This window comes from Somniosus microcephalus, chromosome 4, assembly GCF_052327205.1.
Source record: "Somniosus microcephalus isolate GS21.2 chromosome 4, FLI_Smic_1.0, whole genome shotgun sequence".
Taxonomy (NCBI): Eukaryota; Metazoa; Chordata; class Chondrichthyes; order Squaliformes; family Somniosidae; genus Somniosus; species Somniosus microcephalus.
Window position 1 is genome coordinate 58476515 of NC_140990.1, and position 72089 is coordinate 58548603.

Consider the following 72089-nt stretch of genomic DNA (forward strand, 5'->3'; position numbering starts at 1 on the left):
GTGCATTCCAGATCATAATAACTCGCTGGGTAAAGAAATGTTTCCTCATGGTGACCTGTGTACTTCAGTACTTTCCAATTTCTTGCCATTAAGATAATAACTTGCTCTACGATTTTTCCTGCCAAAGTGCATAACCTCACACTTTCCAGTATTGTATTGCATCTGCCAAATCTCTGCCCACTTACTTAGCCTGTCTATGTCCCCTTGCAGGTTTTTTATGTCCTCCTCACTCACTACTTTCCCTCCCATCTTAGTATCATCTGCAAACTTTGATATGTTACACTCGGTCCCCTCCTCCAAATCGTTAATATAGATTGTAAAGAGTTGGGGACCCAGCACTGACCCCTGCGGAACACCACTAGTTACTGATTGCCAGTCTGAGAATGAACCATTTATCCCAACTCTCTGCCTTCTGTTAGATAGCCAATCCTCTATCCATGCCAGAATATTACCCCCAATCCTGTGATTTTTTATCTTAAGCAATAATCTTTTGTGTGGCACCTTGTCAAATGCCTTTTGGAAGTCTAAATACACTACGTCCACTGGTTCCCCTTTATCCACCCTATATGTTACTTCCTCAAAGAACTCCAGCAAATTTGCCATTCAGCCCAGCTGGTCATCTCCTTGTCCCTTTAAAGGTGGAGAGCCGGGACACCCCGTCTCCAAACACATCCCACCTGTTCATACTGAGAATCCCCGGGGAAGGCCCAAGGCCCAGAGTGTGGAACACAACCAAGGGGGAAAGAGGAGGAGAGAAGGGGAGGTAAATCAAGGAGTTGGGACTGAGGGACACCAAGCTTCAGTTTTAGAGCTGTAGACTTCAGGAGGGGAAGACTGAGTTCAGTAGTTTTAGGATCCAGGGAGAGAACAAGGAGCAGATGGGGAGACTGGTGTGGATTCCAGCACAGTGAGGATGTAGGGGGAGGGAGATTGTGTCGGGCTGTGTATTAGGGGTGTAGCAGGGACAAGAGAGGAAAGGTCAGAGGAGCAATTACTGCAGCAGTGCCCATAAATAGTGAGAGAGAAGGTGGGGGTCCAAGTGGGCCAGGGACAGTCTGTTAAACTCTCTGTTTGCTGTGACCAGTTTTCCTTGTTAAAAATGGCCTCCTGTAGCCCAGTGACACAAACAGCCCATTAAACTCCACCAATGGCCTTTGGTCTGGTGAGGTCTCCCTTTGTGAAACATCGGCTGTTGTTAAAGCTTTTCATTCTGACACGCTCACAGTGAGAAATGAGCTGCAGAACTGCCGACACCATCAGCTTTAAGGAGACGTTTCCCTTTGGAGATCGGTTTGTCCATTGAGTTTGATTAAATTTATGTTAAAGTAACAATGCTGCTTTGCCCTGTGACAATAACAGATTATCAGAATATTTCCCATAGGTTAAAATCCAATATTACAGAGGCTCACTGCCCTGAATGGTTGAAGTGGACCCTGTGATATAATAGAATTTTCTGTCCTGTCAGACTTGGACATCTTGTAGATCCATCTTTTAACAAGTTGTGGGAACTCAGTTCTCAGATGGATTCCACTCAGTTTGTAACAAGTCCTCAATCAGCTCATCTTATTGTTGAGATATCAAGGACCAGACACACTGCGTGTGTGTGAAACAAAGCTCATTTATTTGACATTGATATAGATTAAACTCCAGCGCAGTTATAGGGGTTACTAACATCAGCTGAAACAAACCCGAACTGTCAGAATGAACACGGTTCAGTCCTGGATGTGATTAACAGCAGCAAAAACAGCAGAATCCAAACCCTGCAGTCACTTGTGAACTTGCTGGTGTGTCCGCAGGTTGGACGACTGAGTGAATCGCTTTCCACACATGGAGCAGGTGAACGGCCTCTCCCCAGTGTGAACTCGCTGGTGTGTCCACAGGTTGTATAAATTAGTGAATCCCTTTGCACAGTCGGGGCAGGTAAACGGCCTCTCCCCAGTGTGAATTCGCTGGTGTGTCAGCAGATCTCGTGCTTTTAAAGCTCTTCTCACACTCAGTACATTTAAAAGGTCTTTTATTAGTGTGAACAAGTTGGTGTGTCTGCAGGTGGGAAGAATGAGCAAATCCTTTCCCACACTCAGAGCAGGTGAACGTCCTCTCCTCAGTGTGAACTCGCTTGTGTGTCAGCCTGTTGGATGAACGAGTGAATTCTTTCTCACATACAGAGCAGGAGAATAACCTCTCCCTGGTGTGAGCTCGCTTGTGTGCCAGCAGGTTGGATGAACGAGTGAACCCCTTCCCACATATGGAGCAAGTGAACGACCTCTCCCCAGTGTGAACTCGCTGCTGTCTCAGCAGGTGGTTAGACTGAGAAAATCCCTTCCCACACAATGAGCAAGTGAACGGCCTCTCCCCAGTGTGAATTTGCTGGTGTTTCAGCAGGTTTGATGATTCTTTTAAAGTTTTCAGGCAGTGAGAGCAACTGAACAGTCTCTCCCCAGTGTGACTGCGTCTATGAGTTTCCAGCTGGGATGGGTAATTGAATCCCTTCCCACAGTCCCCACATTTCCATGGTTTCTCCGTGGTGCAGGTGTCCTTGTGTCTCTCCAGGTTGGATGATCAGTTGAAGCCTCGTCCACACACAGAACACGTGTACGGTTTCTCCCCACTGTGAATGGTGCGATGTTTTTTCAGGCTGTGCAACTGGTTAAAGTTTTTTCCACAGTCAGTGCACTGGAACACTCTCACTCGGGTGTGTGTGTCTCGGTGCTTTTCCAGTCACACTGATGTTTGAAAAAATTTTCCCACAGACAGAACAGACAAACATTCCTCCTTCCACATTCAAAGGCCGATGATATTCGGCTCCTGATGAATGAAGTGACTCTGTCAGATCTTGACCTGATGTTTGGTTTGAGTTTGCAGTCTTACAGCCTGTAAACAGAGTTTACAAAAGTCATCACTGCAAAGCAAGGATAGAAAATCAGAACAGACAATTCTAGGTGCTGACTCTGGCTGGGTTCAGTTCCACACTCACTGGTTCCCCTCCCTCTCCTCCCCTGAAGGTGCTGACTCTGGCTGGGTTCAGTTCTACACTCACTGGTTCCCCTCCCTCTCCTCCCCTGAAGGTGCTGACTCTGGCTGGGTTCAGTTCTACACTCACTGGTTCCCCTCCCTCTCCACCCCTGAAGGTGCTGACTCTGGCTGGGTTCAGTTCTACACTCACTGGTTCTCCTCCCTCTCCTCCCCTGAAGGTGCTGACTCTGGCTGGGTTCAGTTCTACATTCACGGGTTCCCCTCCCTCTCCTCCCCTGAAGGTGCTGACTCTGGCTGGGTTCAGTTCTACGCTCACTGGTTCCCCTCCCTCTCCTCCCCTGAAGGTGCTGACTCTGGCTGGGTTCAGTTCTACACTCACTGGTTCCCCACCCTCTCCTCCCCTGAAGGTGCTGACTCTGGCTGGGTTCAGTTCTACACTCACTGGTTCCCCACCCTCAACTCCCCTGAAGGTGCTGACTCTGGCTGGGTTCAGTTCTACGCTCACTGGTTCCCCTCCCTCTCCTCCCCTGAAGGTGCTGACTCTGGCTGGGTTCAGTTCTACACTCACTGGTTCCCCACCCTCTCCTCCCCTGAAGGTGCTGACTCTGGCTGGGTTCAGTTCTACACTCACTGGTTCCCCACCCTCAACTCCCCTGAAGGTGCTGACTCTGGCTGGGTTCAGTTCTACACTCACCGATTCCCCTCCCTCTCCTCCCCTGAAGGTGCTGACTCTGGCTGGGTTCAGTTCTACACTCACCGATTCCCCTCCCTCTACTCCCCTGAAGGTGCTGACTCTGGCTGGGTTCAGTTCTACACTCACTGGTTCCCCTCTCTCTCCTCCCCTGAAGGTGCTGACTCTGGCTGGGTTCAGTTCTACACTCACTGGTTCCCCTCCCTCTCCTCCCCTGAAGGTGCTGACTCTGGCTGGGTTCAGTTCTACACTCACTGGTTCATAAGAACATAAGAAATAGGAGTAGGAGTAGGCCATTCAGCCCTTCGAGATTGCTCTGCCAGTCAATAAGACCCTGGCTGATCTTCTACCTCATCTCCACTTTCCTGCACTATCCTCATATCCCTTGATTCTCTTAATATTCTAAAATCTATCGACCTTTGTTGTGAATATAGCCAATGACTGAGCCCCCACAGCCCTCTGGGGTAGAGAATTCCAAAGATTCACCACCCTCTGTGTGAAGAAATTTCTCCTCATCTCAGTCCTAAATGACTGAGCCCTTATTCTGAGACTGTGACCCCTGGTTCTTGATTCCCCAGCCAGAGGAAACATCCTTCCTGCGTCTACCCTGTCAAGCCCTGTGAGAGTTTTGTATGTTTCAATGAGATCACCTCTCATTCTTCTAAACACTACAGAATATAGGCCTAGTCTACTCAATCTGTCCTCATAGGACAATCCCCCCATCCCGGGAATCAGTCTGGTGAACCTTCGTTGCACTCCCTCTATGGTAAGGAGACCAAAACTGTACACAATACTCCAGATATGGTCTCACCAAGGCCCTATATAATTGCAGTAAGATGTCTTTACTCTTATACTCAAATCCTCTTGTAATAAAGGCCCACCTTTCGTGAAGTGCTCCGGCCACTTTATTAAACACACAGCAGAAGCACATTAATCTGATAGGAGATCACTTACACACAAGCCGTCAGCGGTGTGGAGCCTCCCGAGAGTCCAGCCCCTTTAAGAACATAAGAAATAGGAGCAGGAGTGGGCCATTCAGCCCCTCGAGCCTGCTCCGCCATTCAATGAGATCATGGCTGATCTTCTGCCTCAACTCCATTCACCGGTCTTATCGCCGTATCCCTTGATGCCCTTACTAGTCAGAAATCTATCGAGTCTGTTTTGAATATACCCAATGACTGAGCTTTCACAATCCTCTGGGGTAGAGAATTCCAAACATTCACCACCCTCTGTGTGAAGAAATTTCTTCTCATCTCAGTCCTGAATGGCCGACCCTTTATCCTGAGGCTGTGGCCCCTGGTTCTCGACTCCCCAGCCAAGGGAAACATTCTCCCAGCATCCATCCTATCAAGCCCTGTAATAATTTTGTATGCTTCAATGAGATCCCCTCTCATTCTTCTGAATTCAAGAGAATGCAGGCCTAGTTTACTCAATCGCTTCTCATACGACAGTCCCGCCATCCCAGGAATCAATCTCGTGAACCTTCATTGCACCCCCTCTATGGCTAGTATATCCTTCCTTAGGTAAGGAGACCAGAACTGTACACAGTACTCCAGGTGTGGTCTCACCAAGGCCCTATATAATTGGAGTAAGACTTCTTTACTCCTGTACTCAAATCCTCTTGAAATGAAGGCAAGCATACCATTTGCCTTCCTAATGGCTTGCTGCACCTGCACATTCACTTTCAGTGACTCATGTACATGGACACCCAGGTCCCTTTGAGCATCTGCATTCCCCAATCTTTCACCATTTAGGAAATACTCTGCCTTTCTGTTTTTTCTACCAAAGTGGATAACTTCACATTTATCCACATTTTATTCCATCTGCCATGTTCTCACCCACTCACTGAGCCTGTCGAGATCCCCTTGAAGCCTCTTCAGATCCTCTTCACAACTGACACTGCCACCTAGCTTTGTATCATCAGCAAATTTGAAAATGTTACATTTAGTCCCCTCATCCAAATCATTGATATAGATTGTGAATAGCTGGGTCCCAAGCACCGATCCTTGCGGTACCCCACTAGTCACAGCCTGCCATCCTGAAAAAGACCTGTTTATCCTTACTCTTTGTTTTGTCTGTTAACCAATTCTCAATCTGTGCTAGTATATTACCCCCAATTCCATGTGCCCTAATTTTGTTCACCAACCTCTTGTGTGGGACCTTATCGAAGGCCTTCTGAAAATCCAGATACACCACATCTACCGGTTCCCCTTTGTCTACTCCACTAGTTACATCCTGAAAGAACTCCAATAGATTTGTCAAACAGGATTTCCCTTTCATAAATCCATGTTGACTCTGCCCAATCTTACTATTAGTTTCTAAGTGCCCAGTTATTGCATCCTTTATAACAGATTCCAGCATTTTCCCAACTACATGATGTGAGGCTAACATGTCTGTAGTTCCCCATTTTCTCACTCCCTCCTTTCTTAAATAGCGGGGTTACATTTGCTATCCTCCAATCTGCAGGAACTATTCCAGAATCTATAGAATTTTGGAAGATGACAACCAATGCGTCCACTATCCCAATGGCCACCTCTTTCAAAACCCTAGGATGTAGGTCATCCGGTTCTTGGGATTTATCGACTTTTAGTCCCAGTAATTTTGCGAGTACTGTTCTTTTACTAATAATAATCTCTTTAAGTTCCTCATTCTCGAAACACCCTTGGTTTTCTCGTATTTCTGGGACGTTTTTTGTGTCTTCCTCCGTGAAGACAGAAACAAAGTATTTACTTAAATTCCTCTTCCATTTCCTCTTCCCCATTATAAATTCCCCCGTCTCTGACTGTAAAGGACCTACATTTACCTTCGCCAGTCTTTTCCTTTTTACATACCTATAGAAGCTTTTACAATCCGTTTTTAAATTTTTCACTAGTTTGTGCTCATATTCCATTTTCCCTTTCTTTAACAATTTCTCGGTCCCCCTTTGCTGATTTCTAAAATGATCCCAGTCCTCAGGCTGACTGCTTTTTCTGGCAACTTTATAAGCTTCCTCCTTTGACTTAATACTAGCTTTAATTTCTTTTGTTAGCCATGGTTGGATCACTTTTCCTTTTGGGTTTTTATGCCCTAGAGGAATATATGTTTGTTGCAAATTATGCATTATTATCTTGAATGTTAGCCATTGTATGTCCACCTTCATACCTTTTAGTGTAGTTTCCCATCTACCATGGCCAACTTGTCCCTCATACCCTTGTAGTTTCCTCCGTTTGGATTGAAGACCTTAGTTTCAGATTGGGCTACATCACTCTCAAACTTAATGTAAACTTCAATCATATTATGGTCACTTGTCCCTAAAGGCCCCTTTACCACAAGATTATTGATTAGCCCTTTCCCATTACACAGTACCAGATCCACAATAGCCTGTTCCCTGGTTGCTTCCTCCACATTCTGATCCAGGAAACCATCTCGCATGCATTCCAAGAATTCGTCCTCCACACCATTAGTGGTAATTTGATTTGCCCAGTCAATATGTAGATTAAAGTCCCCCATGATTACCATATTGCCCTTGTTACATGCACTTCTAATGTCTTGATTGATACTGTGCCCTACATTACCATTACTGTTTGGTGGCCTATACACAACTCCCACCAATGTTTTCCACCCTTTGCTGTTTCTCAGCTCCACCCAAACTGATTCCGCTTCTACATCACGATCTGCCAAGCCAAGATCTTTTATCTCTACCGTACCAATCTCATCCCTTATTAACAGTGCTATGCCACCTCCTTTTCCTTTTTGTCTGTCCTTCCTAAATGTTGAGTACCCTGAAACATTCAGTTCCCAGCTTACCATGCAACCACGTCTCTGTAATGGCAATTACATCATACCCATTTACTGTACTTCTATTAGTGCCATTAATTCATCCACCTTGTTGCAAATGCTACGGCAATTTAGATAAAGTGCCTTCACCTTTGCCTGTTTAATACTTTTCTGCACTTTGACCCTCTTTACTGTTGGCCTTTGTTTCTGCTCCCTACTAGTTTTACAGCCTGTATTTACAGAGGCTGGGACACAGTAAAGCGTCTCATTAAAATCACGGATATATTTGTTCTAACAAACCAACAGCCACAAAATACTGAGTCATTTCTCCTTAATTTACAGATGCTCCCTGACCAGTCACCATTTCTGCTCCATTTACAGACGCTCCCTGACCAGTCACCATTTCTCCTCAATTTACAGACGCTCCCTGACCAGTCCCCATTTCTCCTTCATTTACAGACGCTCCCTAACCAGTCCCCATTTCTCCTTCATTTACAGACACTCCCTGACCAGTCCCCATTTCTCCTCCATTTACAGACACTCCCTGACCACTCACCATTTCACCTCCATTTACAGACGCTCCCTGACCAGTCACCATTTCTGCTCCATTTACAGACACTCCCTGACCAGTCTCCTTTTCTCCTCCATTTACAGACGCTCCCTAACTCACTTCCTGTCTGTCCCGGAGTTTGGCGCTTTGTTGAGATTCGGGCCGGAGTGAAACGGGAACCCGCGGGTGGAGGCGGATAATGTTCACTGCTCTTATAATCGGGCCTGGGGCCGCACTCGGGGTGTGTGAAGCCCGCCTCCCTCTGACCTGCTGCAGCCTCGCCACCCGCGCATGCTCAGCTCACACTGCCCAACAAGCAGCCTCTCCCGCGCATGCTCAGCTCACACAGCCCAACAATCAGCCTCTCCCGCGCATGCTCAGCTCACACTAAAATGTTTTTTGTCTGTTTTTTTGTTTTTCATACAGACCCCAGCATCTGCAATATTTGACCCCTTGTGACCCCACCTCATTGTTCTTTGATGTAATGTTTCCCTGACTGACCTGTTTGGACACCATTTACACCTTTGACTGCTGTGATTATCTCTCTGCCGAGGTGTGATAAATGGCAGTTGGAAAGGTTACCTGTAAACATCTGACATGATTCTCTGACTATATAAGCTGTGTCTTTATGCATTTCTCCAATTCACCTGAAGAAGGAGCAGCGCTCCGAAAGCTTGTGATTTCAAATAAAGCTGTTGGACTATAACCTGGTGTTGTGTGACTTCTTACATTTGTCCACACTGCCCAACAATCAGCCTTTCCCGCGCATGCTCAGCTCACCTTCTGTTGTTCAGGTTTAAAGGTCAAGCCCCGCCCCTCACACACTCCGATTGGTTGGAGGACCCGCCACCCGCTCGCACCTCCAGCCCCGCCCCGCTCTTCCTATTGGTCCGGCGCTCCTGTCAATCACTCGGACAGTGTGAGCTGAGCATGCGCGGACCTTGGCAGCAGCCACTGACACATCAGGTGAGAGAGCTCAGGGAGCGGGTCCATGAACCCCGGGGGGACGCGGACCGCTCACACCCCGAGCTCAGGGAGCGGGTTCATGAACCCCGGGGGATGCGGGCTGCTCACACCCCGAGCTCAGGGAGCGGGTCCATGAACCCCGGGGGGACGCGGACCGCTCACACCCCGAGCTCAGGGAGCGGGTTCATGAACCCCGGGGGGACGCGGGCCGCTCACACCCCAAGCTCAGGGAGCGGGTTCATGAACCCCGGAGGGACGCGGGCCGCTCACACCCCGAGCTCAGGGAGCGGGTTCATGAACCCCGGGGGGACGCGGGCTTTTCATACCCCGAGTGCGGCCCCAGGCCCCATTATTAAAACACTCAACATTATCCGCTTCACAAACACCCGGGGTGGGCCTCAGGCCCCGAACAAGAGCCTCCGGGCCGGGCGTTTGCCCCGAGCAGGGCGGCAGCTGCGGGGCTTTCTCCCGGTGACAGGCCCGGGGTAACAGCCGCCATCTTGAGAGGCTCAGGGGGCAGTAGGGCGCATGCGCGGCCCCCTTGGCCAGGAACCAGGAGGAGAGAATCTTGTCAATTTCTATCCTGGACTCACAGTGATGGCTTTTGTAAACTCCTTTTACAGACTGTGAGAAGGGCAGCATTTACACACCGCAAACTCAAACCAAACATCACATCGAGATCTGACAGAGTCACTCCATTCATCAGGACCTGAATATCATCGGCCTTTGAATGTGGAAGGAGAAATGTTTGTCTGTTCTGTCGGTGGGACACACACACCCGAGTGAGCGTATTCCAGTGCACTGACTGTGGAAAGAGCTTTAACCAGTTACACAGCCTGAAAAAACATCGCACCGTTCACAGTAGGGAGAACCCATACACGTGTTCTGTGTGTGGACGAGGCTTCAACTGATCGTCCAACCTGAAGAGACATAAGGACACCCGCACCATGGAGAAACCCTGGAAATGTGGGGACTGTCGGAAGGGATTCAATTACCCGTCCTGGCTGGAAACTCATCGACGCAGTCACACCGGGGAGAGGACATTCACCTGCTCCGTGTGGGATGGGATTCACTATCTCCTCCTGCCTCACTGCGCACCAACTTATTCACTCTAATAAGAGACCATTTAAATATTCTGAATGTGAGAAGAGCTTTAAAAGCAGAAAGCATCTGAGGAAGCACCAACGCACTCACACCAGGGAGAGGCCGTTCACCTGCTCCGTGTGTGGGAACTGATTCACAAATTCATCCAACCTGCGGAAACACCAGTCTGTTCACACTGGGGAGTGACCGTTCACCTGCTCCGTGTGTGGGAAGGGATTCAATCAGTCATCCGACCTACTGGCACACCAGCGAGTTCACTAGTGACTGCAGGGCTTGGAGTCTGCTGTTATTGCTGCTGTTTATAAATCCAGGACTGAACCATGATCATTCTGACAGGTGGGGTTTGTTTCTGCTGATGTTATTAACTGGGCTGGAGTTTAATATTCTGGATATATGTCAAATAAATCAGCTTTGTTTTAAACACATTGTTGCAGATTTTCTTCCTTCCCACCTGAGTGTTTAGCATCACCTGGCTGGAGCTCAAAAAGGACAAATGTGGGGGAGGATCGTACGGCAGGAACAGAACTTCAGCCTGGACACAGTCCTTCAGGGCCACACTGAGAGGGGCAAACGGCACTTTGGCCTTTCTCGTCTCTCTTCACTGATAGCAAAGTCCCCGTGAGGGTTAATCTCGAGGCGTGTGAGAAATGTGTCCCAGCCGCTCTCTGCCATGGTTCAGAGCTCCTAGGCACGGAACAGGAGGCTCCTTTAGGAATGTATCCCAGTGCTTTTTTTTTAATGGTCTTATTAACCTGTGTCGCTACTTTTAGTGATTTGTGTATCTGTATCCCTGGATCCGTCTGCTCCTCCAGCCCATTTAGACTCGGGGGGGGGGAGGGGGGAATTCGGTGGTGCCCCCTTTGGGCCGCTAATGTCGCCGGGGCTAATTTTAGCACCCCGAAAAAGTTAGCGTCTCTGCGCACTAAATTCAGTGGTAGCGCCCCAGGCAGGAGGCAGGGTGCTACTGGAAGCGCTCCCCTCCCTCTTGAGGTGCTACCAGTGAATTTCACGGCGCTTCGTGCAATAGCACCACGCCGGTCAGCACATAGCACCGTGTCATAGCAGACCTCCCTCCCTGATTAAAGAGGAGGGGCCGAGCACTGCGCACACCGGGGCCCTGCTGGACCACCGGGGAGCGGGGTGTCGGATCAAGAGGAGCGCCGGGCTGAGCGATCGCGGCCGACACCCCGAAGGAGAAAGGGGAAGGGGGCAGGTGCTGGCAGTCGGCCAAAATAAAAAGTTGCCGCCTGACACCTGCCCTTTAAGTGGCACCGCCGCGGCTGCAGAAATGACCCCTGACCCTGTCTGACATATCGTCTGCCGATAGGTCATGGGTCACAACCCAAGGTTGCAGCTGGGATGCTGCGCATGGCGATGACATCATTGCCGGCAGTGCAGTGCCGCGGGGTGCTACCGGCTACCGCCGCCGCTAACCTCCCGCTAAATATCGCGGGAGGCACAAAGCAACCCAATTTCTCCCCCTTGTTGTCCAAGTAGTGCGTGGCCTCCTTATTCTTCCCACCAAAACACACCACCTCACACTGATCTATAGTGAAATTCATTTGCCAATTACATGCCCATTCTGAAATGTATTAATGTCTTCTTGCATTTTGTCTTCCTCAGTATTAACTCGACCTCCCAATTTGGTGTTATCGACAAATTTTGAAATTGTTCTTCTGATTCCCGAGCCCAAATCATTTATGAACAACAGTGATCCCAGCACTGATCCCTGTGGAACACCACTTCCCACCTTTTGTCAGTCTGAGTAGCTACTCCTAACCCCTACTCTCTGTTTCCTGTTTTGTGACCAGCTTGCTATCCATAAACAGTTTGTAAGATTGACAAGATGAACCAGCTCAGGCTGTGTGGAGTGAAGGGCCAGACAGCAGAATGGATGGAAAGATGGCTACAAAACAGAAATCAGAGGGTTGGAGTTAAGGGAAGTTTGTTGTGACCTTTCCATTTACACTCACTGGTTCCCCTCCCTCTCCTCCTCTGAAGGTGCTGACTCTGGCTGGGTTCAGTTCTACACTCACTGGTTCCCCTCCCTCTCCTCCCCTGAAGGTGCTGACTCTGGCTGGGTTCAGTTCTACACTCACTGGTTCCCCTCCCTCTCCTCCCCTGAAGGTGCTGACTCTGGCTGGGTTCAGTTATACATTCACTGGTTCCCCTCTCTCTCCTCCCCTGAAGGTGCTGACTCTGGCTGGGTGCAGTTCTACGCTCACTGGTTCCCCACCCTCTCCTACCCTGAAGGTGCTGACTCTGGCTGGGTTCAGTTCTACACTCATTGGTTCCCCTCCCTCTCCTCTCCTGAAGGTGCGGACTCTGGCTGGGTTCAGTTCTACACTCACTGGTTCCCCTCCCTCCCTTTCCTGAAGGTGCTAACTGGCTGGGTTCAGTTCTACTCTCACTGGTTCCCCTCCCTCTCCTCCCCTGAAGGTGCTGACTCTGGCTGTGTTCAGTTCTACACTCACCAGTTTCTCTCCAATATGTGACCCATGTGCCCAATCTACATGTGTGAACCTCGACAGTGAGTGTCGACAGGCTGTTCCACTGTCCTCACCTGAGGCCTCACACGTGCGTTTTCCAGCAGGGTCACTGGACCCTCCTCCCAATGGCTCAGTGGGTAAAGGCACCACCCAGTGCGACTGAGTCATAGTAACAGGAGGGTCCGGGTTTAATCCTGTCTGTGTATCCTCCCCATCTAATTCCCGGTAAAAGCTGTTTACAAAAGTCATCACTGTAAATAGGAACATAGGAACAGGAGTAGGTCATTCAGCCCCTCGAGCCTGTTCCGTAATTCAATGTGATCATGGCTGATCTGTACCTTAACTCCATCTTCTCACCTTCATTCTGTAACCCTTACTATCCTCGCCTAACAAAAATCTAGCACACAGTTTTGAAATTTTCAATTGGTTCCCAACCTCAGCAGCTTTTGGGGGAGAGAATTGCAGATTTCCGCTACCCTTTATGAATATAAGAAATAGGAGCAGGAGTCGGCTATAGGGCCCCTCGAGCCTGCTCTTTCCCGCCCTATCCCCATATCCCTCGATTACTTTAGTGTCCAAAATTCGACCTCAGTCTTGAATATTCTCAATGACTGAGCACCCACAGCCCTCTGGGTAGAGAATTCCAAATATTCACATGCCTCATCTCAGTCCTAAATGGCCGACCCCTTATCCTAAGACTGTGACCCCTGGTTCTAGACTCTCCAGCCAGGGGAAACAGCCTCTCAGCATTTGTGTGAAGTTGTGCTTCCTGACATCACTCCTGAATGGCCTGGGTCTAAATCAAGGTTGTGCCCCCTTGTTGTGGACTCCCTGATCAGAGGAAATAGTTTCTCTCTATCTACCCTGTCAACTCCTTTAATCATCTTAAACACCTCAATTAGATCACCCCGTAATCTTCTATATTCAAGGGAATACAAGCCCAGTCTGTGCAGCCTGTCCTCATAATTTACAAATCTCAGCTCTGGAAGTACAGGATAGAAATTCTCAACAGACAGTTCTAGTTTCTCGGGAACATTCTTTCCTCTCTTGCCCCTCCTAAGCTGCAAATCCCCTGTCCCACACACTCTCATCACCTCATCCTCGCCGTTTGAAATCCAGATTAATCACAGGCTCTGAATTTTCTCCCTTTCTCTCCTGAAGGTGCTGCGTGATGGTGGGGTTCGGCCCCAGTCACTGTCTGCCCTCCAGTACCTCGCCAAGTGGTAATTCTGAGCTGTGAGCCTATACTGAAGGTGCTGTGTGATGGTGGTGTTCGGCCCCAGTCATTGCCCTCCAGTACCTCACCAAGTGGTAATTCTGAGCTGTGAGCCTATACTGAAGGTGCTGTGTGATGGTGGGGTTCAGCCCCAGTCACTGTCTGCCCTCCAGTACCTCACCAAGTGGTAATTCTGAGCTGTGAGCCAATACTGAAGGTGCTGTGTGATGGTGGGGTTCGGCCCCAGTCACTGTCTGCCCTCCAGTACCTCACCAAGTGGTAATTCTGAGCTGTGAGCCTATACTGAAGGTGCTGTGTGATGGTGGGGTTCGGCCCCAGTCACTGTCTGCCCTCCAGTACCTCACCAAGTGGTAATTCTGAGCTGTGAGCCTATACTGAAGGTGCTGTGTGATGGTGGGGTTCGGCCCCAGTCACTGTCTGCCCTCTAGTACCTCACCAAGTGGTAATTCTGAGCTGTGAGCCTATACTGAAGGTGCTGTGTGATGGTGGGGTTCGGCCCCAGTCACTGTCTGCCCCCCAGTACCTCACCGAGTGGTAATTCTGAGCTGTGAGCCTATACTGAAGGTGCTGTATGAAGGTGGGGTTCGGCCCCAGTCACTGTCTGCCCTCCAGTACTTCACCAAGTGGTAATTCTGAGCTGTGAGCCTATACTGAAGGTGCTGTGTGATGGTGGGGTTCGGCCCCAGTCACTGTCGGCCCTCCAGTACCTCACCAAGTGGTAATTCTGAGCTGTGAGCCTATACTGAAGGTGCTGTGTGATGGTGGGGTTCAGCCCCAGTCACTGTCTGCCCTCCAGTACCTCACCAAGTGGTAATTCTGAGCTGTGAGCCTATGCTGAAGGTGCTGTGTGATGGTGGGGTTTGGCCCCAGTCACTGTCTGCCCCCCAGTACCTCACCAAGTGGTAATTCTGAGCTGTGAGCCTATGCTGAAGGTGCTGTGTGATGGTGGGGTTCGGCCCCAGTCACTGTCTGCCCCCCAGTACCTCACCAAGTGGTAATTCTGAGCTGTGAGCCTTTACTGAAGGTGCTGTGTGATGGTGGGGTTCGGCCCCAGTCACTGTCTGCCCTCCAGTACCTCACCAAGTGGTAATTCTGAGCTGTGAGCCTATACTGAAGGTGCTGTGTGATGGTGGGGTTCGGCCCCAGTCACTGTCTGCCCTCCAGTACCTCACCGAGTGGTAATTCTGAGCTGTGAGCCTATACTGAAGGTGTTGTGTGATGGTGGGGTTCGGCCCCAGTCACTGTTTGCCCTCCAGTTCCTTGCCAATTGGTAATTCTGAGCTTGTGGGTCTATAGAGTGAGCTGCCAGCATTTCGACCATGGGGAGCATCACAGCCACCATCCCTGGCTGATTCTGTCTGGCAAAGTTGAGGCCTATAGTAGCACAGCATCAACAACTTGCATTTACATAGTGCCTTTAATGCAGTAAAACGTTCCAAGGTGCTTCACAAGAGCGGAATCAGACAAAGGTTGACACCGAGCCAGAGAAGGAGACATTCGAACTGGTGCCTAAAAGCTCAGTCAAAGATCTCAGGGCCTCGGCAACTGTAGGAATGGTCACCAATGGTGGAGCAAAGGAAGTGGGGGTTGCACAAGAGGCCAGAGTTGGAGGAGCGCAGGCGTCTCTTGGGTTGTACGGTTGGAAGATGAGAATTTTAAAGGCTGAAGCCACCAAAATAGAAAGCAGTCTCCCCCAGTACAGAATGTGGCTCACTACTAACAGGAAGGATGTTACTTTAACTACTGTAGGTGCAGAGAGGTGAGCCATTGTCTTTGTGTCAGGCCATGGGCTCAGTTGGTAGCACCCTCGCCTCTGAATCAGTAAGGGCATGTGTGGTCAAGTTCCCACTCCAGAGACTTGAGCACAAAAATCTAGGCTGACACTCCAGTGCAGTACTGAGGGAGTGCTGCTCTGTCGGAGGTGCTGCCTTTCGGATGAGATGTTAAACGTGGACGTAAAAGATCCTATAGCAATATTTCGAAGAAGAGCAGGGGAGTTATCCTCAGTGTCCTGGCCAATATTTAATCCCCCAATCAACATCACAGAAACAGATTATCTGGACATTATCACATTGCTGTTTGTGGAAGCTTGCTGTGCACAAATTGGCTGCTACGTTTCCTACATTACAACAGTGACTATACTTCAAAAAGTACTTTAGCAAAATACTGCAGAGGCTGGAAATCCAAAATAACAACAGAAAATGCTGGAAAAACTCAGCAGGCCAGGCAACATCCGTGGAGAGAAAATAGAGTCAACGTTTCGGGTCAAACCCTTTGTCAAGACTGGAAAAGCACAGGAAATGAAATAGATTAAAAGGCCAGGATGGGAGAGAACAAAAGAGAAGTGAAGAGACATTAAGAGGTATTCAAAACGAGACGAGATGGTGATAGGACTAGTGGAGACAAAAGACGGCTCTAGGTAGGTTGTTGACCAACATTCACTACAAGCCCACTGACTCCCACAGGTACCTGGACTACACTTCCTCCCACCCCACCTCCTGTAAGGACTCTATTCCATGCTCCCAGTTTCTCTGTCTCTGCCGCATCTGCTCCGATGATGCCACCTTCCACACCAGTGCTTCCGACATGTCTTCCTTTCTCCTCAACCGAGGATTCCCCTCTACCGTGGTTGACACGGCCCTCGACCATGTCTGTTCTATCTCCTGCACTTCTGCCCTCACCCCTGCCCCTCCCTCCTAGAACCACGATAGGGCTCCCCTTGTCCTCACCTTTCAACCCACCAGCCTCCACATTCAACGGATCATCCTCCGCCATTTCCGCCACCTCCAAAGTGATCCCACCACCAAACGCATCTTCTCCTCCACTCCCATTTCAGCGTACCGTAGGGACCGCTCCCTCCAAGACACCCTAGTCCACTCCTCTATCACCCCCAGCACCCCTTCCCCTTCACCTGGCACCTTCCCGTGCAAGCACAGGAGATACAACACCTGCCCTTATACCTCCCCCTTTCCCACTGTCCAGGGCCCCAAACACCATTTACAGGTGAAACAGCGATTTACTTGTACTTCTTGCAATCTAGTATACTGTATTCGCTGCTCATGATGTGGTCTCCTCTACATTGGGGAGACCAAACGCAGATTGGGTGACCGCTTTGCAGAACAACTCCGTTGAGTCCGTAAGGGTGACCCTGAGCTTCCGGTCGCCTGTCATTTTAATTCACCGCCCCATTCCCATTCAGACCTCACCGTACTCGGGCTCTTGCATTGTTCCACGGAAGCTCAGCGTAAGCTCGAGGAACAGCACCTCATCTTCCGATTAGGCACTTACAGCCTTCCGGACTCAATATCAAGTTCAACAATTTCAGATCATAACCTCGGCCCCCATTACATTTTTACTTAATTTTTATCCACACCTTTGTTTTGGCCCTTCTCCCCCTTTTTTTCTCTCTCTCCCACATGCCAGTGCATTTCACACCTAATCTAGAGCCGTCTTTTGTCTCCACTAGTCCTATCATCATTTCATCTCGTTTTGAATACCTCTTAATGTCTCTTCACTTCTCTTTTGTTCTCTCTCAGCCTGGCCCTTTAATCTATTTCATTTCCTGTGCTTTTCCAGTCTTGACAAAGGGTTTGACCAGAAACGTTGACTCTATTTTCTCTCCATGGATGTTGCCTGGCCTGCTGAGATTTTCCAGCATTTTCTGTTGTTATTTCAAAAAGTACTTCATTGGCTGTAAAGCGCTTTGGGTGGGCCGCTGGTCATGAAAGGCGCTATATAAATGCAAGTCTTTCTTTCTCTAAATATCACAAACAGATGCACAATAAGGGAAATCAATCTCTGTACCTTTAACAAACAGCGACATGGAACGCGGGGAATGAATGAGCTTTAAACACCTGGTCCACTTGGCACTGAAGTGTCTGAAACTCAGAACCGGAACTCCAGGGAAAGACGATGCCGAACATGGCGGGTGCCCTTACCCAGCGTGCCCCGCGCTGTTGAATACGGCCTATCTCCATCAGCAGGGGCGCAGCGCGCAGGGAAGGGCTGGTCCCCGGAGACCGCCTTCCTGCGCGGTGCGGCTCCAGGACACTGAGCGGGGGCGAGCGCGGCCTCAGCAACACCGAGTGCGCGTCTCAGGCCCCGAATCAGAGCGGCCAGGGCCCCGGCACCAGGAAACCCAGGGTGCAGCGCCTCCCCCAGACAGGAGAAAGCACAACTGAAAGCAGAGCCGCCAATCCAGAGCCGGCTTGTATCAGGGCGGGCGCTGGATGCGGAAGTCGCTCCCTGGCCGCCTGTGGAGGTCTTTTTGTTGCTTCAGTTTGAGCTGGAGTGGAGATGGAGGAGAAGATGCTGGGTTTAAACCCCCAGTACTTCTGAGCCCAGGAGGACCCAACAATTTCCAATGTGAGACTGTCAAGGGAGGTGGATTCTGGGGGAGATTAGGTTGTTAAACAGACACTGGGCCAGAAATTCCAGAACGGGGCTTGCAGCGCGTGCAAGCCCCGTATTTGCACTTACCCCGCGCTCCTGCCGATCAGCTTCTGGGACGCCTGAACTTGGAGAAATAGAAAGCACATTCCCGGGCAGCGTATGACGTCACGCCGCCCAGGAGTGCAGCCAGCGCGGACCCAGGAGCGTGCAGTGTAAGTGAGACACGCCCCTTGAGGTCTCGGTTTCACTGGACACGCCCCCAATGTTTCTGTCAAGCTGCTTTGCCTTTTTACATGCAAAGCAGCAGTTTAAATAGGTTTTTGGAAGTTTTTTGAAGATTTTGGTAACTTTTATAAACTTTTTTAAATGTTTACATTATTTTGAGTAATCTGAAGTAGTTTTAAAGAGAATTAAAGCAATTTAAAGACTTTTAAAAGCCCTAAAAGAATTTTTTTAATTCCATTTATTTATTTAGCAATGTCGTCGTCATACGTGTCTTCACACTGTTCCCTTTGGGGAACTGTATGAAGTGGTGGAAGGATTTATGGCCGTGATTAACGCTCATTCCGTGACCGTAACCATCTTTGAACCAGCCATTAGGGCGGTTAGTCCTATGGCGGGAGGGTTTTACGGGCTCCCACAAGCTATACAAGGAGGGGGGGCCACCCACACCCACGGACGCAAATATCCCACTGGATGTCAACCCAGAATTTAGAGCCGGAGCTCCGACTCCACTTGCCGGGACTGTCTGGAGCGGGGTTCGAAACCCTACCCTGATCTGGCCCAGCGGCGGGGATCCTACCGCTATGACAAACGCCCAATCCGATTAGCAACGTGAAATGGCAGCATAGGGCTCCAGTCACGGGGAGGGAAAAGGCGCAGGAAACGTATGGGTGTCACCTTTTGTGTGGAGTGGGCCTTTTGCGTAGCAGTAAGCATCCCCGCCGCTGGGCCAGAAGGAGTAGGGTTTTGAACCCCACTCCAGACAGTCCCGGCAAGTGGAGTCGGAGCTCCAACTTTAAATTCTGGGTGGACATCCAGCGGGATACTTGCGTCCGTGGGTGTTGGTGCCCCCCCCACCCCTCAGATGGGTTGTGGGAGCCCGTAAAACCCTCCCGCCATAGGACTAACCACCCTAATGGCTGGTTCAAAGATGGTTACGGTCACGGAATGAGCGTTAATCACGGCCATAAATCCTTCCACCACTTCATACAGTTCCCCAAAGGGAACAGTGTGAGGATACGTCCGATGATGACCTCTTGCGCAATGCACCTCCTTGGACCCTCAGTCGCAGATGCGAGGGGGCAAGTCGTGCAATTGTTAAATTTTTCATTTTATTGACATGTAAAATGTTGGCCCATTAATTCCCTTCCAAATGCGCGAGTACGGTCGGGGTACTTACGCATCTGGCCGGATGAAATGCCGGTTTTCAGCATGCACAGTGCATGTGGGGAAAACCGGCATTTCCTGTCCTCTGAACGAAGGGGTTCAGAGGCAGAACGCGTGCGACTGCACAGGCAGCGCGTGCGCAGTATAATTCGCCGCTTTCATTAATGCTTTCAGTGAGGTCAAGTCATTACAACTTACACATGAAAAAAGCATGGGTACAGTTGCTCCAGAGGCTGCGGAGGAAGAGATTTCTTATCGTGGAGCTTCTGAAAGTATGTATGTCTGTATATATTCCTTTGCGTGTTATGTATATATTCCTTTACTTATGTGTATGAATGTATTATTTAATTATGACTTTCAGAGTAAGTAACTTATTGGAAAATCATAATTAAAAACATACATTCATACACATTAGTAAAGGAATATAAAACATACATACATATACGTAAAGGAATATATGTGGACATACATACATAACTCATTCTCACATTCCATTCACACAGCCACAATTGCTCCTTCTACCTACCGTTCTGAAAACCCTTTTCTAAAAAAAAAAAAAAAAAATTTTAACTTTAAAACTTACTTAAAATTTCTTAAAATAACTTCCCTCCCTTTCCCAAACAAAAATATTGCATTTCAAAAGCTCCACGATAAAATATATCTTCCTCCGCAGCCAATGAACCACTTTACACTTGCTTTTTTTCAGTGTAACTTCTAAGGACTTAACCTCACGGATTTCATGAATGAAATCCACGAAGTTCACTGCGCAAGCGCTGCCTGTGCAGTCGCACGCGCTCGAGGTCTGGAAATGCCGGTGTTCCCCGCATGCGCTGTTCATGCTGAATGCCGGCATTTCCAACGGCCAGAAGCGTGAGTAAGCCGACCGTACTCACGCTTCTGGCCTGGAATTTCTGGCCCACTGTCCCTGCAGTGTAAAAGAGTATTGTTTTAGGAACAAGTATTTCTGTAGAGGCTTTTAATCTATTTTACATACAGATTTGTTTTTATTCATTCGTGGGGTGTCACTGGCAAGACCATCATATATTGCCAATCCCCAGTTTCCTGTTGAGAAGGTGGTGGTGAGCCACCTTCATGAACCGCTGCAGTCCGTGTGGTGAAGGTACTCCCACAATGCTGTTAGGGAGGGAGTTCCAGGATTTTCACCCAGCGACAATGAAGGAACGACGATATATGTCCCAGTCAGGATGGTGTGTGACTTGGTGGGGAACTTGGAGGTGATGGTGTTCCCATGCACCTGCTGCCCTGGTCCTTCTAGGTGGTGGAGGTCGCTGGTTTGGGAGGTTCTGTCAAAGTTCTTGTCCAGTTACAGATGTATAAAATCCTTCACCTTCACCCCCGCCCACTTCTCTCTCCTCCCATAAAGGCCTGAGTCTTGTGTAGACCGAGACCGGTTGGTGGGTTCCCGTCCCTGAAGGACATTAGTGAACAGTTTGCTTTTTACAACAATCCGACAGTTTTCAGTCACTTTTTTCTAGTGCAGTTTACACAAATGGCCAGATTCATTAAGCTCAATTTCACAACCTGTTTTTTTCTGGGTTCTCTCTTACGCTCCCTTTTTCTTGTTTGAAATTCATTTTACAGGGTATTAGAAGGGGAGGATTTGCAGACGGGTAGCTCAAACCAAACAGCACATCAAGATCTAACCGAGCCACTCAATTAACCGGGACCTAAATATCATCCGCCTTTGAACATGGAAGCAAAAAGCACCGTTCACAGTGGGGAGAAACCGTACACGTGTTCTGTGTGTGGACGTGGCTTCAGCCGATCCTCTGGCCTGTCGAGACACAAGCGAGTTCACACTGGGGAGAGGCCGTTCATCTGCTCTGAGTGTGGGAAGGGTTTCACTCAGTCATCCCACCGACTGATACACCAGCGAGTTCACACCGGGGAGAGGCAGTTCACCTGCTCTGAGTGTGGGAAGGGATTCACTCAGTCATCCGACCTTGTGAAACACCAGCGAGTTCACATTGGTGAGAGGCCGTTCACATGCTCTGAGTGTGGAAAGGGATTCACTCGTTCATCCCACCCGCTGAAACACCAGCGAGTTCACAGTGACGAGAGACCTTTTAAATGCCCGGACTGTAGGAAGTGCTTTAAAAGTTCCGGGGAACTGACATGCCATCAACATCTTCACACTGACAAGAGGCCGTTCAGGTGCTCTCACTGTGGGACTGGGTTCAGGCGATCATCTGAACTCACTGTCCACCAGCGAGTTCACACTGGGGAGAGGTTGTTCACCTGTTCCGTGTGTGGGAAGGGATTCACTCAGTCATCCAACCTGCTGACACACCAACACATTCACACTGATAAGAGACCTTTTAAATGTTCTTACTGTGAGAAGAGATTAATAAGCAAAAATGATCTGCTGAGACACCAACGAATCCACACTGGAGAGAGGCTTTTCACCTGCTCCGAGTGTGGGAAGGGATTCACTCGGTCATCCGACCTTCTGAAACACCAGCAAGTTCACACTGGGGAGAGGCTGTTCACCTGCAAGGGATTCAGTCAGTCATTCAACCTGCTGAGACACTAGCGAATTCACACTGGGCTGGAGTTTAATAGACTGGAAAGATGTCAAAAAAATCAGCTTTGCTTTCAACACATTGTTGTAGATTTTTGTCTTTCCCACCTGAGTGTTTAGCATCACCTGGCTGGAGCTCAGAAAGGACAATCTGGGGGAGGATCGTACGGCGGGAACAGAACTTCAGCCTGGACACAGTCCTTCAGGGCCACACTGAGAGGGGCAAACGGCACTTTGGTCTTTCTCGTCTCTCTTCACTGACAGCAAAGTCTCCGTGTGGATTAATCTTGAGGCCTGTAAGGTCCAGATGATATCCACCCAAGGGCATTTAAAGAGATGGGACGGTGCTCTGTGAGCCCCTTGCCCGTATCATCAACAGCTCCATAGAGTCAGGGATTGTTCCCTGAGATTGGAAGGCAGCTCACCTCATTCCCATTTTCCAAATTGGGGACAGATCAGAGCCGGGGAACTACAGGCCCATCGGTGTGACCTCGATCACAGGGAAGATGCTTGAAGGGATCCTGAATGATGCTGTTTATGATCACCGGGTAAATGGAAGGGGCCGTTAGAGAGACTCAACATGGCTTCCGGTAAACAAGGTCACGTCTTACAAACCAGCTGGAGTTTTGTGAAGTTTTGTTAGGTTGGTGGATGAGGGGAATCCAGTTGACATTGTTGACCTCGGGTGTCAAACTCATTTTCTATGGTGGGTCTGATCCGATATCCTGGCACTTGTTGTGGGCCACATTCAGCAAAAATTATTAAATTAGGAATAAATGAAGATAAACTATATCAGTGATTATTTACAGTTAGATTTTATTTACAGCTGCTGCTGCTCCCGATCCCTGGCACCTCTCGGCTTGAACCGTTGCACCAACATTTGGAGCAAGTGACTGGGCTGAGGCCTGTCCTGGATAAAAACATGAGGATCCCTTGTCACCACAGAAACTGAGCACTCAAACCCCGAGGGGAAAGAGTCAGACTGTGATTGGAGGATCAGCGAGCACAAGCGGGGTGTGAGGGGCTTAGTGCTCACCCCAACTCCTCTTTCACCCCTACTCTCCAACCCCCTCACCCCAACTCCCCTTACACCCGACACTCCAACCCCCTCACCCCAACTCCTCTTTCACCCCTACTCTCCAACCCCCTCACCCCAACTCCTCTTTCACCCCTACTCTCCAACCCCCTCACCCCAACTCCTCTTTCACCCCTACTCTCCAACCCCCCTCACCCCAACTCCTCTTTCACCCCTACTCTCCAACCCCCCTCACCCCAACTCCTCTTTCACCCCTACTCTCCAACCCCCCTCACCCCAACTCCTCTTTCACCCCTACTCTCCAACCCCCCTCACCCCAACTCCTCTTTCACCCCTACTCTCCAACCCCCCTCACCCCAAATCCTCTTTCACCCCTACTCTCCAACCCCCTCACCCCAACTCCTCTTTCACCCCTACTCTCCAACCCCCCTCACCACAACTCCTCTTTCACCCCTACTCTCCAACCCCCCCTCACCCCAACTCCTCTTTCACCCCTACTCTCCAACCCCCCTCACCCCAACTCCTCTTTCACCCCTACTCTCCAACCCCCCTCACCCCAACTCCTATTTCACCCCTACTCTCCAACCCCCCTCACCCCAACTCCTTTCACCCCTACTCTCCAACCCCCCTCACCCCAACTCCTCTTTCACCCCTACTCTCCAACCCCCCTCACCCCAACTCCTCTTTCACCCCTACTCTCCAACCCCCCTCACCCCAACTCCTCTTTCATCCCTACTCTCCAACCCCCCTCACCCCAACTCCTCTTTCACCCCTACTCTCCAACCCCCCTCACCCCAAATCCTCTTTCACCCCTACTCTCCAAACCCCCTCACCCCAACTCCTCTTTCACCCCTACTCTCCAACCCCCTCACCCCAACTCCTCTTTCACCCCTACTCTCCAACCCACCTCACCCCAACTCCTCTTTCACCCCTACTCTCCAAACCCCCTCACCCCAACTCCTCTTTCACCCCTACTCTCCAACCCCCTCACCCCAACTCCTCTTTCACCCCTACTCTCCAAACCCCCCTCACCCCAATTCCACTTTCACCCCTACTCTCCAACCCCCCTCACCCCAACTCCTCTTTCACCCCTACTCTCCAACCCCCCTCACCCCAACTCCTCTTTCACCCCAACTCTCCAACCCCCCCTCACCCCAACTCCTCTTTCACCCCTACTCTCCAACCCCCCTCACCCCAACTCCTCTTTCACCCCTACTCTCCAAACCCCCTCACCCCAACTCCTCTTTCACCCCTACTCTCCAACCCTCCTCACCCCAACTCCTTTCACCCCTACTCTCCAGCCCCCTCACCCCAACTCCTCGTTTACCCCTACTCTCCAACCCCCCTCACCCCAACTCCTCTTTCACCCCTACTCTCCAACCCCCCTCACCCCAACTCCTCTTTCACCCCTACTCTCCAACCCCCCTCACCGCAACTCCTCTTTCACCCCTACTCTCCAACCCCCCTCACCTCAACTCCTCTTTCACCCCTACTCTCCAACCCCCCTCACCCCAACTCCTCTTTCACCCCTACTCTCCAACCCCCCTCACCCCAACTCCTCTTTCACCCCTACTCTCCTACACCCCTCACCCCAACTCCTCTTTCACCCCTACTCTCCTACACCCCTCACCTCAATTCACCAACCACTCTCTTGTATTTTCAAATGATGCTGGAGGTACTTCTAGTTGGGATCTTTCTTTATTCTGTCCACTCGAGGAGTGTGATAACAGACTTTTTCCTGTGAATATAGAGCTGGAGTATTGGGCCATGATGTGTTTACTTGTTCATGTTGTTGACTCTAAAAATTGAGTCTTGTGGTTTCAGACACCAGATAATCAAGCTCACAACAACAGATTGTCTTTCACTGACTTTATTAACAGCACTACAAAAATACAGACAGCTTATAGTTATCCAATCCAGAGAACAGAGATAATACAGTGGATTCAGAACTCTCTTCTCCCCAGGTCTGTTCTAACAAGCTGCGACTACACTGGTGATATTTATATTTAACTTGTTTACTACATTATTGACCTGGCCCTGCCCAAACCATAACCACAAGGATATCTGTGCATTGTTCTGACTAACCACAAGGCTGTGTCACAGCCCCCCTCACTGCATGGCATTCTGAAGGGGGAGGGTGAACAGTCAGAGGTCGTGGTTCACCTTGGGACCAATGACATTGGTAGGAAGAGGGATGAGGTCCTGCAGCAAGAATTTAGTGAGCTACGTAGCAGATTAAAGAGCAGGACCTCAAAGGTTGTAATCTCTGGATTACTCCCAGTGTCACGTGCTAGGGAGTATAGGAATAGGAGGATAGAGCAGATGAATGCGTGGCTAAAGAGTTGGTGCAGGAGGGAGGGCTTTAGTTTCCTGGATCACTGGGCCTGCTTCTGGGGAAGGTGGGACTTGTACAAGTCGGACGGGTTGCACCTGAACCAGAACGGGACAAATATCCTTGCGGGGAGGTTTGCTAACACGGTTCGGGGGGGTTTAAACTAAAATGGCAGGGGTTGGGAACCTGAGCAGGGAGACAGAGGAATGGGAAACAGGGATCAAAGCAAAAGATAGGAAGGAGAAAAACAAAAGTGGCAGTCAGAGAAATCAACGGTTTAAATCAAACGTGGCCACAGTAAATAATAATTCTAATAGGTCTAAGAGCATTAAAAAAAACAAGCCTGAAGGCTTTGTGTCTTAATGCGAGGAGCATTTGTAATAAGGTGGACGAATTGGCTGCGAAAATAGAGGTAAACGAATATGATTTGGTTGGGATTACGGAAACGTTTCTCAAGGATGGCCAAGACTGGGAACTCAACATCCAGGGGTATTCGATATTCAGGAAAGATAGGCAAAAAGGAAAGGGAGGTGGGGTAGCATTACTGGTTAAAGAAGGGATTAATACAATTGTAATGAAGGATATTAGCTCTGATGATGTGGAATCTGTATGGGTAGAATTGAGAAATACTAAGGGGAAAAAAACATTAGTGGGAGTGGTATATAGACCTCCCAACAGTAAGGCGGAGGTTGGGGATGGCATTAAAAGGGAAATTAAAGAAGCATGCAATAAGGGCACAGCAGTCATCATGGGTGACTTTAATCTACATATAGATTGGGCCAACCAAATTAGTAACAATACTGTGGAGGAGGAATTCCTGGAGTGTTTACGGGATGGTTTCCTGGACTAATATGTCGAGGAACCAACCAGAGATCAGGCCATCTTAGACTGGGTATTATGTAACGAGAAAGGGTTAATTAGCAATCTTGTTGTACGAGGCCCCTTGGGTCGGAGCGATCATAATATGATTCAATTCTTCATTAAGATGGAGAATGAAGTAGTTGACTCAGACACAAGGGTCCTCAATTTAAATAAAGGAAACTACGATGGTCTGAGGAGTGAGTTGGGTAGGATTGATTGGGGAATGGCACTCAAAGGGTTGACGGTGGATAGGCAATGGCAAACATTCAAAGACCGAATGGATGAGCTACAGAATTTGTTCATCCCAGTTTGTCATAAAAATAAAACAAAAAAGGTGACTTAACCGTGGCTAACAAGGGAAATTAGGGATCGCATAAGATCCAAGGAGAGGACATATAAATTGGCCAGAAAAAGCAATAATCCTGAGGATTGGGAGCAGTTTAGGATTTAACAAAGGAGGACAAAGGGATTAATTAAGAAAGGGAAAATAGAATATGAGCGTAAGCTAGCAGGGAACATAAAAACTGACTGTAAAAGCTTTTATAGATATGTGAAGATAAAAAGATTGGTGAAGTCAAGCGTAGGTCCCTTGCAGTCAGAATCAGGGGAATTTATAATGGGAAACAAAGAAATGGCAGACCAACTAAATTCATACTTTGGTTCTGTCTTCACAAAGGAGGACACAAATAACCTCCCAGAGATGCCGGGGAACATAGGGTCTGATGAAAGGGTGGAACTGAAAGAAATCAGTATTTGTAGGGAAATGGCATTAGGAAAATTGATGGGACTGAAGGCCGATAAATCCCCAGGGCCTGATAATCTACATCCCAGGGTACTTAAGGAAGTGGCCCTAGAAATAGTAGATGCATTGCTGGTCATCTTCCAGAACTCGATAGACTCTGGAACAGTACCCATGGATTGGAGGGTAGCTAATGTTACCCCACTATTCAAAAAAGGTAGTGGAGAAAAAGCGGGGAATTATAGACCGGTAAGCCTGACATCGGTAGTGGGGAAAATGCTAGAGTCTATTATAAAAGATGTAATAGCAGAGCACTTGGAAAACAGTGACAGGATCGGACAAAGTCAACATGGATTTACAAAAGGTAAATCATGCTTGACTAATCTACTAGAGTTTTTTGAGGATGTAACTGGTAAAATAGATAAGGGAGAACCAGTGGATGTGGTGTATTTGGACTTTCAGAAGGCTTTCGATAAGGTCCCACATAAGAGATTAGCGTGCAAAATTAAGGCACATGGGATTGGGGGCAAGGTATTGACTTGGATAGAGAACTGGTTGGCGGACAGAAAGCAAAGAGTTGGAATAAACGGGTCGTTTGCCGAGTGGCAGGCAGTGACTAGTGGGGTACCGCAAGGATCGGTCCTAGGACCCCAGCTGTTCACAATATATATTAATGATCTGGACGAGGGAATTAGATGTAATATCTCCAAATTTGCAGACGACACAAAGCTGGGTGGGAGGGTATGCTGTGAGGAGGATGTCGTGAAACTCCAGTACGATTTGGACAGGTTGGGTGATTGGGCAGAAACATGGCAAATGCAATATAATGTGGATAAATGTGAGGTTATCCACTTTGGTGGCAAAAACAGGAAGGCAGATTATTATTTGAATGGCAATAGATTGGGAGAAGGGGAAGTGCAACGAGACCTGGGTGTTATTGTGCACCAGTCGCTGAAGGTAAGCATGCAGGTGCAGCAGGCGGTTAAGAAGGCAAATGATATGTTGGCCTTTGTAGCAAGAGGGTTCGAGTACAGGAACAAGGATGTCTTGCTGCAGTTGTACAGGGCCTTGGTGAGACCGCACCTTGAGTATTGTGTGCAGTTTTGGTCACCTTACCTGAGGAAGGACGTTCTTGCCATGGAAGGAGTGCAGTGAAGATTCACCAGGCTGATACCTGGGATGGCAGGAATGACGTATGAGGAGAGATTGTGTCGATTGGGCTTATACTCACTGGAGTTTAGAAGATTGAGAGGGGATCTCATCGAAACCTATAAAATTCTGTCAGGCCTGGACAGACCAGATGCACGAAGGATGTTTCTGATGGCCAGGGGGTCCAGAACCAGGGGTCATAGTCTAAGGATAAGGGGTAAGCCATTTAGGACTGAAATGAGGAGGAATTTCTTCACCCAGAGAGTGGTGAACCTGTGGAATTCTCTGCCACAGAGGGCGGTGGAGGCCAGTTCATTAAATATATTCAAGAAGGAGTTGGATATATTTCTTACGGCTAAAGGGATCAAGGGATATGGGAGAAAGCAGGGACAGGGTACTGAATTTGGATGATCAGCCATGATCTCATTGAATGGCAGAGCAGGCTCGAAGGGCCGAATGGCCTGCTCCTGCTCCTATCTACTGTGTCACTATCACACACACACCCCGTTTCCTTCTTTCACATCTCCATACACAGACCATCTCTTTACACATCCCCTTTCTACACAATTGCAGCCGACATGAGCAAGGACATGAGGCTCATTAAAATACACACTCATTTCATGACAGCAAAGGTTACACTGGGACAAATCTTCAGTTATTTTCCATTACAGGCAAAATGCAGAGCGGCCCAGCAGCACATGGCACCTTAACAGAGTCTCATCGGCCTACAATATAGAGCTGGAGGATGGGCCCTGATCTGTTTACTTGTTCATCTCTTGTTCAATACATTTGCTGAATGCATTTACATTTAAAACCAGGTTCTGAGGCGTGATGCTCTATTCACACATCGAAGGTGAGAGAGATGCTGTGGGGCACACGCTAAGTCCAGTAGCTGAAAGTGATTAACAGACTGGGTTTTGTGTTTAGTGATCCCGGGCATGTTACCGATACCTTCCCTGGACACCAAGGCTAGGAGAGGCACTCTGGAAGGTATGGGGAGCTGGGACTTGTCCATGAGAGTAACCGAAGGTCTGAGAACTGAAATAATCTAGAGTTTGAAAGGAGAAATGGCCCAAAAGGACATCAATTAGTCTCCTCTTATCTTGGAGAAATCAAATACTCAACGCACACTGTGTGTTTGAAACAAAGCTGATTTTTACAGGTGTCAAAATATTAAACTCCAGCCCAGTTAGAGGGGTTATTGACATCAGCAGAAACAAACCTCTTGTCACAATGATCATGGTTCAGTGCTGGATGTGATTAACAGCAGCAATAACAGCAGAATCCAACCCCTGCAGTCACTTGTGAACTCGCTGGTGTTTCAGCAGGTTAGATGACTGAGTGAATCCCTTCCCACACACGGAGCAGGGAAATGGCCTCTCCCCAGTGTGAATATGCCGGTGTGTCAGAAGGTGGGATGAACGAGTGAATCCCTTCCCACACATGGAGCAGGTGAACGGCCTCTCCCCAGTGTGAGTGCGTTGGTGTTTCAGCAGATCCCTTCTGCTTTTAAAGCTCTGCTCAGAGTCAGCACAATTAAATGGTCTCTTATCAGTGTGAACAAGGTGATGTACAGCGAGGGTGGATGACTGAGTGAATCTCTTCCCACACACAGAGCAGGTGAACGGCCTCTCCCCGGTGTGAGTGCGCTGGTGTTGCATCAGATGCTTTTTGCTTTTAAAGCTCTTCTCACAGTCATAACATTTATTTAAACGATCTCTTATTAGAGTGAACAAGTTGGTGTGCAGCGAGGCTGGAGGAGTTAGTGAATCCCTTCCCACACACGGAGCAGGTCAATGGCCTCTCCCCAGTGTGACTATGTCGATGAGTTTCCAGCTTAGGTGGGTAATTGAATCCCTTCCCACAGTCCCCGCATTTCCAAGGTTTCTCCATGGTGTGGGTGTCCTTGTGTCTCTCCAGGTTGGACGATCAGTTGAAGCCTCGTCCACACACAGAACACGTGTACGGTTTCTGCCCGCTGTGAATGGTGCGATGTTTTTTCAGGCTGTGTAACTGGTTGAAGCTTTTTCCACAGTCAGTGCTCTGGAACACTCTCACTCGGGTGTGTGGGTCTCGGTGCTTTTCCGGTCACACTGATGTTTGAAATCTTTTCCCACAGACAGAACAAACAAACATTTCTCTTTCCACATTCAAAGGCCGATGTTATTCAGGTCCTGATGAATCGAGTGACTGTCAGATCTTGACATGATGTTTGGTTTGAGTTTCCCATCTGTAAATCCTCCCCTTCTAACACCCTGTAGAAGGAGTTTACAAAAGTCATCACTGTAAGTGCAGGATAAAAATAAAGAACAGACAATTCTAGTTTCTATGGAACATTCTTTCCTCTCTCGTTCCCTGAAAGCTGTAAATCCCCGTCCCACACACTCTCCCTCCTCCCTGTGCTGAAATCCAAACCCATTGCACGAGCTCCAAATTTTTTCCTCTGCTCCCAGTTTTCTTCCTCCTCTGAAGGTGCTGACTCTAGCTGGGTTCAGTTCTACACTCACTGGTTCCCCTCCCTCTCCTCCTGTGAAAGTGCTGACTCTGAATGGATTCAGTTCCACACTCACTGGTTCCCCACCTTAGGAACTGCTTCGGGCACTTTGTTGAAGACACACAAAGCAGAAGCACATTAATCTGATGGGAGATCACTGACACACGACAGAGGCTGGTGTCGGGAGCAGTGAGACCGGAGACCCAGTGAGTATTTAAACTCACTTTCGTGGGCTTTCTTTACAGAGGCTGGTTTCGGGAGCAGTGAGACCGGAGACCCAGTGAGTATTTAAACTCACTTTCCCGGGCTTTCTTTACAGAGGCTGGTGTCGGGAGCGGTGAGACCGGAGACCCAGTGAGTATTTAAACTCACTTTCGTGGGCTTTCTTTACAGAGGCTGGTGTCGGGAGCGGTGAGACCGGAGACCCAGTGAGTATTTAAACTCACTTTCGCGGGCTTTCTTTGCAGAGGCTGGTGTCGGGAGCGGTGAGACCGGAGACCCAGTGAGTATTTAAACTCACTTTCGCAGGCTTTCTTTGCAGAGGCTGGTGTCGGGAGCGGTGAGACCGGAGACCCAGTGAGTATTTAAACTCACTTTCGCAGGCTTTCTTTGCAGAGGCTGGTGTCGGGAGCAGTGAGACCGGAGATCCAGTGAGTATTTAAACTCACTTTCGCGGGCTTTCTTTACAGAGGCTGGTGTCGGGAGCAGTGAGACCGGCGACCCAGTGAGTATTTAAACTCACTTTCGCAGGCTTTCTTTGCAGAGGCTGGTGTCGGGAGCGGTGAGACCGGAGACCCAGTGAGTATTTAAACTCACTTTCGCGGGCTTTCTTTACAGTCATGCCAGGAGAGCCCAGCCCCGTGTTATGCTCCTCTTGCTCTATGTGGGAATTCAGGGACGCTGATTACACGTTTGATGAGTTGGTCATGCCGCAGGGTAGGGCTGCACAGGCAGAAGGGAAATGGGTGACCACCAGGTGGAGCAATAGAAGCAGGCAGGTAGTGCAAGGGACCCCTGTGGCCATCCCCCTTTCAAACAGGTATACCAATTTGGATACTGTTGAGGGGGATGACTCGCCAGGGGAAGGCAGCAGCAGCCAACTTCCTGGCACCGGGGGTGTTGCTGCTGCTCAGGAAGGGAGGAAAAAGTGTGGGAGAGCAATAATGGTAGGGGATTCTATCGTAAGGGGAACAGATAGGCGTTTCTGTGGCCATAGACGTGACTCCAGAATGGTTTGTTGCCTCCCTGGTGCCAGGGTCAAGGATGTCACTGAACGGCTGCAGGGCATTCTGAAGGGGGAGGGTGAACAGGCAGAGGTTGTGGTTCACATTGGGACCAACGACATAGGTAGGAAGAGGGATGAGGTCCTGCAGCAAGAATTTAGGGAGCTAGGTAGCAGATTAAAGAGTAGGACCTCAAAGGTTGTAATCTCTGGATTACTCCCGGTGCCACGAGTATAGGAATAGGAGGAAAGAGCAGATGAATGCGTGGCTAAAGAGTTGGTGCAGGAGGGAGGGCTTTAGTTTCCTGGATCACTGGGCCTGCTTCTGGGGAAGGTGGGACTTGTACAAGTCGGACGGGTTGCACCTGAACCAGAGCGGGACAAATATCCTTGCGGGGAGGTTTGCTAGCACTGTTCGGGGGGTTTAAACTAAAATGGCAGGGGGTTGGGAACCTGAGCAGGGAGACAGAGGAAAGGAAAACAGGGATAAAAGCAAAAGATAGGAAGGAGAAAAACAAAAGTGGCAGTCAGAGAAATCAACGGTTTAATTCAAACGTGGCCACAGTAAATAATAATTCTAATAGGTTTAAGAGCATTAAAAAAACAAGCCTGAAGGCTTTGTGTCTTAAAGCGAGGAGCATTTGTAATAAGGTGGACGAATTGGCTGCGCAAATAGAGGTAAACGAATATGATTTGGTTGGTGATGGGCCTTCAATAACCACAAAACTAGAAGTTATAGACTTAAACAAGTTGGCTTTTAATCACTAAGATCAGAGCTAACATCTCAACACGCCGACTGGTTCACAGGAATGAGTCATACAGATCCTGGGATCTTTATGTAAGAGAAGTCAGGGGCGGAGCCAAGAGCCAAGACCTGGAACCTCCCAGGTTAGTCGGGAAAGAGGAAGTGAAACTATACACAGTGGGGGAGGGTAATATACATGAGTGCAAAACGAATACAGGATCAAGACAAACAGATTTCATTACATTCACCCCTTCCATAGATTTAGTCCATCGGGGTGATGTTTCTTAAAAGTTGGTATAAGTGAGTCTGTCAGGAGGTTTTGCAGTTCTCAGTGATCGGCGCAAAGCCGGTTGAGGTGCCTCTAGGGGAGTGGATTCTGGTTCCTCCGCTGTCCGGGCCTCCGCAGTGTCTTCCAGGTTATCTGCAGTGTCCTCCAGGTTAAAGTTGGGTATTGATACCTCTGGGCGTCCTGTCTCTTTGTGGTGTTTCGGGCCTCGAGACATTGCCGCTGTAGTAGGACTCCTGGGTGAACTTCTGTGTGGGGACTCCGGCGGCGTAGAGCTGGTCTGAGACCTGGATGGGGAAGATGGCTGATTCCAAGATGGCGGTCCCCTCGGCGTGCAGGAGGCGGTGAGGGCCGCATGGCCGGAAGAATAAGAGTCAGAGTTTTTCTGGGCCACGTCCAGCGATCGCGCAGTGGCCACTGCCTTTTTTAAGTCCAGGACCTCCTTTTCCAGCAGTCTCTGCTGGATATAATTCGATTTGAGGCCCGTGATGAAGGAATCGCGGACCAATTCGTCAGAGTACGCGTTGGCCGTCACGGCCTTGCAGTTACAGTCCCGGACCAGGTCCTTTAGGCCCTGTAAGAAATCGTCCATTGATTCCTCTGGTCGCTGCCTGCGTGTAGCCAGCAGATGTCTGGCGTACACTTCGTTTACCGGCCTCTGGTATTGGGCCTTCAGGATAGTGATGGCCTCTGTGTAAGAGGTGGCGTCCCGGATGAACGAATAAATCCGATGACTTACGCGAGTAGTCAGTAGACTCAGTTTATCTACCTCGCTAGCGGATGAGGCCCCCGCGAAGAGTTCGAAGCGTTTGAGCCAGTGTCCAAATTGATTTGATGCTTCAGCAGAATGTGGATCCAAGTCCAGACGCTCTGGTTTTAGGAGTCGATCCATCCTAGTATTCTTTAGTGATTAAAATTGATGGGCCTTCAATAACCACAAAACTAGAAGTTATAGACTTAAACAAGTTGGCTTTTAATCACTAAGATCAGAGCTAACATCTCAACACGCCGACTGGTTCACAGGAATGAGTCATACAGATCCTGGGATCTTTATGTAAGAGAAGTCAGGGGCGGAGCCAAGAGCCAAGACCTGGAACCTCCCAGGTTAGTCGGGAAAGAGGAAGTGAAACTATACACAGTGGGGGAGGGTAATATACATGAGTGCAAAACAAATACAGGATCAAGACAAACAGATTTCATTACAATTGGGATTACTGAAACGTGGCTCAAGGATGGCCAAGACTGGGAACTCAACATCCAGGGGTATTCGATATTCAGGAAAGATAGGCAAAAAGGAAAGGGAGGTGGGGTAGCATTACTGGTTAAAGAAGGGATTAATACAATTGTAATGAAGGATATTAGCTCTGATGATGTGGAATCTGTATGGGTAGAATTGAGAAATACTAAGGGGAAAAAAACATTAGTGGGAGTGGTATATAGACCTCCAAACAGTAAGGCGGCGGTTGGGGATGGCATTAAAAGGGAAATTAAAGAAGCGTGCAATATGGGCACAGCAGGTATCATGGGTGACTTTAATCTACATATAGATTGGGCCAACCAAATTAGTAACAATACTGTGGAGGAGGAATTCCTGGAGTGTTTACGGGATGGTTTCCTGGACTAATATGTCGAGGAACCAACCAGAGATCAGGCCATCTTAGACTGGGTATTATGTAACGAGAAAGGATTAATTAGCAATCTTGTTGCACGAGGCCCCTTGGGTCGGAGCGATCATAATATGATCGAATTCCTCATTAAGATGGAGAATGAAGTAGTTGACTCAGAGACTAGGGTCCTCAATTTAAATAAAGGAAACTACGATGGTCTGAGGAGCGAGTTGGGTAGGATTGATTGGGGAATGGCACTCAAAGGGTTGACGGTGGATAGGCAATGGCAAACATTCAGACCAAATGGATGAGCTACAGAATTTGTTCATCCCAGTTTGGCATAAAAATAAAACAAAAAAGGTGACTCAACCGTGGCTAACAAGGGAAATTAGGGATAGCATAAGATCCAAGGAGAGGACATATAAATTGGCTAGAAAAAGCAATAATCCTGAGGATTGGGAGCAGTTTAGGATTCAACAAAGGAGGACAAAGGGATTAATTAAGGGAAAATTGAATATGAGAGTAAGCTTGTAGGGAACATAAAAACTGACTGTAAAAGCTTTTATAGATATGTGAAGAGAAAAAGATTGGTGAAGTCAAGCGTAGGTCCCTTACAGTCAGAATCAGGGGAATTTATAATGGGAAACAAGGAAATGGCAGACCAACTAAATAGATACTTTGGTTCTGTCTTCACAAAGGAGGACACAAATAACCTCCCAGAGATGCCGGGGAACATAGGGTCTGATGAAAGGGAGGAACTGAAAGAAATCAGTATTTGTAGGGAAATGGTGTTAGGAAAATTGATGGGACTGAAGGCCGATAAATCCCCAGGGCCTGATGGTCTACATCCCAGGGTATTTAAGGAATTGGCCCTAGAGATAGTAGATGCATTGCTGGTCATCTTCCAGAACTCGATAGACTCTGGAACGGTACCCATGGATTGGAGGGTAGCTAATGTTACCCCACTATTCAAAAAAGGTAGGAGAGAAAATGCGGGGAATTATAGACCGGTAAGCCTGACATCGGTAGTGGGGAAAATGCTAGAGTCTATTATAAAAGATGTAATGGCAGAGCACTTGGAAAGCAGTGACAGGATCGGACAAAGTCAACATGGATTTACAAAAGGTAAGTCATGCTTGACTAATCTACTAGAGTTTTTTGAGGATGTAACTGGTAGTGTGGATGGGGGAGAACCAGTGGATGTGGTGTATTTGGACTTTCAGAAGGCTTTCGATAAGGTCCCACATACGAGATTAGCGTGCAAAATTATGGCACATGGGATTGGGGGCAAGGTATTGACTTGGATAGAGAACTGGTTGGCGGACAGAAAGCAAAGAGTTGGAATAAACGGGTCGTTTTCCGAGTGGCAGGCAGTGACTAGTGGGGTACCGCAAGGATCGGTCCTAGGACCCCAGCTGTTCACAATATATATTAATGATCTGGACGAGGGAATTGGATGTAATATCTACAAATTTGCAGACGACACAAAGCTGGGTGGGAGGGTAAGCTGTGAGGAGGATGTCGTGAAACTCCAGTATGATTTGGACAGGTTGGGTGATTGGGCAGAAACATGGCAAATGCACTATAATGTGGATAAATGTGAGGTTATCCACTTTGGTGGCAAAAACAGGAAGGCAGATTATTATTTGAATGGCAATAGATTGGGAGAAGGGGAAGTGCAAAGATACCTGGGTGTTATTGTGCACCAGTCGCTGAAGGTAAGCATGCAGGTGCAGCAGACGGTTAAGAAGGGAAATGGTATGTTGGCCTTTGTAGCAAGAGGGTTCAAGTACAGGAACAAGGATGTCTTGCTACAGTTGTACACGGCCTTGGTGAGACCGCACCTTGAGTATTGTGTGCAGTTTTGGTCACCTTACCTGAGGAAGGACGTTCTTGCCATGGAGGGAGTGCAGCGAAGATTCACCAGGCTGCTACCTGGGATGGCAGGTATGACGTATGAGGAGAGATTGTGTCGATTGGGCTTATACTCAATGGAGATTAGAAGATTAAGAGTGGATCTCATCAAAAGCTATAAAATTCTGTCAGGTCTGGACAGACTAGATGCAGGAAGGATGTTTCTGATGGCCGGGGAGTCCAGAACCAGGGGTTCTAGTCTAAGGATAAGGGGTAAGCCATTTAGGACTGAAATGAGGAGGAATTTCTTCACCCAGAGAGTGGTGAACCTGTGGAATTCTCTGCCACAGAGGGCGGTGGAGGCCAGTTCATTAAATATATTCAAGAAAAAGTTGGACATATTTCTTGAGGCTAAAGGGATCAAGGGATATGGGGAGAAGGCAGGGACAGGGTACTGAATTTGAATGATCAGCCATGATCTCATTGAATGGTGGAGCAGGCTCGAAGAGCCCAATGGCCTACTCCTGCTCCTATCTTCTATGTTTCTATGGAGCCTCCCGAGAGTACGGCCCCCTTCCAGCCAGTATTTACAGGAGCTGGGGCATGGAAAAGTGTCTAACTGAAATTAGTGATATATTTATTTGCACAAACCAAGCCCAAAAATAATGAATAATTTCTCCTTCATTTACAGACGCTCCCTGACCAGTCACCAATTCTCCTTCATTTACAGACGCTCCCTGACCAGTCACCATTTCTCCTCCATTTACAGACACTCCCTGACCAGTCACCATTTCTCCTCCATTTACAGATGCTCCCTGACCAGTCACCATTTCTCCTCCATTTACAGACACTCCCTGACCAGTCTCCATTTCTCCTCCATTTACAGACGCTCCCTGACCAGTCACCAATTCCAATTTCCAATTCAAATGCTTTATTGGCATGAAAGTTTACAGAGAACCATATTGCCAAAGCTTACATAGCAAAAAGGTACAGTTTTCCAAAATTCTGTAGGTGTCAATCGATTTGACATTTGTTGGGTACATACAATATTACTTTTAAACAATATTAATTTTAAACAGTCTTTCTACTTCATTTGGTACGTTCAATATTACTTTTAAACAGTCTTACTTTTAAACAGTCCTCAGGTTGTGACATGTTGTTACATATTTGGCCCCAAGGTATGGTCTGTCTCCTTCTCCCAGGACTAATCTCAATTTTGACAGGTCATCCAATTCCTTGAAATCTGGGGTTGTTTGGCTTAGCTTGTTGAATAATATGTTTCTTGATGTGTTGAATTTTTCACATTTTAGGAGGAAATGCATTTCTGTTTCAACCTCGCCGGCCAGACATTGATCGCATATTCTATTCTCTCTAGGCTGCCAGGATTTCTTGTATCTGCCTTTTTCAATTTCCAGTTGGTGGTCGCTTAGTCTGTACCTGGTGAGGGTCTGTCTCTGTTTTGTGTCTCTGATGGTCGTGAGGTAGTCTGCCAGTTTATATTCTCTTTTTAGGGCCCGGTAACATTCTAATCTGCTTTGGCTTTCGGTTATTTTGTTCCAATGTTCCAGGTAGGTTTCTTTGCATTGTTTAATGATTTGGTTCACTCGGATTGGTGTTTGGACGGCTGTGTTGGTCTGGGGCTGGTCAGGGTCCGGCTGAGTACTTAGTTTCAGTAGCAGCTGACTCAGGGGACTCTTTTCTGGGTTTAGCTCTTGGGTCTGAAAGGCTTTGAAATGAAGGGTGTCTGGGGAGCTAGATTTGAGGTGATTTAGGAAGTTTAGTGCTCGTTTTTGGATGTTTATTATCAGTGGGTATCTGCCTAGTTCGGCTCTGCATGCATTTGTTGGCGTTTTTCTTTGGGTGCGAAGGATGCTTCGGCAGAATTCTGCATGTAGGGCTTCTATTGTGTGTTTTTCCCATTTAGTGTAGCTTTGGTGATTTAGCGGGCCCCATACTTCACTACCGTACAGTGCAATGGGCAGGATTATGCTGTCAAATATTTTGAGCCAGATTTTGATTGGGATTTGGATGTTGTAGAATTTTCTTATTGCATATAGGGCTCTTCGGGCTTTTTCTTTTAGTGCATTCACTGCTATGCTGAAGCTCCCTGATGCTGTAATAGTTAGACCAAGGTAGGTGTAGCTCATAGTGTGTCCTATAGTGGTATCACTGAGGGTAAACTGGTATTTGTTTTCCTGACATCTGGGCCTTTTTTGAAAAATCATGATGTTGGTTTTCTTTAGATTTACTGTTAGAGCCCAATTTTGGCAGTATTTGTCGAGTAGGTCCAGTTGTTGCTGTAATCCCTGTTCTGTGGGAGACAGCAGAACCAGGTCGTCCACATAGAACAGGGATTTCACTTCTCCATCAAGGAGACGGAGACCTGGTGACTCGCTTTGCTCCAGCATGTCTGCTAATTCATTTATGTATATGCTGAACAGGGTCGGGCTCAAATTGCAGCCCTGTCGGACGCCTCTTCTCTGGGTGAAGAAATCGGTGCGTTTGTCTCCAATTTTGACCCCGCATTTGTTTTTCAGATACATTGATTTAATAAGGTCATAGACTTTGCCCCCTATTCCACACTGAAGAAGTTTATAATAGAGCCCTTCGTGCCATATAGAGTCAAAGGCTTTCTTGAAGTCGATGAAACAGGCGAATATTTCCCCATTTTTTGTTTGGTGTATATGTTTTTCAATGAGGGTGTGAAGGGTATAGATATGGTCGGCGGTGCGGTGTTTTGGAAGAAAGCCTATTTGGTTTTTTCTGAGGATATTATGTTTGTTAAGAAAATCAAGTAATCTACTATTTAGAATACTGCAGAATAACTTCCCTAGACAACTGTTGACACCATTTCTCCTCCATTTACAGACGCTCCCTGACTCACTTCCTGTCTGTCCCGGAGTTTGGCGCTTTGTTGAGATTCGGGCCGGAGTGAAACGGGAACCCGCGGGTGGGGGCGGATAATGTTCACTGCTCTTATAATCGGGCCTGGGGCCGCACTCGGGGTGTGTGAAGCCCGCGTCCCCCTGGGGTTCATTAACCCGCTGCTCTCTGACCTGCTGCAGCCTCGCCACCCGCGCATGGTCAGCTCACACTGCCCAACAATCAACCGCTCCCGCACATACTCAGCTCACCTTTTGTTGTTCAGGTTCAAAGGTCATGCCCCGCCCCCTGCACACTCTGATTGATTGAAGGACCCGCCGCCTGCTCGTTCCTCCAGTCCCGCCCCACTCTTTCTATTGGTCCGGACGACCCGTCAATCATCCGGGCAGTGTGATCTGAGCATGCGCCGACCATGACAGCAGCCGCTGACACATCAGGTGAGAGCTCGGGGAGCGGGTTCTTGAACCCCGGGGGACGTGGGCCGCTCACACCCCGAGCTCGGGGAGCGGGTTCCTCAACCCCGGGGGACGCGGGCCGCTCACACCCCGAGCTCGGGGAGCGGGTTCATGAACCCCGGGGGGACGCGGGACGCTCACACCCCGAGCTCAGGGAGTGGGTTCATGAACCCCGGGGGGACGCGGGCCGCTCACACCCCGAGCTCGGGGAGCGGGTTCATGAACCCCGGGGGGACGCGGGACGCTCACACCCCGAGCTCAGGGAGCGGGTTCATGAACCCTGGGGGGACGCGGGCCGCTCACACCCCGAGCTCAGGGAGCGGGTTCATGAACCCCGGGGGGACGCGGGACGCTCACACCCCGAGCTCAGGGAGCGGGTTCATGAACCCTGGGGGGACGCGGGCCGCTCACACCCCGAGCTCAGGGAGCGGGTTCATGAACCCCGGGGGGACGCGGGCCGCTCACACCCCGAGCTCAGGGAGCGGGTTCATGAACCCTGGGGGGACGCGGGCCGCTCACACCCCGAGCTCAGGGAGCGGGTTCATGAACCCTGGGGGGACGCGGGCCGCTCACACCCCGAGCTCAGGGAGCGGGTTCATGAACCCCGGGGGGACGCGGGCCGCTCACACCCCGAGCTCAGGGAGCGGGTTCATGAACCCCGGGGGGACGCGGGCCGCTCACACCGCGAGCTCAGGGAGCGGGTTCATGAACCCTGGGGGGACGCAGGCCGCTCACACCCCGAGTGCGACCCCAGGCCCCATTATTAAAACACTCAATATTATCCGCTTCACAAACACCCAGGGTAGGCCTCAGGCCCTGAACAAGAGCCTCCGGGCCGGGCGTTTGCCCCGAGCGGGGTGGCAGCTGCGGGGCTTTCTCCCGGTGACAGGCCCGGGGTAACGGCCGCCATCTTGAGAGGCTCAGGGGGCAGCAGGGCGCATGCGCGGCCCCCTTGGCCAGGAACCAGGAGGAGAGAATCTTGTCAATTTCTATCCTGGACACTCAGTGATGGCTTTTGTAAACTCCTTTTACAGGCTGTGAGAAGGGCAGCATTTACACACCGCAAACTCAAACCAAACAACAACTTACTTTTATATAGCACCTTTAAAACGCCACAGTAGCGCAGTCAGACAATAATTGACACACATACTTTGCTTGTGGTCCAGTGCACTGACACAAAGTTCCTTCACAACTGCAACAATTTTATTACAGTTGCTGTGAAGGCTGCGCTCACTCTGCTCGTACACCTGGTTTCCAAAGGATGCAAAACAGGACTAATGCTGCTGAGCTCTGCTCTTTTTGATCAGAAAATATCAACCGTTTAGCCTCACCAGGAAATGCACAAAAGAGGCAGCAGTGCTCATTGGCTGCCCAGGAAAGTCCTATTTAGATTAAACTCTTTCACCCAGAAACATAGAAGATAGGAGCAGGAGTAGGCCATTCGGCCCCTCGAGCCTGCTCCGCCATTCAATGAGATCATAGCTGATCATCCAAATTCAGTACCCTGTCCCTGCCTTCTCCCCATATCCCTTGATCCCTTTAGCCTTAAGAAATATATCTAACTCCTTCTTGAATATATATTTTAATGAATTGGCCTCAACTGCCTTCTGAGGTACAGAATTCCACAGGTTCACCACTGTCTGGGTGAAGAAATTCCTCCTCATCGCTGTCCTAAATGTCCTACCCCGTATCCTGAGACTGTGACCCCCTCGTTCTAGACCCCCCCCCAGCCAGGGGAAACATCCTCCAGTCTGTCTAGCCCTGTCAGAATTTTGTACGTTTCAATGAGATCCCCTCTCATTCTTCTAAACTCTAGTGAATACAGACCTAGTCGACCCACTCTCTCTTCATACGACAGTCCTGCCATCCCAGGAATCAGTCTGGTGAACCTTCGCTGCACTCCCTCTATGGCAAGTACATCTTTCTTAGGTAAGGAGACCAAGACTGCACACAGTACTCCAGGTGTGGTCTCACCAAGGCCCTGTATAACTGTAGTAAGACATCCTTGCTCTTGTACTCAAATCCTCTTGCAATGAAGGCCAACATGCCATTTGCCTTCCTAACTGCTTGCTGCACCTGCATGTTTGCTTTCAGTGACTGGTGTACAAGTACACCCAGGTCCCTTTATACATCAACATTTCCCAATCTATCACCATTTAAATAATACTTTGCCTTTCTGTTTTTCCTACCGAAGTGGATAACTTCACATTTATCCACGTTATACTGCATCTGCTATGTATTTGCCCACTCACTCAACTTGTCTAAATCGCCTTGAAGCCTCTTTGCATCCTCCTCACAACTCACAATCCCACCTAGTTTTGTGTCGTCAGCAAACTTGGAAATATTACATTTGGTTCCCTCATCCAAATCATTGATATATATTATGAATAGCTGGGGGCCAAGCACTGATCCCTGCGGTATCCCACTAGTCACCGCCTGCTACCCCAAAAAAGACCCGTTTATTCCTACTCTCTGTTTCCTGTCTGTTAACCAATTTTCAATCCATGCCAGAATATTTCCCCCAACCCCATGTACTTTACTTTTGCACACTAACCTCTTATGTGGGACTTTATCAAAGGCCTTCTGAAAATCCAAATACACCACATCCACTGGTTCTCCCTCATCCATTCTACCAGTTACATCCTCAAAAAACTCCAGTAGGTTTGTCAAACATGATTTCCCTTTCATAAATCCATGCTGACTTTGTCTAATCCATTGATATTTTCTAAGTGTCGTGTTATCACATCCTTCATAATAGACTCTAGCATTTTCCCTACTACTGATGTTAGGCTAACCGGTCTGTAGTTCCCTATTTTCTCTCTCCCTCCTTTTTTAAATAGTAGGATTACATTTGCCACCCTCCAATCTGCAGGAACTGTTCCATAATCTATAGAATTTTGGAAGATGACAGTTGGTAGCACTCTCGCCTCTGAGGCATAAGGTTGTCAGTTCAAGTCCCACTCCAGAGACTTGAGCACAAAAATCCAGGCTGACACTCCAGTGCCGTACTGAGGCAGTGTCAGAGGTGGCGTCTTTTGGATGAGACGTTAAACTGAGGCCCTGTCTGCTCTCTCAGGTGGATGTAAAAGATCCTATGACACTATTTTGAGAAAGAAAGACTTGCATTTATATAGTGCTTTCATGACCACCAGATGTCTTGAAGTGCTTTATAGCCAATGAAGTAATTTTGAGGTGTAGTCACTGTTGTAATGTGGGAAAGAGCAGGGGAATTATCCCCGGTGTCCTAGCCAATGTTTATCCCTCAATCAACATAACAAAAGGATAATAGCAAAATACTGTGGATGCTGGAAATCTGAAATAACAACAGAAAATGCTGGAAACGCTCAGCAGGCCAGGCAGCATCCGTAGAGAGAGAAACAGAGTTAACAAAATGATAGATTATCTGGTCATTATCACATTGCTGTTTGTGGGAGCTTGCTGTGTGCTAATTGACTGCCGCATTTCCTGCATTACAACAGTGACTACACTTCAAAAGTACTTCATTGGCTGTAAAGCACTTTGGGTCGTCCGGGGGTGGTGAAAGGCGCTATATAAATGCACCAGAGACCTCTTCTGGCTGATGGTTGACTGACAGCCGAGAGTCCGTGCATGCGCACACGGGACGCCAGTTTGTACCCCTACCGGTCACCAAGGGTAATAACCGCACATGCCCAGAGGAGACCAACCCCCTCCCCCACACGGGGCTGCGCCTGCACACTCGGATCCTGTCGGACGGAGTCGGCGCGGGGCATTCCGGGAAAGGCCTTGGTGTCGGTTACAGAGTCGTGATCGGTGACGCGAAGTGAGTTTTCTCCGCTCCGATTGGGTGGAGAATCGCGCGGGGTGGGGGGAGGGGTGGATCGGGAGAGAATAAAGAGAAATAGAAAAACCTGAGAGTCCGCGAGGCCCCGGACCGAGCGGCGTCAGTTGGATGGAGCACGTGATCTCCTCGGGGAAACATGACCCGGGCCCGCGGCCTGATTGACGGGAGCTCCCGACCAATAGGGAGCGAGCGGGGCGTGGCTGGAGGAGCGAGCCGGCGGCGGGTCCTCCAACCAATCGGGGAGCCCGAGGGGCGGGACTAGCGCCGGCTGATTGTCTGATCCGCAGGGCAGCGAGTTTCTCCAGTCCCTTGTTCAGGGCCCGGGACCAGGGGAGGCTGTGGGCCTTTATTCCCCTTATTGGACACAAGGCTCTTTGTCTCACAACACACTGGCTCAGATTTTAATGCAGACTTTTTAAATTCATCAATAAAAGCAGATAAACCCCGTGCTTCTGTGGCACAAACTTTCTAATATTTTATAGAATCATAGAATGGTTACAGCACAGAAGGAGGCCATTCAGCCCGTCGAGCCCGTGCCGGCTCACTGCAAGACCACTTCAGCTAGTCCCACTCCCCGCCCTTTCCCCGTAACCCTGCAAATTTCTTTACTTCAGGTACTTATCCAATTCCCTTTTGAAAGCCGTGATTGAATCTGCCTCCACCACCCTTTCAGGCAGTGCATTCCAGATCCTAACCACTCGCTGCGTAAAAAAGTTTTTCCTCATGTCGCCTTTGGTTCTTCTGCCAATCCCCTTAAATCTGTGTCCTCTGGTTCTCGACCCTTCCACCAATGGGAACAGTTTCTCTCTATCTACCCTGTCCAGACCCCTCATGATTTTGAACACCTCCATCAAATCTCCTCTCAACCTTCTCTGCTCTAAGGAGAACCACCCCAGCTTCTCCAGTCTATCCACGTAACTGAAGTCCCTCATCCCTTATCCCTGGAACCATTCTTGTAAATCTTTTCTGCACCCTCTCTAAGGCCTTCACATCCTTCATAAAGTGCGGTGCCCAGAATTGGACACAATACTCCAGTTGAGGCCGAACCAGTGTTTTATAAAGGTTCATCATAACTTCCTGGCTTTTGGACTCTATGCCTCTATTTATGAAGCCCAGGATCCCGTATGCTTTTTTAACCGCTTTCTCAACCTGCCCTGCCACCTTCAACGATTTGTGCACACATACCCCCAGGTCTCTCTGTTCATGCACCCACTTTAGGATTGTACCCTTTAGTTTATATTGCCTCTCCTCGTTCTTCCTAACAAAATGTACCACTTCGCACTTTTCTGCATTAAATTTCATCTGCCACGTGTCCACCCATTCCACCAGCCTGTCTATGTCTTCCTGAAGTCTATCACTATCCTCCCCATTGTTCACTGTACTTCCAAGTTTTGTGTCATCTGCAAATTTTGAAACTGTGTCCTGTACACCCAAGTCTAAATCATTAATATAGATCAAGAAAAGCAGTGATCCTAGTACCGACCACTGGGGGACACCACTGTGTACCTTCCTCCAGTCCGAAAAACAACCATTCACCACTACTCTCTGTTTTCTGTCACTTAGCCAATTTTGTATCCATGCTGCCACTGTCCCTTTTATTCCATGGGCTTCAACTTTGCTGGCAAGCCTATTATGTGGCACTTTGTCAAACGCCTTTTGGAAATCCATGTACACCACGTTAACCGCATTGCCCTCATCAACCCTCTCTGTTACCTCATCAAAAAACTCAATCAGAATCAGAGCGGCCGGGCCCGGCGAACGTGCGGCCAGGGCCCCGGCACCAGGAAACCCAGGGTGCAGCGCCTCCCCCATCCGAGCTGCCGCTTCCCGGTTTCTTCAGCTGGTTTCACCGAGTCTGACTTGGGGCAAAGGACAGGAGCCAGGCTCCCAGAATGGCCCGCGGCCCCGGGGAGCATGCGCACTCTCAGCGGGGAAATCAGCGCCTTGGATAGAGCGGTTTCTGGGGCGCGGGGAATTGTGGGTGCTGCGGCCGCCATTAGTCAGCGGCTGTGGGGAAGAGTTTTATTGCAGGCTAATGGAAGTTAGGTCCCTGGCCGTCTGTGTAGGTCTTTCTTGGTGCTTCAGTTTGAGCTGGAGTGGAGATGGAGGAGAAGCTGCTGGGTTTAACCCCCAGTACTTCTGAGCCCAGGAGGACCCAACAATTTCCAATGTGAGACTGTCAAGGGAGGTGGATTCTGGGGGAGATTAGGTTGTTACACAGACACTGTCCCTACAGTGTAAAAGAGTATTGTTTTAGGAACAAGTATTTCTGTAAAGGCTTTTAATCCGTTTTACATACAGATTTTAAAAATTAATTCTTGGGATATGGGCATCGCTAACAAGGCCAGCATATATTGCCAATCCCCAGTGTCCTGTTGAGAAGGTGGTGGTGGACCGTCTTCTTGAACCGCTGCTGTCCGTGTGGTGAAGGTACTCCCACAATGCCAGGAGTTACCAAATTTTGACTCAGCAATGAACGGTGATATTTGTCCAAGTCAGGATGGTGAGTGACTTGGAGGGGAACTTGGTGGTGATTGTGTTCCCATGTACCTGCTTCCCTTGTCCTTCTACGAGCTGGAGGTCGCAGGTTTGGGAGCTTTTGTCAAAGTTGTTGTCGAGCTGCAGATGCATAAAGTCTCTCTCCTTTGGCCCCTCCCACTCCCACCTCTCTCTCTCTCTCTCCTCCCATAGAGGTCAGCGTCGTGTGTAGGCCCAGACCAGGTGGCAGGTTTCCTTCCCTGAAGGACATCAGTGAACCAGTTGGGTTTTTACAACAATCCGGCAGCTTTCATGGTCACTTTTTTCTGGTGCCGACCCCACAAATGACCAGATTCATTGAGCTCAATTTCATAACTTGCCTTTGTGGTTTTTCTGGGTTCTCTCTCACGCTCCCTTTTTCCTGTTTTAAATTCGTTTTACAGGGCATTAGAAAGGGAGGATTTGAAGACGGGAAACTCAAACAAAACATCACATCAAGATCTGACAATTACTTGATTAATTGGGACCTGAATATCATCAGCCTTTGAACATGGAAGCAAAAAGCACCATTCACAGCGGGGAGAAAATTTACACATGCTCTGTGTGTGGACAAAGCTTCAGCCGATCATCCAACCTGGAAAGACACAAGCGCAGTCACACTGGGGAGAGGCCATTCCCCTGCTCTGAGTGTGGGAAGGGATTCACTAATTCATCCCACCTCCTGACACATCAGCAAGTTCACACTGGGGAGAGGCTGTTCACCTGTTCCGTGTGTGGGAAGGGTTTCACTCGTTCATCCACCCTGCTGGCACACCAGCGCATTCACACTGGGGAGAGGCCGTTCACTTGCTCTGAGTGTGGGAAGGGATTCACTCAGTCATCCAATCTGCTGAATCACCAGCGAGTTCACACTGACAAGAGACCTTTTAAATGCCCGGACTGTGGGAAGTGCTGTAAAATTTCCAGGGAACTGACGTGCCATCAACATGTTCACACCGACGAGAGACCGTTCAGGTGCTCTCACTGTGGGACTGGGTTCAGGCAGTCATCCGACCTCACTGTACACCTGCACACTCACACTGGGGAGAGGCCGTTCAGATGCTCACACTGTGGCACTGGGTTCAGGCGATCATCTGAACTCACGATACATCAGCGCGCTCATTCTGGGCAGAGGCCGTTCACCTGCTCCGTCTGTGGGAAGGGATTCACTCAGTCATCCTACCTTCTGATACACCAGAGAGTTCACACTGGAGAGAGTAGTTCACCTGCTCCATGTGTGGGAAGGGATTTACTCAGTCATCTGACCTTCTGATACACCAGCGAGTTCACACTGGGGAGAGGCCTTTCACCTGCTCTGTGTGTGGGAAGAGATTCACCCTGTCATCCACCCTGCTGACACACCAGCGAGTTCACACTGGGGAGAGGCCATTCACCTGCTCCATGTGTGGGAAGGGATTCACTCGGTCCTCCCACATGCTGAGACATTCAAGTTCATAAGTGACTGCAGGAGTTGGATTCTGCTGTTATTGCTGCTGTTAATCACATCTGGGACTGAAGCATGTTCATTCTGACAGTTGGAGTTTGTTTCTGCTGATGTTAATTCCTTTAACTGGCTGAAGTTTAATATTCTGGATATATGTCAAATATATTAGCATTGCTTTCAAAACATTGTTGCAGATGTTTGTCTTTCCCACCTGAGTGTTTAGCATCACCTGGCTGGAGCTCAGAAAGGACAATCTGGGGGAGGATCGTACGGCGGGAACAGAACTTCAGCCTGGACACAGTCCTTCAGGGCCACACTGAGAGGGGCAAACGGCACTTTGGTCTCTATCGTCTCTCTTCACTGACAGCAAAGGCTCCGTGCGGGTTAATCTCGAGGCCTGTAAGAAATGTGTCCCAGCCGCTTTCTTCCATGGTTCAGAGCTCCTAGGCACGGAACAGAAGGCCCCTTTACAACTGTGTTTAGAGTCAGGAAGAACAACGGTGAATGCTGGGAACGTGCTGTCAAATCAGAGATTGGTGTCAAACTGCAATCTGTTCCTGACTGAAAGTGAAACGGCAGGTTTAAGTTTCCAGTCTAAAAATTACAGTGGTAATTATTCCACAAAGATTTAACATGTTTGTGTGACAGTCCTGACTCTAACATTTTAATGCAGATGTTAACTCATTTAAAATAAACCCATATAAAATAAATTGGTTAAAGTCAGCATTGAAATAGCAGGGAGAGGAGTTCACAGGAGCCTGTTAACTGCTGGTACAATTATACAACAGACATTTGATCCCCAGATAAAGAAGGACCTGCAGCGTGTTTCCAGGAATTCCCTGTTTTATTGATGTGTGCGTGTTAGATACCAGGATAACTAAAAATACACGACCCGGAACATCCACGGGTCACCCAGTTCAGATCAAGATGAGTTCAGTTTATAGGAGAATAGGGACAAATATCACCCACAATTGAGGGAGACAAAAGCAGCCATTAGAGAAGCTAAGAGATCTTTTGGAAGATGCTGCACAATTGTGGTAATAATAGTAAAAGCTTTTCCAGCTATGTCAGGAGTCAGAAGACATAGTTACACAGAGTTACATAGAATTACAGAGTCTACAGCACAGGAACAGGCCATTCGGCCCAACTGGTCAATGCCGGTGTTTCTGCTCCACACGAGTCTCCTCCCACCACTCTTCATCTAACCCTATTAGCATATCCTTCTATTCCTTTCTCCCTCATGTGCTTATCTACCATCCCCATGAATGTATCTGTGTGATTCACCTCAACTACTCCTTGTGGTAGCACGTTCCACATTCTGACCTTTCTTTGGGTAAAGAAGTTTCCCCTGAATTCCCCATTGGATTTATTAGAGACTGTGTTATATTTATGACCTGTAGTTTTGGACTCCCCCACAAGTGGAAACATTTTCTCCAGGTCCACCCTATATAACCTTTTCATCATCTTAAAGACCTCGATCAGGTCACCCATCGGCCTTCTCTTTATTCTAGAGAAAAGAGCCCCAGCCTGTTGAGCCTTTCCTGATAAGTATATCCTCTCAGTTCTGGGATCATCCTTGCAAAGTCTTTTTCCACCTTCTCCAGTGTCTCTATGTCCTTTTTATAATCTGGAGACCAGAACTGTTCACAGTACGCCAAGTGTGGTCTAACCAATGTTCTATACAAGTTTAACATAACTTTTCTGTTTTTCAATTTGATCCCTCTACAAATGACCCCCAGTCCATTGTTTGCTCCTGTTATGGCCTCATTAACCTACATCACTACTTTTAGTGATTTGTGTATCTGGACCCCGAGATCCCTTTGCTCTTCTACCCCATTTAGATTCTTCTGTTACAAGTAGTATGTGGCCTTATTATTCCTACCAAAATGCAGCACCTCACACTTAGCTATATTGAAATTTATTTACGAATTACCCTCCCATTCTGTTAGCTTATTAATGTCTTCTTGCATTTTCTCGCAGTCTTCCTCAGTATTAACTATACCCCCCAAATTGGTGTCAGAAACAAATTTTGAAATTATACTTCTGATTCCCGAGTCCAAATCCTTTATGTAAATTGTGAACAACAGTGATCCCAGCACCAATCCCTGTGGAACACCACTTCACACCTTTTGCCAGTCGGAGTAGCTACTCCTAACCCCTACTCTCTGTTTTGTAACCAGCTTGCTATCCATACCAGGATGTACAATCTACAAGATGACCAAGGTGTGGAGTTTGTTTGGTCTGTAAATCCTCCCCTTCTAATCCCCTGTAAAAAGAGTTTACAAAAGTCATCACTGGAAGTCCAGGATAGAAACTCAGAACAGACACTTGGCATTTATATGGATCATTACTCTCTCCTGTTCCTCTGAAACTAAATCCCAGTCCCACACAATCTCCCTCATCCCTGTGCTGAAATCCAAACCCATCGCACCATTTCCAAACTGTCCCACTATTCTGGCTGGGTTCAGTTCCACACCCACTGGTGTAGGGATACAGATATTCCAGTGATTTAGTGGAACTGGACATTAGACAGTCAAAGAAAGTCACACTGCTCTGGGCTTTAGTTAATCAAAAGTTACCTTTAATCATTTAACAGTTCACACAAGCATCAAGCAACAGATAAATGTGAAGACCAAGTGTAGAGTTCTCAAAATTCCCACATTCCCCAAAGTTATTAATAAAGGGACCCTGAAGGACAAGTTATTAATAAGCGTACCCTAAAGGAAATGGCTTCTGGACCTTGTGGCAGAAACCTGCAAGATTGAAAGCAGGACCCTGCAAAACAGCAGGTCAAGTTCAAAAAGGCTTTGAAAAACCTGACATGCCTGGGCCTGTGGGAGACTTGTTATTTTTGAAGCCAGACAACTAGATAATACAGAATACGCATTCTTCATTTTGAAACAAATCAACTCAGGAAAGACTTCATCTCGAACCCATTAAACCTTTGCATAAATAATCGCTTACAGTTTAAACTGGCTACCAAGCCAGGGAGATACCGATTCACATGCATAACAAACACCGAGACATTAAAGACCATTTAGCAACGGTGTGTGGTAAACCACTGCTAACTCTGTACATGTCTGTGTGGTAAACCACTGTTAACTCTGTACAGGTCCGGGCATGTCTCCGCCCCTGGCTCCACCCCTAAGCCCGGGTATAAAGGTGACTCACCACCCTTCCCCCGGGAGCTCTTAGGATGGATCCACTAGCAGAGGCATGCTCCAGTTCTTAGTCAATAAAAGCCTACTTCATATAAGTTCAACTCGTAGTCTTTGGTGTTGTTGATAGTGCATCAATTTTATTGACTAAATTTTCGACATGGAGCAAATCTTGAAGCCGGAACGTTTAGACCTGGATCCTCAAGCAGCAGATGCAGCCAATAACTTTGAACACTGGCTGAGCTGTTTCGAAGCCTTCCTGGAAGCCTCCAGCACTACCGTCACTACAGATGACGCGAAACGGCTTGTCTTGAACTCACGGGTGAGCCACCGAGTCTACTCGATCATCCGAGACGCCACAACTTACGCGGCCGCCATCGCGTCGCTAAAGGAACAATACGTGAGGCCTGTTAACGAGGTCTACGCCAGACACCTCCTGGCTACCCGAAAACAGCGCCCCGGGGAATCGGACGCCGAATATTTACTGGCACTGAGAGTCCTCGGCCGGGCCTGTAATTGCAAAGCAGTGACGGCCAAGGAATGCACGGAAGACCTGATCTGAGATGCCTATGTAGCCGGCATCAGGTCCAACTATACACGGCAGAGGCTGCTGGAACAGAGGGGGCTCGACCTGCAGAAGACGGTGGCCCTTGCTAACTCGTTAGACGTGGCCCTCCAGAACATGGACGCCTTCCCTCTGACCGGATGGCCACGTGGATGTCACGGGAGCAGCCATCTTGGGACCCGGTAAGGCCACAAGCCGCCAGCAGCCCAACTACAGCTGCAATGACCAGAGGCCAGAAATGCTACTTCTGCGGCCAGGCCAAGCACCCCAGACAGCAATGCCCAGCAAAGGGCGCGACCTGCTCCAAATGCGGCAAGAAAGGCCACTACGCGAGAGTGTGCAGGGCGAAATCGACCCCCAATTCCAGCAGTGCCGCGTGTGAACCGTGCAGGCCGCCATTTTGGACCCCACCAAGCACGTGCGGGCCGCCATTTTGGGCACCACCAGCCGCGGGGGAGCCGCCATCTTGGACACCATTTCGGGACCAGTTCCCCGGCGCGGGCGAATACTACAGCGACCCACCGACCTCGATGATGGCCTCCATCACCCTGGACCAATCTAGGCCCCATCAACTAGCCAGGTCCATGATGAACGTAAAGGTAAATGGCCATGCCACAAATTGCCTTTTCGACTGTGGAAGCACGGAGAGCATCATCCACCCCGACACGGTGCGACGCTACTCCCTATCGGTTATGCCCACACGCCACCAGGTCTTTATGGCCTCAAAGTCCCATACAGCAGACGTCGGCGGCTACTGTGTAGCGACTCTGACAGTGAACAGCGTGGAGTACAGAGATTTTAAATTCCTCGTCCTGCCACAGCTCTGCGCTCCCGTACTGCTAGGATTAGACTTCCAGTGCCATCTGGAGAGCGTCACGATGGCATATGGCGGGCCCCTGCCCCCACTTACAGTCTGCAGCCGGCAGAATTTAAACACGGCGCCGCGCAAAGTATGCAGCCTGTCCACCCTGAAGGTCAAACCCCCCCCCCCCCGTTGTTCGCTAACCTCGCCAAAGACTGCAAGCCAATTGCTACTAAAAGCAGGCGGTACAGTGCCGGGGATAGGAGCTTTATTAAATAGAAGTAGAAAGGCTCCTGAGGGAAGGGATTATCGAGAACAGCACCAGCCCATGGCGAGCCCAAGTGGTGGTAGTGAAGACCGGCGAAAAACAGTGCCTGGTTATTGATTACAGCCAGACAATCAATCAATACACGCAATTAGACGCATACCCACTTCCCCGCATATCTGACATGGTCAACCAGATAGCACAATACCGGGTATTCTCGACGATTGATCTGAAGTCGGCATACCACCAGCTCCCCATCAGGCCTGAGGACCGCCAGTACACGGCCTTCGAGGCTGACGGTCGCCTCTACCACTTCCTCCGAGTCCCCTTCAGCGTCACCAACGGGGTCTCGGTCTTCTAAAGGGAGATGGACCGGATGGTTGAACAGAACGCGCTGCAGGCCACCTTCCCCTATCTAGACAACGTCACCATCTGCGGCCATGACCGGCATGACCACGACGCCAACCTAGAAAAATTCCTCCGTACGGCCCAATGGCTGAATCTGACATACAACAGAGAAAAATGTATGTTCTGCACCACGCGCCTCGCTATTCTTGGCTGCGTGGTGGAAAACGGAGTCATCGGCCCCGACCCCAACCGAATGCGCCCCCTCCTGGAACTACCCCTCCCCCACTGCCTAAAAGCCCTGAAGAGATGCCTAGGGTTCTTCTCTTACTACGCCCAGTGGGTGCCCAACTATGCAGACAAAGCCCGGCCCCTCATCAAGTCAACCTCCTTCCCCCTGATGGCAGAGGCCCGTGCGGCCTTCACCCTCATAAAAGAGGACATTGCGAAGGCCACAATGCATGCAGTGGATGAGTCCATCCCTTTCCAAGTGGAGAGCGATGCATCCGACTTTGCCCTAGCCGCAACCCTTAACCAGGCGGGGAGACCCGTGGCCTTCTTTTCACGGACCCTCCAGGGCCCCGAAATTCGACACTCCTCAGTCGAGAAGGAGGCCCAGGCGATAGTGGATGCTGTACGGCACTGGAGGCATTACCTGGCCGGTAAACGTTTCACCCTGCTCACTGACCAACGGTCAGTAGCATTTATGTTTAACAACAGACAAAGGGGGAAAATCAAAAATGATAAGATATTGCGGTGGAGGATCGAGTTATCCACCTACAACTACGATATCTTATACCGGCCCGGGAAACTTAATGAGCCCCCAGATGCCCTATCCCGTGGGACATGTGCCAACGCACAAGTCAATAGGCTACGGACCCTCCACAATGATCTCTGCCACCCGGGGGTCACCAGGTTCTTCCATTTTATTAAAGCTCGCAACCTGCCTTACTCCATCGAGGAGGTCAGGACCATGACCAGGAACTGCCAGGTCTGCGCCGAATGCAAACCGCATTTTTATAGGCCAGACAGGGCACACCTGATTAAAGCCACCCGCCCCTTCGAACGTCTCAGCGTCGATTTCAAGGGGCCCCTTCCCTCCTCTGACCGCAACACGTACTTCCTCAATATTATTGACGAGTACTCCCGTTTCCCCTTCGCCATCCCCTGCCCGGACATGACCAGCGCCACAGTCATCAGGTGCCTCAACGACCTGTTCGCCATATTTGGCTTCCCCAATTACATCCACAGCGACAGGGGCTCGTCGTTCATGAGCGACGAGCTGCGCCAGTACCTGCTCGAGAAGGGCATAGCCACGAGCAGGACTACCAGCTACAACCCTCGGGGTAACGGACAGGTAGAGAGGGAGAACGCAACGGTGTGGAAGACCGCCATGCTTGCCCTAAAATCCAAGGGCCTCCCAATCTCCCGCTGGCAAGATGTCCTCCCCGATGCGCTCCACTCCATACGATCACTGCTCTGTACTGCCACAAACGCCACCCCTCACGAGAAGATGTTCGTCTTCCCCAGGAAATCCACCTCGGGGACATCACTACCACCATGGCTGACGTCTCCGGGACCCGTCCTACTCAGGAAACACGTGAGGAGCCATAAGATGGACCCCCTGGTCGAAAAGGTTCACCTCCTCCACGCCAACCCACAGTACGCCTACGTGGCGTATCCTGACGGGCGGGAGGACACAGTCTCAATTCGAGACCTCGCACCCTCAGGTACCACCCGAAACACCATCGATCACCATCCACTACCTCCACCCACCACCACTACCCACGATGCACCACCGGGGTGTCTACCACGAGCTGACGACATGCCGGTGCCATCCCTACCCTGACAGGACGACACGCCATTGCTCCGTCCCACGCGAGAAGCGGCCACGGGCAAAGAACCGCCGCAACCGGCACCACGAAGATCATTACGGCAGACAAGACCCCCGGAGAGACTTTCGTATACGAACTTTTGAAACACTTCACCCCGCCGGACTCTTTTTTAAATGAGGGGTGAATGTGGTAAACCACTGTTAACCCTGTACATGTCTGTGTGGTAAACCACTGTTAACTCTGTACAGGTCCAGGCATGTCTCCGCCCCTGGCTCCACCCCTAAGCCCGGGTATAAAGGTGACTCACCACCCTTCCCCCGGGAGCTCTTAGGATGGATCCACTAGCAGAGGCATGTTCCAGTTCTTAGTCAATAAAAGCCTACTTCGTATAAGTTCAACTCGTCTTTGGTGTTGTTGATTGTGCATCACGGGTCAACCACCCAAAAAGCAGTTAAGGTGAATGACTATAATCACCTTAGACGAGCCTGCCAAAAATTAGACAAAGAACTAGCCCTGATTTGGTGTGCAGATAACAACTTCCAAAAGAGTATAAGTGTAGGCCCACCAGTAACCAAGGAAAAGCAGACGAACTGCTACGGAGACGAGCAAGCAGAGAAGGGCAGTGTGGTGAAGCGCTGGGGACAAGCAGGCACACACTCAAGTCCAGGTTACTCGAAATGCAAAGAAGCAGACCGGAAGGCTCACGGAACATCGCGGCGAGGGGGGCACGTGGGGCAGGCTCGACTGAAGGCGACTAGGCCGCAACTAGAGGAACGACCACGAGCACCGCGGTAACAAAGGGCCGTCTAAACCATACCTTCAGACCATTACCACTGCACAGGTAATGATCTAGGCCACTGCGACCGAGCCGACACCGAAGACCACCAACCGAACCCCAACTGCAACAAAACCTCGACAACCAGACCACCACCAGCAGAACAAAACCCAAAGTTTTCCACTCTACAAGATAAAGTACCCAACAAAGACTTTACTCCCTATCTCTAACGGAGAAAAGAGGGTACTTTACTCAGACAAATCCACCACCGCGCCCTGGGACCACGTGGCAACGGCAGGCCCCAAAGAGCGAACCCCAAAACTGCAACCGGCTTAATCGACAGGATTCGACCTGTCAAGAAACCCTTATTGGTGAGCATAATCCCCGGCCCCTTATAGCACAATTTAGTTAGATATTGGGGATGGGACAAGGATAGGGGGATTATTAATGTGATTTTTCCCTCATTGTGCCGTGTGTTCCCCATTCTTAATTAAGTGTACATTTATATGCCTGTAACTATTCCAGTAATTTTCAGTGTTGTAATTTTATTGTGCCTTTAATAAAATACGGTTTCCTTGCACCAAACCAGTTGTCTACTCCAATTTGTATCGCAGCCTGTACCTAAGTCCGGAGTCTAGAACCACACGGGTGTGGGAGCGATTCGAACTGCTCAAAAGCAGTCAGGGGCAAGCTGACTGTGTACACCAAAACCCCTACACAAGGATTTCAGCGTTAAGGTGGGAGAGCGATCAGCTCTTGTCACACTGGAGGTTCTGCTTCTGTTTGGATGACTTCTTCCAGGTGAAGCTTCTTCCGCCATCATCAACTAGTCATGGAGCAATGGGCGGCCTTAAAAGAGGAGGTGGTTCGGGTACAGTTTTGGTTCAAGGGGGAAAGGGAGAGCAACCAAACCCAGAGCTCCCTGAATGAGGAAGGAGTTAGAGAGTCGGATGAAGCAGAAAAAGGGGCGTATAACAGATGTCAGCTTGATAATACAAGGGAGGTTCAAGCTGAATATAAGAAGTACAGAGGACAAGTGAAAAAGAAAATAAGAGGGGCAATGAGACAGCATGAGAATAGATTAGCAGCTAACATAAAAGGGAATCCAAAGGTCTTCTACAGGCATATTAACAGTAAAATAGTAGTCAGAGGAATGGTGGGGCTGATTAGGGACCAAAATGGAGATCTGTTGGTGGAGGCAGAAGGCATGGCTGAGGTACTAAATGAGTACGATAGCAAAATACTGCAGATGCTGGAAATCCGAAATAACAACAGAAATTGCTGGAAAAACTCAACAGGTCAGGCAACATCCGTGGAGAGAAATTTGAGTTGACGTTTCGGGTCGAAACCCTTGTTCAAAACTGGAAAGAAAAGAAAATAGATCGAAGGCAGGGCTGCGATAGAACAAAAGAAGTAAAAGAGACAATAAAAGGTATTCGAAACCAGACGAGATGGTAATAGGCCTGCCTATCCTGCCAGTACACTTCACACCTAATCGCAGCTGTCTTTTGTCTCCACTGGCCTATTACCATCTCGTCTGGTTTCGAATACCTTTTATTGTCTCTTTTACTTCTTTTGTTCGATCACAGCCCTGCCTTCGATCTATTTTCTTTTTCCAGTTTTGAACAAGGGTTTCGACCCGAAACGTCAACTCAAATTTCTCTCCATGGATGTTGCCTGACCTGCTGAGTTTTTCCAGCATTTTCTGTTGTTATACTAAATGAGTACTTTGTATCAGTGTTTACCAAGGAAGAGGACTTTGCCAAAGCTATGGTAAACAAGGAGGTTGCTGGGATACAGGATGAGATAAAAACAGATAAAGAGGATGTACTAGAAAGACTGGCGGCTCTTAAAGTGGATAAGTCACCCCGTCCGGATGGGATGCAATCGAGGTAGCTGAGGGAAGGGTAGAAATTGCAGAGGAGCTGGCCACAATCTTCCAATCCTCCTTAGAGACAGGGGCGGTGCCAAAGGACTGGAGGACTGAAAATGGTACACCCTCGCTCATAAAAGGGGAGAAGGATAAATCTGGCGATTACAGGCCAGTCAGTTTAACATTGGTGGTGGTGGAGGATAAATCTGGCGATTACAAGCCAGTCAGTTTAACATTGGTGGTGGAGAAGGATAAATCTGGCAATTACAGGCTCGTCAGTTTAACATTGGTGGTGGAGAAGGATAAATCTGGTGATTACAGGCCAGTCAGTTTAACATTGGTGGTGGAGAAGGATAAATCTGGCAATGACAGGCCAGTCAGTTTAACATTGGTGGTGGAGAAGGATAAATCTGGCAATGACAGGCCAGTCAGTTTAACATTGGTGGTGGAGAAGGATAAATCTGGCAATTACAGGCCAGTCAGTTTAACATTGGTGGTGGAGAAGGATAAATCTGGCAATTACAGGCCAGTCAGTTTAACATTGGTGGTGGAGAAGGATAAATTTGGCAATTACAGGCCAGTCAGTTTAACATTGGTGGTGTAAGAATTCGCAGTGATTTACAGTTCTGAAGATTCTTTTTTTTTTGATTAAAGAATCCCTGAGCGATGTGCTTTTAAATTTCCAGGGATAAAAATGGCGGACACCACATGGCCGAGGCAAAAGAGGCTTGGAATGCAGCTTTCTGTGTCTGGAAGTAAGGTTCAATGAAGACAAAGGACATCTAAACTGCAGAAGAGACTTTTGTATCTTGAATGGGAAACGTTAAGATTTGAATGGATTTTAAATCACCCCAGTACTGGACAATAGAGCAGTTGTATCTCCCTTTTGTTTCAGCACAGGGAGCTCCGAAAATCACATTAACTCAATCCAACCACTTTGAGTTAGCCTATCACAGCTTTCTCTTGTGTATTGGACCCTTTTGGGTGGGGAATTATGCACACAGCCTTGCAAGGCAGGACGGGAGGGGCTCACCAGATATAAAGATAGGGCTGAGAAGCCAGATCGCTCGCTTGACTTCCTGGGACCATAGGTGCGCTCTCTCTCTCTCTCTCTCTCTCTCTCTTCGCTGGACCACATGTGTGCAGAGTTTCTGACTCCTCAACAAGGCAACCTAGCAAGAGTTAAGGGGGGGGATGGTGATTTAAGGGAATTGCTAAGATTGTTGAAATAACATTGTAGCCATTGTATCCCTCGTTTTTGCCGTCTGCAACACCCCTGTTGTATAGTTTTACAATTTCACTGTGTTCGTGTGGGATAGTTTGATATTTTGATTATAGTTTCTTTTAGTTAATAAAACTTGATTTTTTTCTCTCATCCAAACTACGTGTCTGTTTTAATATCAGTAATTATAAGCCCTGCAGTCAGAACTGGAAGGTGGGGTAGCGATTCGAAACCGCTGTTTTAAAATTGGTTTTATCAGAATTGGTCTGATGTGCAGGCAAAGGCTGCAAGACCAGGAAAATTACTATAAACCAGTTTAAAGAAGCCCCAAACCCTTACAGTGGTGGAGAAGGATAAATCTGGTGATTACAGGCCAGTCAGTTTAACATTGGTGGTGGAGAAGGATAAATCTGGCAATGACAGGCCACTCAGTTTAACATTGGTGTTGGAGAAGGATAAATCTGGCAATGACAGGCCAGTCAGTTTAGCATTTGTGGTGGAGAATGATAAATCTGGCAATTACAGGCCAGTCAGTTTAACATTGGTGGTGTAAGAATTCGCAATGATTTACAGTTCTGAAGATTCTTTTTTTTTTGATTAAAGGATCCCTGAGCGATGTGCTTTTAAATTTCCAGGGATAAAAATGGCGGACACCACATGGCCGAGGCAAAAGACGCTTGGAATGCAGCTTTCTGTGTCTGGAAGTAAGGTTCAATGAAGACAAAGGACCTCTAAACTGCAGAAGAGACTTTTGTATCTTGAATGGGAAGCGTTAACATTTGAATGGATTTTAAATCACCCCAGTACTGGACAATAGAGCAGTTGTATCTCCCTTTTGTTTCAGCACAGGGAGCTCCGAAAATCACATTAACTCAATCCAACCACTTTGAGTTAGCCTATCACAGCTTTCTCTTATGTATTGGACACTTTTGAGTGGGGAATTTTGCACACAGCCTTGCAAGGCAGGACGGGAGGGGCTCACCAGATATAAAGATAGGGCTGAGAAGCCAGCTCGCTCTCTTGACTTACTGGGACCATAGGTGAGCTCTCTCTCTCTCTCTTCGCTGGACCACATGTGAGCAGAGTTTCTGACTCCTCAACAAGGCAACCTAGCAACAGTTAAGGGGGGATGGTGATTTAAGGGAATTGCTAAGATTGTTTAAATAACATTATAGCCATTGTATCCCTCGTTTTCGCCATCTGCAACACCCCTGTTGTATAGTTTTACAATTTCACTGTGTTCATGTGGGATAGTTTGATATTTTGATTATTGTTTCTTTTAGTTAATAAAACTTGATTTTTTTTCTCTCATCCAAACTACATGTCTGTTTAAATAGCAATAATTATAAGCCCTGCAGTCAGAACTGGAAGGTGGGGTAGCGATTCGAAACCGCTGTTTTAAAATTGGTTTTATTGGAATTGGTCTGATGTGCAGGCAAAGGCTGCAAGACCAGGAAAATTACTTTAAACCAGTTTAAAGAAGCCCCAAACCCTTACAATGGCGACCGCGGCAGGACTGCAGGCCTTTTTTGATATGATAAGTGGTCTGGATCTAGAGAAAGCATCAGTTATTGTCTTTCTTGCTTTCAGTCTGTGGGCAGCCCTGCAGAAGGTAGTGGCAGTGTGTAAGCTGACCTATCATGCTATAGGTGGCTGGGCTAGGAAGGGTGAGATGGAAGAGCAGGAGGAGTTTAAAGAGGCCAAGAATCGGGAGTCCCAGCTTGAAAAATGCCAGGTGGAGGTAGAACGCCTCAGAGAGGTGTATGAGGCCAGAGCTAGTGGTATGAGGGTGCGGGAAGAGAATGCACGCCTCACACTAGAGGTCACGAAATGCCAGGCATTTATAGAGCGCCTTGTGCAGGAAGTCACAGAGGCGAGGGACAGAGAGATGAGGCTACAGGAGGAGAATGCACACCTCACCCAAGAAGCTAGCGAGAGAGAGAGCCATGCGAGAAACGAGATAGAATTCCTAAAGTACCAAATCACTGAGGCCAGGGAAAATGAGATGAGACTGCGGGAAGAGAATGTCAGGTTTGGTGAAGCAGATCATGGCCCCTGTAGGGCAGAGATAGAAAGCCTTAACATGGCTTTAAAGGCATCAAAGGGAATGATTTGCATGATCAGCCCGAAGGCAGGTCAGCTGGATTTTACTGGCAGCCCAAATCAAACCGCCCCAGAGGCAACACCCAGGGAAAGGCTGGCTAGGGAATTAGAGATCCCAAGACAGCAGCCCACAGCTCCGGGTTTTGAGGAGCTCTGGCTGCAAGGAGGGGCGGACAATGGGGTGGTAGGAGAACACCAGCAGATCCCGCTAGGCAGGCGGGGACCAGGACCAGTGTACCCACTCCAACAACGGAGTTACGGTCCGCCCGTGAGGAGTGAGCCTGAGAATAGGAATCCTCAGCCCACAGCATGTTCGAGTTCACAGGCAAGCACTGTGGCTTGTGTGGGGGGAGGAGCCATTCATATTCAGAGTAAGCTGTTTAAGCCAGGGAACAGGGAAGGAAAGTTCTGGGACCCCTGTAGAGCAGATCCAGTAGCAGAAATCTGAGAAAAGGGAGGCACACAGGGGATAGTTTTGGCCCCAGACGAAAGGCAGGTCCAAAATCCCCCAGTTAAAGCCACCTGGGTGAGGGAACATGAGTTTGCTGTCCATGCAAATTCAAGTTCACAGCCTACAAAAATAGGAGCTGTGACTTGTTTCCAGGGAAGAGCAGACAAACCCAGAGAGAGATTTGCACCGGCAGGCTGCCAGGTACATTATACAGTGCGGGCTATTTGGACATGGGGGAGCAGGTTCCCAGCCAGCTGGGACTGTGACCCAAGCTCAGGGTCCGCCAGCCAAAGTTTCCCCCATAGAGACACCCCTCAGAAGGTCTCAGCGGGTGCCCCAGCCTAAGAAAGCATGGTCACCCACTTTACAGTGGAGTAGGGCGGACTTCCGAGCCAGGGAGAAGCCAGAGAACAGAGGTCCCCACTCAACAGCCATAAGCTGCGAAGGACCAGAGACAGGAGACAGTCCAGCTTCGCCGCAGCCAGCAGCAATCTGTGACAGTGCCAGAGATTAGCCTGGCCGTCCGGAGACGGGCGGCATTTGTATTATAGCTATGTGTGTGTATATAGCGTGTACCAAAGGTGTATTTTAAGTTTTGGATTTAACTAGTTTCAAGTTAAAGTTGAAAGAGTTTAAGTTTACATGTGTACCGAATGTTTGTGTTTTGGTCCGAGGTCGAGGGACCCGACCATGTCTCCACCTAAGGCAGCAGGTCAGTGAGACCTGGCTGCATGTCCTTTTAAGTTTTTGCAGGAGATTGGAAAATGAAGCAGCCATGTTCGCCCAGCCCGAGCTGGACATCGAATGAAGATACGGAATGTTGGGGATCACCTCACCACTGGACGAATCAGGAGACCCCGCAGCGGTCTTCGGGAAAAACCGGACAGAGTCCGGAGGAACTTGCCTACTCCTCCTACGGGGAGGAGATGGCCCCAGCTGGGTGGGGCACGGCCCCCAACCCAGCACTATCCTGACCGAAGTTCACTTGCGGGAGACCTCGCTGTCGAGGAGTCACGATGGGGAAGCGCGGGCGCCTGGTCATAGGGACGCGTTCCTCGGGGGTGGGAGGTGATGGCCCGGGAATGATTGTATAGAGGAGGGGGGAGACCCAAGAGTCGCGTGGGTGCGGTCGGGGGGGGGAGGAACTCACCCGGGGGCCCACGGGCGAAGATAAGTTGTGGCTGGGAAGGATGAGTGGGTGGCTGGATCAGTGTGGGGCCAGGGAGAGCCGCCGCACAGGCACCCATCATTTTCTGCAGCCAGTTGAGGGAAGACGGGAGGGGAGGGACTGGGAGTCATGAGATCCCATACTCCCCGGTCTCGGTCTGTGGAAGGTAATTTTAAACGTGAGGGGTACCCCGCCTCCACAAAGGGACAAGGAAACGGTTCAGGGCTGGCGGAGCAAGCTGGTCGCTAAATCCATTCTGCCTGTTTTAAAGTTTAAGCTGATCAAAGGGGGGTGGAAGGTACTTTTACTGCCTGAGTGGGAGAAGCAATACCCACTTGAATTTCACGACCCATCATCGGCACGTGATGATCGGGGTTCATTTAAGCATGTTGTTTAATGATTTTTTGTATTTTGTGTTGCAGCCCCAAGTTGAGCAGAGGCGTCGGATCCTCTCCGTGCTTGGGACCAGTTTGTGACAACTCCAAGTTGAGCAGAGGCGTAGGACCCTCTCCGTGCTTGCGATAATTTGAGTACATTGTGTAACTAAGATTGCAACATTTTGTAATAACTTATGATGTAAAAAAAAAAGGTGATTGTAAATTTGGGTTACACTGTATAATTTTACAAGCGTGTAGGGGTATGAGACCCCTTATTGAAAACTGAAGTATCTGTAAGATGCCTACCGTACCATGGTTTTTTATCTGGAATTTAAGGGGAATAGACGGGACGGGGATCAGTGGCAGATAGCTATTAGGTAAATACAGGGGATGGTTGTTTGTGGGGGGTCAGAAATCATTGCTCATTTCTTCAAGAGGATACTACAAGCAAGCTGGAAGTATCCAAGGGCGGACTGTAAGAATTCGCAATGGTTTACAGTTCTGAAGATTCATTTTTTTTTGATTAAAGGATCCCTGAGCGATGTGCTTTTAAATTTCCAGGGATAAAAATGGCGGACACCACATGGCCGAGGCAAAAGAGGCTTGGAATGCAGCTTTCTGTGTCTGGAAGTAAGGTTCAATGAAGACAAAGGACATCTAAACTGCAGAAGAGACTTTTGTATCTTGAATGGGAAGCGTTAACATTTGAATGGATTTTAAATCACCCCAGTACTGGACAATAGAGCAGTTGTATCTCCCTTTTGTTTCAGCACAGGGAGCTCCGAAAATCACATTAACTCAATCCAACCACTTTGAGTTAGCCTATCACAGCTTTCTCTTGTGTATTGGACCCTTTTGGGTGGGGAATTTTGCACACAGCCTTGCAAGGCAGGACGGGAGGGGCTCACCAGATATAAAGATAGGGCTGAGAAGCCTGCTCGCTCTCTTGACTACCTGGGACCATAGGTGAGCTCTCTCTCTCTCTCTCTCTCTCTCTCTCTTCGCTGGACCACATGTGAGCAGAGTTTCTGGCTCCTCAACAAGGCAACCTAGCAAGAGTTAAGGGGGATGGTGATTTAAGGGAATTGCTAAGATTGTTTAAATAATATTGTAGCCATTGTATCCCTCATTTTCGCCATCTGCAACACCCCTGTTGTATAGTTTTACAATTTCACTGTGTTCGTGTGGGATAGTTTGATATTTTGATTATAGTTTCTTTTAGTTAATAAAACTTGATTTTTTTCTCTCATCCAAACGACGTGTCTGTTTTAATATCAATAATTATAAGCCCTGCAGTCAGAACTGGAAGGTGGGGTAGCGATTCGAAACCGCTGTTTTAAAATTGGTTTTATTGGAATTGGTCTGATGTGCAGGCAAAGGCTGCAAGACCAGGAAAATGACTTTAAACCAGTTTAAAGAAGCCCCAAACCCTTACAGTGGTGGAGAAGGATAAATCTGGTGATTACAGGCCAGTCAGTTTAACATTGGTGGTGGAGAAGGATAAATCTGGTGATTACAGGCCACTCAGTTTAACATTGGTGGTGGGGAAGGATAAATCTGGTGATTACAGGCTCGTCAGTTTAACATTGGTGGTGGAGAAGGATACATCTGGTAATTACAGGCCACTCAGTTTAACATTGGTGGTGGAGAAGGATAAATCTGGTGATTACAGGCCAGTCAGTTTAACATTGGTGGTGGGGAAGGATAAATCTGGTGATTACAGGCTCGTCAGTTTAACACTGGTGGTGGAGAGGATACATCTGGTAATTACAGGCCACTCAGTTTAACATTGGTGGTGGAGAAGGATAAATCTGGCAATGACAGGCCAGTCAGTTTAACATTGGTGGTGGAGAAGGATAAATCTGACAATTACAGGCTCGTCAGTTTAACATTGGTGGTGGAGAAGGATAAATCTGGTGATTACAGGCCAGTCAGTTTAACACTGGTGATGGAGAAGGATAAATCTGGCAATTACAGGCCAGTCAGTATAACATTGGTGGTAGAGAAGGATAAATCTGGTGGTTGCAGGCCAGTCAGTTTAACATTGGTGGTGGAGAAGGATAAATCTGGTGATTACAGGCCAGTCAGTTTAACATTGGTGGTGGAGAAGGATAAATCTGACAATTACAGGCCAGTCAGTTTAACATTGGTGGTGTAGAAGGATAAATCTGGCAATTACATGCCAGTCAGTTTAACATTGGTGGTGGAGAAGGATAAATCTGACAATTACACGCCAGTGAGTTTAACATTGGTGGTGGAGAAGGATAAATCTGGTGATTACAGGCCAGTCAGTTTAACATTGGTGGTGGAGAAGCATAAATCTGGTAATTACAGGCCAGTCGGTTTAACATTGGTGGTGGAGGAGGATAAATCAGTTGATTACAGGCCAGTCAGTTTAACATTGGTGGTGGAGAAGGATAAATCTGACAATTACAGGCCAGTCAGTTTAACATTGGTGGTGGAGAAGGATAAATCTGGCGATTAGAGGTCAGTCAATTTAACATTGGTGGTGGAGAAGGATAAATCTGGTGATTACAGGCGAGTCAGTTTAACATTGGAGGTGGAGAAGGATAAATCTGACAATTACAGGCCAGTCAGTTTAACATTGGTGGTGGAGAAGGATAAATCTGGCGATTACAGGCCAGTCAGTTTAACATTGGTGGTGGAGAAGGATAAATCTGGCAATGACAGGCCAGTCAGTTTAACATTGGTGGTGGAGAAGGATAAATCTGGCAATTACAGGCCAGTCAGTTAAACATTGGTGGTGGAGAAGGATAAATCTGTTGATTACAGGCCAGTCAGTTTAACATTGGTGGTGGAGAAGGATAAATCTGACAATTACAGGCCAGTCAGTTTAACATTGGTGGTGGAGAAGGATAAATCTGGTGTTTATAGGCCAGTCAGATTAACACTGGTGGTGGAGAAGGATAAATCTGGCAATTACAGGCCAGTCAGTTTAACATTGGTGGTGGAGAAGGATAAATCTGGCAATTACAGGCCAGTCAGTTTAACATTGGTGGTGGAGAAGGATAAATCTGACAATTACAGGCCAGTGAGTTTAACATTGGTGGTGGAGAAGGATAAATCTGGCAATTACAGGCCAGTCGGTTTAACATTGGTGGTGGAGAAGGATAAATCTGGTGATTACAGGCTCGTCAGTTTAACATTGGTGGTGGAGAAGGATAAATCTGACAATTACAGGCCAGTCAGTTTAACATTGGTGGTGGAGAAGGATAAATCTGGTGATTACAGGCCAGTCAGTTTAACATTGGTGGTGGAGAAGGATAAATCTGACAATTAGAGGCCAGTCAGTTTAACATTGGTGGTGGAGAAGGATAAATCTGGTGATTACAGGCTCGTCAGTTTAACATTGGTGGTGGAGAGGATACATCTGGTAATTACAGGCCAGTCAGTTTAACATTGGTGGTGGAGAAGGATAAATCTGACAATTACAGGCTCGTCACTTTAACATTGGTGGTGGAGAAGGAAAAATCTGGCGATTACAGGCCAGTCAGTTTAACATTGGTGGTGGAGAAGGATAAATCTGACAATTACAGGCCAGTCAGCTTAACATTGGTGGTGGAGAAGGATAAAACTGGCAATTACAGGCCAGTCAGTTTAACATTGGTGGTGGAGAAGGATAAATCTGGTGATTACAGGCCAGTCAGTTTAACATTGGTGGTGGAGAAAGATAAATCTGGTGATTACAGGCTCGTCAGTTTAACATTGGTGGTGGAGAAGGATAAATCTGGTGATTACAGGCCAGTCAGTTTAACATTGGTGGTGGAGAAGGATAAATCTGGTGATTACAGGCTCGTCAGTTTAACATTGTTGGTGGAGAAGGATAAATCTGGTGATTACAGGCCAGTCAGTTCAACATTGGTGGTAGAGAAGGATAAATCTGACAATTACAGGCCAGTCAGTTTAACATTGGTGGTGGAGAAGGATAAATCTGGCGATTACAGGCCAGTCAGTTTAACATTGGTGGTGGAGAAGGATAAATCTGGCGATTACAGGCCAGTCAGTTTAACATTGGTGGTGGAGAAGGATAAATCTGGCAATTACAGCCCAGTCAGTTTAACATTGGTGGTGGAGAAGGATAAGTCAGTTGATTACAGGCCAGTCAGTTTAACATTGGTGGTGGAGAAGGATAAATCTGACAATTACAGGCCAGTCAGTTTAACATTGGTGGTGGAGAAGGATAAATCTGGTGATTACAGGCTCGTCAGTTTAACATTGGTGGTGGAGAAGGATAAATCTGGTAATTACAGGCCAGTCGGTTTAACATTGGTCGTGGAGGAGGATAAATCTGGTGATTACAGGCTTGTCAGTTTAACATTGGTGGTGGAGAAGGATAAATCTGACAATTAGAGCCCAGTGAGTTTAACATTGGTGGGGGAGAAGGATAAATCTGGCAATTACAGGCCAGTCAGTTTAACATTGGTGGTGGAGGAGGATAAATCTGGCGATTACAAGCCAGTCAGTTTAACATTGGTGGTGGAGAAGGATAAATCTGACAATTACAGGCCAGTCAGTTTAACATTGGTGGTGGAGAAGGATAAATCTGGCAATTACAGGCCAGTCAGTTTAACATTGGTGGTGGAGAAGGATAAATCTGGTGTTTATAGGCCAGTCAGATTAACATTGGTCGTGGAGAAGAATAAATCTGGTGATTACAGGCCAGTCAGTTTAACATTGGTGGTGGAGAAGGATAAATCTGGTGATTATAGGCCAGTCAGTTTAACATTGGTGGTGGAGAAGGATAAATCTGACAATTACGGGCCAGTGAGTTTAACATTGGTGGTGGAGAAGGATAAATCTGGCAATTGCAGGCCAGTCGGTTTGACATTGGTGGTGGAGAAGGATAAATCTGGTGATTACAGGCTCGTCAGTTTAACATTGGTGGTGGAGAAGGATAAATCTGTCAGCTACAAGCCAGTCACTTTAACATTGGTGGTGGAGAAGGATAAATCTGGTGATTACAGGCCAGTCAGTTTAACTTTGGTGGTGCAGAAGGATAAATCTGACAATTAGAGGCCAGTCAGTTTAACATTGGTGGTGGAGAAGGATAAATCTGGTGATTACAGGCTCGTCAGTTTAACATTGGTGGTGGAGAGGATACATCTGGTAATTACAGGCCAGTCGGTTTAACATTGGTGGTGGAGAAGGATAAATCTGGCAATGACAGGCCAGTCAGTTTAACATTGGTGGTGGAGAAGGATAAATCTGACAATTACAGGTTCGTCAGTTTAACATTGGTGGTGGAGAAGGATAAATCTGGTGATTACAGGCCAGCCAGTTTAACATTGGTGGTGGAGAAGGAAAAATCTGGCGATTACAGGCCAGTCAGTTTAACATTGGTGGTGGAGAAGGATAAATCTGACAATTACAGGCCAGTCAGTTTAACATTGGTGGTGGAGAAGGATAAAACTGGCAATTACAGGCCAGTCAGTTTAACATTGGTGGTGGAGAAGGATAATTCTGGTGATTACAGGCCAGTCAGTTTAACATTGGTGGTGGAGAAGGATAAATCTGGTGATTACAGGCTCGTCAGTTTCACATTGGTGGTGGAGAAGGATAAATCTGGTGATTACAGGCCAGTCAGTTTAACATTGGTGGTGGAGAAGGATAAATCTGGTAATTACAGGCCAGTCGGTTTAACATTGGTGGTGGAGAAGGATAAATCTGGTGATTACAGGCCAGTCGGTTTAACATTGTTGGTGGAGAAGGATAAATCTGGTGATTACAGGCCAGTCAGTTCAACATTGGTGGTGGAGAAGGATAAATCTGACAATTACAGGCCAATCAGTTTAACATTGGTGGTGGAGAAGGATAAATCTGGCGATTACAGGCCAGTCAGTTTAACATTGGTGGTGGAGAAGGATAAATCTGGCGATTACAGGCCAGTCAGTTTAACATTGGTGGTGGAGAAGGATAAATCTGGCGATTACAGGCCAGTCCGTTTAACATTGGTGGTGGAGAAGGATAAATCTGGCGATTACAGGCCAGTCAGTTTAACATTGGTGGTGGAGAAGGATAAATCTGGCGATTACAGGCCAGTCAGTTTAACATTGGTGGTGGAGAAGGATAAATCTGGTGATTACAGGCCCGTCAGTTTAACATTGGTGGTGGAGAAGGATAAATCTGACAATTACAGGACAGTGAGTTTAACATTGGTGGTGGAGAAGGATAAATCTGGTGATTACAGGCCAGTCAGTTTAACATTGGTGGTGGAGAAGGATAAATCTGACAATTACAGGACAGTGAGTTTAACATTGGTGGTGGAGAAGGATAAATCTGGTGATTACAGGCTCGTCAGTTTAACATTGGTGGTGGAGAAGGATAAATCTGGTAATTACAGGCCAGTTGGTTTAACATTGGTGGTGGAGAAGGATAAATCTGGTGATTACGAGCTCGTCAGTTTAACATTGGTGGTGGAGAAGGATAAATCTGGCGATTAGAGGACAGTCAATTTAACATTGGTGGTGGAGAAGGATAAATCTGGTTATTACAGGCGAGTCAGTTTAACATTGGTGGTGGAGAAGGATAAATCTGACAATTACAGGCCAGTCAGTTAACATTGGTGGTGGAGAAGGGTAAATCTGGCGATTACAGGCCAGTCACTTTAACATTGGTGGTGGAGAAGGATAAATCTGGCAATGACAGGCCAGTCAGTTTAACATTGGTGGTGGAGAAGGATAAATCTGGCGATTACAGGCCAGTCAGTTTAACATTGGTGGTGGAGAAGGATAAATCTGGTGATTACAGGCCAGTCAGTTTAACATTGGTGGTGGAGAAGGATAAATCTGGCAATGACAGGCCAGTCAGTTTAACATTGGTGGTGGAGAAAGATAAATCTGGTAATTACAGGCCAGTCGGTTTAACATTGGTGGTGGAGAAGGATAAATCTGACAATTACAGGCCAGTCAATTTAACATTGGTGGTGGAGAAGGATAAATCTGGCGATTACAGGCCAGTCAGTTTAACATTGGTGGTGGAGAAGGATAAATCTGGCGATTACAGGCCAGTCAGTTTAACATTGGTGGTGGAGAAGGATAAATCTGACAATTACAGGCCAGTCAGTTTAACATTGGTGGTGGAGAAGGATAAAACTGGCAATTACAGGCCAGTCAGTTTAACATTGGTGGTGGAGAAGGATAATTCTGGTGATTACAGGCCAGTCAGTTTAACATTGGTGGTGGAGAAGGATAAATCTGGTGATTACAGGCTCGTCAGTTTAACATTGGTGGTGGAGAAGGATAAATCTGGCGATTACAGGCCAGTCAGTTTAACATTGGTGGTGGAGAAGGATAAATCTGGCGATTACAGGCCAGTCCGTTTAACATTGGTGGTGGAGAAGGATAAATCTGGCGATTACAGGCCAGTCAGTTTAACATTGGTGGTGGAGAAGGATAAATCTGGCGATTACACGCCAGTCAGTTTAACATTGGTGGTGGAGAAGGATAAATCTGGTGATTACAGGCCAGTCAGTTTAACATTGGTGGTGGAGAAGGATAAATCTGACAATTACAGGACAGTGAGTTTAACATTGGTGGTGGAGAAGGATAAATCTGGTGATTACAGGCCAGTAAGTTTAACATTGGTGGTGGAGAAGGATAAATCTGACAATTACAGGACAGTGAGTTTAACATTGGTGGTGGAGAAGGATAAATCTGGTGATTACAGGCTCGTCAGTTTAACATTGGTGGTGGAGAAGGATAAATCTGGTAATTACAGGCCAGTTGGTTTAACATTGGTGGTGGAGAAGGATAAATCTGGTGATTACGAGCTCGTCAGTTTAACATTGGTGGTGGAGAAGGATAAATCTGGCGATTAGAGGACAGTCAATTTAACATTGGTGGTGGAGAAGGATAAGTCTGGTTATTACAGGCGAGTCAGTTTAACATTGGTGGTGGAGAAGGATAAATCTGGTTATTACAGGCGAGTCAGTTTAACATTGGTGGTGGAGAAGGATAAATCTGACAATTACAGGCCAGTCAGTTAACATTGGTGGTGGAGAAGGGTAAATCTGGCGATTACAGGCCAGTCACTTTAACATTGGTGGTGGAGAAGGATAAATCTGGCAATGACAGGCCAGTCAGTTTAACATTGGTGGTGGAGAAGGATAAATCTGGCGATTACAGGCCAGTCAGTTTAACATTGGTGGTGGAGAAGGAAAAATCTGGTGATTACAGGCCAGTCAGTTTAACATTGGTGGTGGAGAAGGATAAATCTGTCAGTTACAGGCCAGTCAGTTTAACATTGGTGGTGGAGAAGGATAAATCTGGCAATGACAGGCCAGTCAGTTTAACATTGGTGGTGGAGAAAGATAAATCTGGTAATTACAGGCCAGTCGGTTTAACATTGGTGGTGGAGAAGGATAAATCTGACAATTACAGGCCAGTCAATTTAACATTGGTGGTGGAGAAGGATAAATCTGGCGATTACAGGCCAGTCAGTTTAACATTGGTGGTGGAGAAGGATAAATCAGTTGATTACAGGCCAGTCAGTTTAACATTGGTGGTGGAGAAGGATAAATCAGTTGATTGCAGGCCAGTCAGTTTAACATTGGTGGTGGAGAAGGATAAATCTGGTGATTACAGACTCGTCAGTTTAACATTGGTGGTGGAGAAGGATAAATCTGTTAATTACACGCCAGTCGGTTTAACATTGGTCGTGGAGGAGGATAAATCTGGTGATTACAGGCTTGTCAGTTTAACATTGGTGGTGGAGAAGGATAAATCTGTCAATTACAGGCCAGTCAGTTTAACATTGGTGGTGGAGAAGGAAAAATCTGGCGATTACAGGCCAGTCAGTTTAACATTGGTGGTGGAGAAGGATAAATCTGACAATTACAGGCCAGTCAGCTTAACATTGGTGGTGGAGAAGGATAAATCTGACAAATACAGGCCAGTCAGCTTAACATTGGTGGTGGAGAAGGATAAAACTGGCAATTACAGGCCAGTCAGTTTAACATTGGTGGTGGAGAAGGATAAATCTGGTGATTACAGGCCAGTCAGTTTAACATTGGTGGTGGAGAAGGATAAATCTGGTGATTACAGGCTCGTCAGTTTAACATTGGTGGTGGAGAAGGATAAATCTGGTGATTACAGGCCAGTCAGTTTAACATTGGTGGTGGAGAATGATAAATCTGGTGATTACAGGCTCGTCAGTTTAACATTGTTGGTGGAGAAGGATAAATCTGACAATTACAGGCCAGTCAGTTTAACATTGGTGGTGGAGAAGGATAAATCTGGCGATTACAGGCCAGTCAGTTTAACATTGGTGGTGGAGAAGGATAAATCTGGCAATTACAGGCCAGTCAGTTTAACATTGGTGGTGGAGAAGGATAAATCAGTTGATTACAGGCCAGTCAGTTTAACATTGGTGGTGGAGAAGGATAAATCTGACAATTACAGGCCAGTCAGTTTAACATTGGTGGTGGAGAAGGATAAATCTGGTGATTACAGGCTCGTCAGTTTAACATTGGTGGTGGAGAAGGATAAATCTGGTAATTACAGGCCAGTCGGTTTAACATTGGTCGTGGAGGAGGATAAATCTGGTGATTACAGGCTTGTCAGTTTAACATTGGTGGTGGAGAAGGATAAATCTGG

General features: G+C 48.2%; 2 pseudogenes; one reads left to right on the forward strand and one right to left on the reverse strand.

The window, feature by feature from the left end:
• Nucleotides 1–1600: 1600 nt before the first annotated feature.
• On the reverse strand, nucleotides 1601–12892 carry LOC147118987 (uncharacterized; annotated as a pseudogene).
• Nucleotides 12893–21155: 8263 nt separating this feature from the next.
• Nucleotides 21156–47533, forward strand: LOC147118988 (uncharacterized; annotated as a pseudogene).
• The last annotated feature ends 24556 nt before the right edge of the window (nucleotides 47534–72089 follow it).